Source organism: Labrus mixtus, chromosome 13 (genome assembly GCF_963584025.1).
Source record: "Labrus mixtus chromosome 13, fLabMix1.1, whole genome shotgun sequence".
In the NCBI taxonomy this organism is placed as follows: domain Eukaryota; kingdom Metazoa; phylum Chordata; class Actinopteri; order Labriformes; family Labridae; genus Labrus; species Labrus mixtus.
The window spans coordinates 26,632,598-26,704,686 of NC_083624.1; the positions used below are offsets into that span (position 1 = coordinate 26,632,598).

The following is a 72,089-nucleotide window of genomic DNA, read 5'->3' on the forward strand; positions in this document are numbered from 1 at the left end:
TTTTTTTTTTACATAGCCTACATGTTGGAGATAATTTTTTAACCCTATTTTTACGCTTCATATAGCCTACATCACTTTCTCATTTGTTACTGTAGCGGCTGAAACTCTAGCACTAAATGTAACTCATGTGTAACTCATGTTGATGCTCGACTGATTTGAGATAAGGGCCTTTTTGATTTTTATCTCATTTGGTATTTTTTTAAAAACACATTTTATTTGGTAAGTCTATTTAAAAAAAAAAAAACAACAACATGCACAATATTGTGAAATCTAACTTTGTGGTACTTCTAAAACATGAAATGGTGATGACGTCTCTCAGCGTCTTTCTGTCAAATTTACTTAACAAGATTAGCCAATACAACCTCCAGTTATGTTGTTTCCGCCTGGTTAATAATCAGAAGGTTTGAACTTTATATTTAACCAACATTATCGAGTGGATAAAAGCTTTACCTGTTTTTTCTGTTGAAAGTCTGTCCAGATCCATCTCTAATTTATAAATGTCACAATATACAATATAAATGTATTGAAATGTCTGGCTTTTAATCCTCCAGATATCGCGTGTTCTACCAGATATGTTTATAGTTAATTCAGTTTCAAAATGCTATTTCCGAGTCCCATTTCTTCCTTGGTCCGAAAAAAAAGTTTTGAAATGTTGTCAAACTGAACTCAGACTAGAGTCCATGTTTGAGAAATAGCTGAATATAGCCTTTACAATATTGTTCTTCTGAAGGGGCAATTTGGATACGGTCCAATACTTTGAGGAAATGGGGGATTTAATGCCCACTGAAGAACCAAATGGACACAGGTCAAAAAATATAATCTCGTACTGTTCCTTTGTAAAAATCTGAAGGGTCACTGTCTCTATTGTAAATGAAGAAAATGTAAATATGTCGCCTAAACTCACATTATATATCGATTACATAATATTCAGTTTTACTACCAGCCGTCTCCGGACAGAGTACATTTTTCAACACTTGGAGGATTCCGGGCAACATTTCTCAGTCAGGGAACTTGAACGAGGGAAGCAGCAAGTTTATTACCAAGGACAATAGACGGCGGAGAGCTTCCTTCAAAGGGAAACTTCCAGACATCAGCTCCTCAGTTTGGCTCTTCACACCCTAAACCTGAAGGACGAAGAGCTGTAAACGGCACTAAAAGACAACACTAAAACTGCTCTGATTTTTGTCATCACAGGAGCCCTTCCGACATTGCGACATACGGATTTAACCTGTCTCAACAAAACGTAGGTCTGTTATTTCCCAATACAAACTTGATCACTCCGAAGACAAGCAGTAGGCCTCGTGTTCAGTAGGCCAAAGTTGTTCTCTAATGTTAATGTGGAACGTAACCATGCTCACTTAGATAAACAATGCAAGCTTTGAGTAATACATCCTTAAAAAACAGATACAATTAGAACACTGGCCTCAGCCAGGACACATTATTGACAGATTAACTTTCTGTAGGCTCGTGTTTTTTTTACCTTCAGTATGTCTACTTTAATTGATAAGTTCAAATGAATTCTAAGACTCTTTGTTTACTATTCAATTAATTCAGCTCACGTTTGGTTAAAACTAGAAACAACGAAATACCCACGTGTAATTCAGGCACGTTTGTTTTCTTTCTTTTTTTTAATATGTACGTAAACCTGAATATAGATGACCTCTAAAGCTTTCTATGAAACATGAATCCGACAAAGGACACAATAGTCTACTTTAAAAGAAATCGGAGAAGCAGACCCAGACTGAGAATGGAAAATGTTTTTTGTTGTGCTTCATTTGCGTCTGAATTGAAAACAAATGCAGCATGTTGAGTAAAATGTGATTTTTGTGATTGTTGTATTTTTGTATCTTAAGATCATTTTATTTTAACACCAAACATAAGTTCTTAATAATGTTCTACATGGTTTCTCTTAAACGGGTGTCTCGATCAGCAGTTCAATCAGCTGCTTGTTCTCCTTCTCTGAAAAGTCATTCGCAACAAAAATGTGTTGATGCAGTTACAGTTTTTATTAATATTATTGTTTTTATATATTTTATTCAACCAACACTGTGGATCTCCATTTCTCTAGTGATGCCTGAAACAGGAGCTAATGTTTAATTTCAGAAAGTGTCGAGGGATGAAAAGAGCAAAGACTGCAGTAGGACAAAGGCAATGTATGGATTTATACTGCCATCTATTGGATTACTGCCGCAACTGCTCACATAATAAGACTGCCAATAAATAGATTTTAAAAGACTTGCCTGGTTCACACGCTTTAAACAGATCAATTGAATAAGTCAGTTATGTTTAAAGGGTTATTGTGGATTTTTCACTAATAAAATAAATGTCTGTTTGACAAAGAACACACATTTTTATTAGAAACCAATCTTACCATTTTTTGTAAATATTTTGTAAATACAATTGTCTGTTTCAGCGATAATCCTTGAGGTTACAGAGATATTTGATTTAAGCAAATTGAACCCTAAAACATCTCCACTATAACCTATAACAACACGCAACACGCGAATCTCACAGAGTGGATTCATATTTGAACTGTCCCTAACTTCAAATCCTTTCCTAAAATCCTATATCGCCATTGTTCTTATTGTTATTGTTCTTATTAGTGCTATTGTAATTATAGGCCTACATCATATTTTTAACCCTTTCATCACTCTTGATTTTTGTCTTTTCTATTTTAATTTTCTTCGTTTGATTTTGTTTTCACCGTTTCTTTGTTGTTAAAGCACTTTGGATCAACTTTGTTGTGGGTAAAGTTCTACAGTGTAAATAAAGTTGAAGTTGATATTTTATATTCTATGCCAAAATTATTTCCAAGGATAGCACAGAAGTATTAAGCTTGTGATTAAATGTATCCTAGATTTACATAAATACTAATGGAAGTATTCTGAACGTTAAAGGTGAAATGAATAATAATATAAACTCAGTTATAGATCTGGACTCAGCTCAGTCCCCATGGCAGGAGAGTGTACAGTGCTACATTGTTTTAGGACAACACACAACAAACTGACAGTAAATGAAACACCTCCGCTGAACGCATTTATAATTCAAAACATGAAGGTTAAAAAAAGTGAAATATTTTCTAGAGTTAAGTGTATTCAATCAAATCAATCAATCAAATGTATTTATGCTGTAAAGCACGTTTAAAAACAGCAACAGCCGACCGAAGTGCACAAGAGCAATACAGTATTAAAACAACCTCACCGAAAACTCACACACAGCCTACATGTGCGCGCACACACACACACACACACACACACACACACACACACACACACACACACACACACACACACACACACACACACACACACACACACACACACACATGCCCACACAAAATACTAACAATCAAATGAACGATAAAGAAAATAATTGAATAATACAAAGGGTAATAATATTCCATTTGATAGAAATACAAGCAACCTAATTATGACTCAAAAGCCAACATGTCAATGATTCCACAGATCTTAAAGTTTATTTGGAAGAGGTTGATAGAAAGTAAGGTGTTTGTACTTTACGTTTTTGTATTTTTTCAGTGACAATATTAGCCTTTAGCTCACTCCACTACAGGCTTCATCTCAGGCAGATATTTTATACAACACTTCCCCCAACAGCTGAACCAGACGAAAAAAACCAAAAAACACACCAATGTATCTACAAATTGAAGATCAAGTTTTTTTTATTATAGACTGAAGATTTTAATGTTAGGAGTTCTCCAAATAGAATATATATAAAAAACTTGAATAACTAGAAAATATAGGCAACAGTAAAATAGAAAGAAAGTAGAAAAGTAGATATTTTTTAAAGAGATACTTGCTTCTCATATGAAGGTTAGGCTACAACCATATGATAAAAATAAACATGGAACCACACAGTACATAAAGTTAGGGCCTATTTAAAATCAGAACATCAGCACAGTAAAATGCTACGTACACATCAGTTCAGTCATATTATTCACTAAACAACTTCTTCTAAAATACCAAAGGAGGCATTTCTTGCGCAAAAAGTAGCAACAGTCAAATTTGCTGATACTTACTTTGACTTGAGTAAGATTTTGAACGCAGGACTTGTAATTGTAGAGTATTCTCACAGGTATGACATTAACACTTTAACTCATGTAAAATATGTTCCACCTTTGGGCTGCACGACTATACCGCAGGGATGCCATGCAGAATCCTGACTGTTGTAATACACCGTTTCTTCACCCTGGAAAATAATACAATTCATTTTTAGGAACACACTGTAAACCTCAACTGCACTAGGAGGCGAAGTTTATTTAGATATGGCCTCACAAATGTGATGAAATCAGAACGCCATAGAAACAGGCAGGTGGTAAACACAAGCAAGGGTTTTCAACACATTCCTGCCAAACAATGACATGCTCGAGATATGAAATGAAAGAAGAAAAGTTTAATAAAGGAGGTGTATATCACATCCATTTTCTATATATTATCTTTTTTTTTATCCGTAATTATATTTTCCTATCTTATCAATTATATTTATCAGTATACGTCTTTCCTTGCATCTTTGAATGCAGCATGTATCGTCTAGGCTCTCCTATGGTGAATGTCAGTCCCCATCTTTGTTCTACAGACCACATAGTCTTAAAAGTAGAATCACCTGGTTGTTCATGTCAGCACAATACCCCAAAAGATAAACATTGAACTTTCAAAATAAAAGACCCTACCAATATATATGAAATAATCCAAATATTCTTCAGTATCCCTCACTAAACGGATGTTCAGACTTAAACTACCCCCCACCCACCCAGTACCAAAATATTTCCTCCTGGAGTATTTTGCTGTGCAGTATTGGCAGCAAGGGTGGGGCGGAACAACATATTTAGCATATCACGTGACGCTGTATTAACAAATCAACAATTACTAACCCGTTATTCTTCAGGAGTTGCTAAGAGGCTTTGCAGGACGCGTTTGTGGGAAGCTCAATGGAAATGTGCGAGCGGAATCCTTTAAATCCGGGCTATGTTGGGTCTTTGTTGAATTTCGCTCCTCCTGAGTCGCTCTATTTCTCCAACCTGCGGGGTAATGGAGCCCACTTACCCGGCCTGCATCAGATTCCTTACAATAGGAGAGAGGTGTGCACACTGCCGTGGACTTCCCCAAGTTCGTGTGGAGCTGGATCTGCAGTACCACCGCCACCGACACCAGCACAGAACCGCGCCTTTGGGGGATACTGTCCGCCGTTTTTATCCAACTCTGTGTCTATAAATACAAACTCCAGCACTGGCCATGTCAAGGCGCATTTGGAGGAGTCGGCTCGATGCTTTCAGAGCGCAATCCAGAAGACGGGGGAGGCAGGAAGGCTGGCTGAAGTTTACGCAGGAGAGCACGGGGCCGTCACAGAGCGCGGGTACTCGGACCTCAACAGCCGGACTCAGCTTGATCCGGATTCTGCAGGTTCACTAAACGGCCCCAAACAGGAGCAGAATCACGCTCAGCCATCAGCCAGTCACACGTGCACCAGGACGACATTTGCAGAAGGTGATGTAGCCTGTTTAACGGCCTTATTTTGTTGCTCCAGCGAACAGTATTCCTCCTTTTATTAGATCCATTATGACAAAACAGGGATTAGAATCTGACCCTTTCCTTTCGTTGTCTTATTTTATTCAGATTCTCTTTGGCTGCCACATCATTATAAAAGGATACAAGGATTGGGTTATATGGAGATTTTATAGCTTACAGGAGTCCACACAGGTCTGCCTTGGACTACTTTATGGCCAGTTTATATCTCAAGTGGCATGCTTGTTATTTTAATACTCCTGCAATGTCCTTATAGGCTTGATGCTCAGTGTCTAAAGTTTCTTATATGAGCCACATTTTCCTCTACATACTGTAGTTGTTGAATTAAAGCATTTTCAAAGATATGAGAAAGTAAAGTGCTTTTAATTTGCTCCAGTTTAGTTAAGTGCTGTTGCAGTTGGTGTTAATGTGAAGTGTAAACCTTGGTTATCCCTCCAGGTGCCCCATGGTGCTCATCTCAAGTGAAAACCAGAAAGAAGAGGAAGCCCTACACGAAACTTCAGCTGGCTGAACTTGAAAATGAGTTTCTGATGAATGAATTCATTAACAGACAGAAACGCAAGGATCTGTCGGAGAGACTTGACCTGAGCGACCAACAGGTGAAAATCTGGTTTCAGAATCGGAGGATGAAGAAGAAACGGCTGATGATGCGCGAGCACGTTTTCTCTGCCTACTGACCTTTGGACTTGATCATGACCAAAGAAATATGCTGTTTACTATGAACGATGCAGCACAACACACACCACTCCTGTTTATGGGATGGACTTGTATTTATAGATGTGTATAGAATGTTTCTATTCCTGTCGCATTACAGATTTACAGTTTTATCCCAAGTTCAATGATATTGATGCTTGTGAAAAAAAATGACAGCCATGTATGATAATAATGGCTTTTACGCACACATTTTGAGATTCTCCAAATGCGCACTGCCGCTTTAAGACCTGCTCCAATTCGGCTCTTATAGCTACGTATTACTGCTCTTATCCACCTCAAATATCGCCCTATAAAAACAGGATTGTGGTTCTGTATAATGTCATGGACTTTGTATGATGGCCTGCGCATGTAGTATAGGCCTGATGTAGAAGCAAACCGTCAAGTTCATGTTTACGGATACATGAAACATGGAAAAAGTCCGAATTGAAAGCTATATGATTGCATGCCTATTTCTAATTAATGTTTTTAATTAAATTCCCATATTTCCCTACATTAATTGTGAATCTGATTAAAGATAATTGTAGATTTTTTTTTGGCCGCGTCCATGTTTGAATTGGGACTGCGGCGGAAAGTGACAAGTTTAGTGACGTGCTGATATTTAACGTAATGCCTGTTAGACATGTAAAGTGGTGGGTTTTGAACATTCTTATTGTTATCTTCAGATTCAATTAGAAGTTTTTAAATAATGTTGAATCTTTGGTGCCATACAGACCTGAGTTTACGCACAACCCCATGGTTGCATTAATATAAGTTACTCTTGCCCAGTCGACCATGTCCCTACATTATAAATAAAGTAATACTTTGCTTGAAGTTTAAGTCATTTATGAATCATTCCAAAAAAAGCATGTAATATATGAACGTGAGAATAGTCTACATAACAGACCAGCAGCATCATTTTACGCACGGACATCAGATTTTGTAAAATTAACGCAGACTGCAGATATCTAAATGAAAATAAAACACTTTAAAAATAAACGAGGAGTCATTTATTAAGAATATTTTGAATCATGTTATCCATGGATTATATTATACTGAATGGCTATTTTATCCAGTGTGCTCCAGGTTTATATCATTGCTCTATTCTTGTTCGTTTAGTCACCTGCTAACAGTTTGTGTCTTATTGCATAACGTCAAACATGTTAAATGTATTTTTTGCTTATTTAGAAACATTTAACTGTAATTTACAGAATTTATACAAATGTAGAGGAGACCTGCGTGTTTTGTTGGCTGCCTGCAGCGCAAACAGAAATGTGTGTGCAGGCTGTTGATGCCTATAGCTAAATTAATCTGAATAATTATGACTTGTGATCAACCATGAGATCTCAGGATGAATACAGACAGCTGTACCACTTTTCTCGATTGAAGGTTTTCTAGTTTGAAATCAGCTTAAATCTTTGCTTCAAGGAGATACAATTTAAAATACATTCACAGCCATCTTTACATCCGTCCTGCATGCTGCTTGAGACATACCCCGTCACAAACATCCACCTTAACTCAAAGTTTACTTTAAAATAATTATTTCACTGGCTTTTTAAAATCAGTTTTTTTTTTTACCTGAATTAGTGTTCATTCTCTATTTCTACTTTGTATCTTGTCTAGTCAAACGCGCAATTCTTTCTCAGAGTAAATGTAAAACCCAGCAGCAGCATTTCACACCAACAGGCCAAAACCTCCATGTCAGCGTGAGGTTACTGCGGCTGTGAACAAACGGATTTGAAGCCAAATATGTATAGTTTAATTTCTCGGTGATGGCAAGATGCTCGTAGACGCCCAAACAGCTTCATGTGTGCGTATTAGGAGCTGTTTTCCGCCTAAGTGTGTTCTCTATGGGCAGTTCAAATAGGATCATTTTCTGTAGTTCCTTGGACCCTGCAGTTGTGGATTTACAAAGTTTAACACTACAAGGTCACAAGTTGTCAGTGTGGTTCAAAAGGCCCTGGCTGCAACAAGCAAGCATTATACGCACGAGACTCTACACGAGTGTGAATCTATTGATGCACCATCCGATTACATCATCAACACGTCATCAGCACTGCAACTACGTGTCTCTGCAGGACACAACACTGCGGCCATCTTTCAAACCTATAATTTGTAATGAAATGTGAAGACATGGCTTTTCCATTAGTGGCTGTTATGCATTTGATATTTTCATACTTTTTTTTTTTTTTTTAGATCTCTTGGAACCAAATGTTTAATTATTATTGGCGTAACCTGACTACATGTCCAATGTTCTATTTTGCACACAGACTACATTCATACACTCATTTGCTGCAGGCCTGTTGTGTTTAAACTGTCTGTCTTTCCTCGGCTTAAAGTCCTTCCCACACAACATGTTTCACCTACTATTAGCTTTTATTGCTCGGGCTTTTTTGACCGGCTACTCTGAGTTTTCTATGCGGCCGATAGGCAACGTTTCCTTCACTTTTTGTTGTTTTATTGCTTTACTGCCAAACACAGCCAGACAGCGTCATATAGCTCCGACTGCTTAAGATTGCAGGGGCGCCATCACAAAGTTAAGGTCAAGTTAGTAGGCTGTGCATTGCTACTTCACAAAATATTAAAACATAGCTACTTCTTTTTGAAGATATGGGGATTAACTTCCCGTAACATCTTTTTAAAAAAAAATACAATGTGTTTTATTTATCAGGTAATTTCTTCTATTTAGTTGTGGAGATGATTTGTTCAGACTTACAGAATACGCACGACAAAACAGTTTCGGTAATACATTTACTTAAATCCAAGTTGGTATGTAATGGCAGTGAAATATGAGATGTGGAACCCTGTTATGAAAATCGACATTTCTTTTTGATAAGCGTATATTTAAATGTAACTCAATGTTCAAATTTGTATTATCAGCAATATGTTACTCTGAAGGGGATCGTATAATAAAATCAAGTAAATGTAATAAAACTACAAAAATACCAACAACATTGACCTCAAAAATGTCATTAGGTTAAAATAATAACAGTCAAAATGAGAAAATAAATGCTACAACGAAAAACAGTGACTCAGACTGACAAAAAAGCAACAGGTCTCCTGAACTTTATCTGTAACAAGAACTGCAGTATTTTATTTCACACGCCATTATTCCATTGGCATACCCATTATTCGACAATTGCTGATATAGGCCTCTATGCGATCTTTACGCCATGCGTGGTCGCGTGTTCTCAAATGTCTCCAAATTTCCCCCTATTTCTGGTGAATTAATCCAAACTTTGTTTTTTCGTGTTGTTAACCGCCTGCAGGGTTTCAAACTGAAGTGTGGTTCAGGCAGAACACAGAGACACAGAGCTGATTTTACCCCCAATAACAATAAACGCCAGCAGCCGCCATGGAGCTGCTTCCACATTGCGTGTGACCTTCAAGCTCCAAGCAGTGAAGAATCTACTTGTCCTCTAAATACAATAGTGGCCTTCAAAAAAAGAGTGACACTTCTACTGGAGGAGCAAAACCTTCCAAATACAACTGTTGAGTGTTCAATACGGAATAGGCCTGAAAAAAGATGACGTACCTGATTATTTTGAACTTATGTTCTGTTTTCTTCTATTTTACACCAAATGTATAAATAATATAATATTATAATAATAAGGAAAATTATCACAAAGGCTTACAAGGATACTAAGAGAGGCTTGTAGACACGTTGGTATCCGCTTACCAGTGTTTTATCTCCATCCCGGACGTAGAAAAACAAGGGCCTAAACACTGCAGAAATGGCTGCCCGCGTGCAACAAACTGATTTGGGTGCAGTGGGTGGTGAATGCTTGGTGGACATAACCGACAGCACAGACGGTCAAAGCCAGTAGTTTTGGACTTGGCCATGCTGAATGTGCTTCTAGTGATTCATGCGTTCCTTCTGTCTTTGTCGCATCCAAAATCAACTATTCTGTATTTGCACTAGCACACCGTGAGGTGTTTTATATGGCTGTTTCACACACGTTCATCTGCATTTACAATTAAGGTAGAGCAAAGGAAAGTGCTGCAGATAATGTTTTCAACATTCTTTAGCACATTTAAATGTATAACTATACTGCTGTTGTTACGCATATGCTATAAAATGTGTGCGTAATTTTGGCACAGTAGTATTTGGGCTTTCTGTTATTATTTATTTTGTGGCGCCTGAGATGTATTTGCACCATGCTGTACATGAAGAGGTTTGTAAGTATTAATGAGTTAAACTATTTCCCCACTGTTTGTTTGTGTGTGTTTAAACGTCTTCCAATCATCGCTGTGCGCAGTGATTACTGTATGCGCAATGAACCCTAACATTTATTTCCATCAAATCTGACTTAATGAGCCGCCTGTGAATCACATATAATTCTGCAGGTTTCTGGTTTAACTGTGCAGAAAATATGCACGCGCGCACCGTGGCCTTCGTGCCATTTTCTTGAGATTTGCATAAAATGCGGAGGTCAACTGTGCTTCCAACCTAACTGTTGCTAAAAAACTGACGGTTGTTGCTCCAATGCGCGCACATGTATTGACTAATATGTCATTATGTGCCATTACACGACGAGGATGATGTTGCTGTAAAGCTTTCAATTAAATATCCCAGCTCTAGTTCACAAATGTCTCTTATTTCCGTGAGCTACAGAGCAGAGAGGCAGGAGAGGAGTTTCCTCTGCAGCCAGGGAGCCAATGAAGTCTCTCCAATGCGCTCACATGAGTTTCTCCGGACAGTTTTTAATGACTGATATTGATGTATGGTAATTTCTTGGCTGGATCACATGACACAATTACCTCAAGAATCGATCAAGATGTATTGCAGGTCTGCCCACGGTTCCGATTTTTTCTCCCTGGCGGGATCTCTGCACGCGCCTGTGGTGCTATAGATGGACAAAGTTTAACACAGTTGAGCTGCCAAATCTTTTTCTCCTCTGTTGCACTGAGGGAAAAGGGGGAGAAAAGATATGACGGAGTACGAGGATCGCAGCTGTGCGTCAAATATGTATCTACCGAGCTGTACTTATTACGTTTCGACGCCTGATTTTACATCAGTCTCCTCCTTTTTACCACAGACCACTTCGTGTCAAATAAATTTCCCCTATTCTCCCAACATCGCGCAGGTCCAACCTGTCCGAGAGGTCGCGTTCAGGGATTATGGACTGGACCATCCTAGCAAATGGCACTACAGGGGCAATTACGCGTCTTACTACTCAGCGGACGAGATAATGCACCGGGACTTGATCCAGTCTTCCAGCAGCAGCAGCAGCAGTAGGGCGGATGTGATTTTCAAAAACGAGTCCTTGTACGGCCACCACGGAGGCGCGAGCTCGCCGTGTAGCTTCTTTACGGGGGTCGGTCGGAACGGGGTTCTTCCTCAGGTCTTCGACCAGTTTTTGGACACACCTAACTCGGAAAAGCCCGGCGCGGAGCTCCCCAAAGAAAAGACAGATTCTGCTATAAATAACAATCAGACTGAGACCAAACTGGAGCAAAACAACGCGGACCCGAGCGCGAGCGTGGACGAGGACTGCTCATCCTCCAACTGCGGGGACAAAAACAACCAACAGAGTAAGTGTTTTCTTCTTTGTCTTTGTTAGAAGGTGTGCAACACAGACAATAGAATGTCTCCTTTACACTCTGTCCAGCAGCATGGCCGTGAAGGGTTATGTGACTCTTTATAAGCATGCAAAAGCTTTTATATCCCTATAAGATCTGCTTTACGCTTGTAAAGGTATTTACAATGGGAAACTGTTATGGTTTAAAGATTGCCTGGAGTCCAATAACAATACAGTGTTGTTGGAATTGATTTGTAATGATAGAGATGATTAGAAAGTTAGAAAACGTTTGATTAAAGTGGATTTTATCGGATAATAATAAATGTTTCGCAAATATAATAAAAATTGTAAAGAAAATGCAGTATATAAAGAGATAGTCTGCCTAAATGTATATTTATTTGCATAAAATCTGTACAATACAAGTACATTTTGATGTGAATTGTTGTCTTGTTTTCCCCTTTAATGCATGTGAATGCGTGTAGGCCTGTCTGTGTAAGAGAGGGCCTGTGTGCACAAACACACATGACTAAATGTACCTCCTAACTCTTTAAAAAGCACTGGAATCAAACATTTACCACTTGGTTTCCTACTTTAAGACAACATTTTTCCACTTTTCATTTGTCCCTGTGCAGGTTCATCCACCAAGTCCAGGAAGAAGAGGTGTCCTTACACCAAATTCCAGATCCGAGAACTTGAACGAGAGTTTTTCTTCAACGTTTACATTAACAAAGAGAAACGTCTGCAGCTGTCCCGGATGTTAAACCTGTCTGATCGGCAGGTGAAGATTTGGTTTCAGAACAGAAGGATGAAAGAGAAAAAGCTGAACCGCGACCGTCTACAGTATTTCACAGGGAATCCTTTATTCTGATACCTGGCACACACACACACACACACACGCACACACACACACACACACACACACACACACACACACACACACACACACACACACACACACACACTAAACGTACACACACACACACACACACACACACACACACACACACACACACACACACTCACACGATTGAAAATAGGACCTATACACACATTTTGTTTCAGAGACTGGTCCCCTGTGTATTTTTGAACCCTGAGCATCATGTTTGAACTGTTTTCCCCCCTAAAAAAAATCTGACATTTGGAAATCAACACTTGGACAAAAATAATCATGCATTAATTTATTTAAGGTCACTTATTTTCGCTCTATTAGCAAAATACTCCAGCAAAGCGCGAGCCGTGCTTTGAAATGATTATATGAAATATATATGTAGGCTTCTTCCTTGTGTAATAATGTCGCATGTATAGCGAATGCACGATGTGCTGTGGAAAAAATATAGACACGACAAATGTTTTATCATAGTCACGAAACTTGTCACATGAACTTAACCAAGTCCTGCAGAAATAACACGAGAAAAAGGGGGATTTTTTTTCCTCTCAAAGATTTATGAAAGGAAGAATTTGGCGCTTGCAGGCCTCTATGTTCCCCTTATTTCTCCTGCTTTCAATGGGCTGTTTACTAAACCTTGAACCGTCTAGACAGTACAATAAAGCTAGCTGTAAATGTCTAAATAGGGGGCTATTGGACTATGGTGTCCCAACCCCCAGACCACAAGAAGACCGATTCCCCTTCCTGTCTTCAAGTAGTTTACCTCCAGGCTACAAATGTTTGGAGGATTTTGTGGATTTTTCAGCGCATCCAGTTTTTATTCAGCTCTTTTTTAGGCTTTTTTTGCAGCACTACGTTCGCAGTTTTAGCTTTGGAAACAATGGAGGATATTCTAACAAGGGCCGCAATATAAAGGAATGGGTAATTTGTGTAATCTTAATCTGCTTTCTTGTATTCTTGGTAAAATATATGTAGCTTTTGTGAATCTGCATATAAGAGGTGTTAAATTGTTACCAAAATAAAAGCAAGTTTCCATCTTTAATTGATGCAGATTGAACGTTTCCGTCTTTGTGCTGCTCCACAAACCATAGGCTATTACTAATCAGGCTTTATCTTAGCAGTCTTTATCTCTGTGCTATTTCTGTCCCCATGATAGGGGCAGGGTAAATAAATGCATTGATTCCTCACAAGCAGTCGCTTGATTGGTCAATCATGTGATTATGTTTTGTGCTTTAAGTCTGTGCAGCAATAATTACACTTCTCGTTTCAGCTTCCTATTTGAAAAAAAAACAAAAGTTCAAAGCGGGGTTAATGTTTACTTAATTTCAAATGTATCACATCTACAGTTATTTCCCACGAAGGCAGTGTGATAACTGGGGTTTCATTAAGCGTTTAATTGGGTTGTCATCATGTCCTGCAGTGAGAGGACATTACCCACTGTGTGGAGTGTTTTCTCTCATACTCTCTGTATCCACATGAGGGCACACTTGCTACTTTCACTGTTACTGGAAATGCAGAGTTGAGCAAAATTGAACATTCCTTACCCTGCCTGCATGGGGAGAATGTGTTGAAGAATAATCCCTTCAGAATCTGATTTATTTTCATTAATAATTCAGTTTTAATTGCACCCAGTATGATTTGTGTTCAACAGAATTTAAACTCTAGAAATGTCCAAATCTCATTTTTTTAATGATGAAACCATTCAACAGTGCTGCGTGCATATTCTCTTTGGAACAAACTATTGGAACCACATATTGCATACCATTTCTTTCTAAGTCGGTGTCCAATTTAATTGATGCAAATACTACACCTCAGACTGCATTATATTCACATGTTCAAGTGTTATTAAATGACGAGTCAGAAGGAACACAATTCTCCTCTTCCTGAACCTTCAGAGTACAGACTTTGATATTTACCTGAAGGCCGCACACTCAAATCTGTTGTGCAGACGCAACATTTTACGACATTGTGATACAAATATGCGTTTTCCCTTTCATTTAATTTAGTGGATGGATAATTGTAAATACTGAACTAGTGTATATTTGCGTATGTCTATTTGTTAATTAAATAATTGTAGTTCCACAATTCAGTTAGCCTATTCAATGCAGGTTTAACCTTTGGGTTTCGTCTTAAACTACAACAATGTCGCTGCTTTTTCCAACAAAGTCATATTTTAAATTCTCTGAGAAAATTATTATTGTTATTATCATTATTATTATTATTATTATTATTATTATTATGGTACTAACATACATAAATATATTTTGTTTATAGAAATGGTTGATTTAATCTGACGGATACATCTCCACATAGTTTTGTGTTTTGTTCAGTGCGTTACAAAAAAAACTAAACACTTAAATAATTCTTTACAAAGAGTCTGTCCTTTAAAGATTTATTTTAAAAATGTTCTTTTTCTTATTTAAAGTGACCGTGTTGTAATGAAGAATTTATTTCGCAGTCTATTCCGTTGTTTTTGGGTTATTCTGACAGTATTTTGTTCTCTGTGATTTCCGTTATATTGTGGTGATTTGCATACTACAAACTCTTATTTACAACCAACTGTAAATATCAAAAATAATATAAGAGTCTTCAAGTCACACCCTCTCCAATGTGTTTCATTATTCTGAGCTTGTCGCATTAATACCAAAGATTGAATTATTTGAAGCTGCTTTTTGCACGTATTGTGCTCTGACTCCTAATTTTTTGGTTCATTGATAGCATTTTTTTTTCCAACAGTGTTTTTATTTTCAGTCTCACAGGCACACTAATATCTTTCACACCTTCGCCCTCCTTGCAGACAAAAACAATGGAGCCCCGAGCAAAATAATCTTCACACGGTGTAGAAAACAAATACAGGTTTTTATTTGGAACTGTTCATTGAACATTGAAGTTACCTGTGTTGAAATGGAAATAAAGATGTTGTGCTTAATATCTGAAAAAATAAAGGACCATTTTCTATAACTGTTACGTGCACTTTATTTGAAAAGCAAAGCCTTTAGGAACAGATTTTGACCTTCATACAGCTTCTGGTAGTTTCTTCATTTACATCAGTGAATAACTGCTTTTAACTGAATACGTTTCTAATTCAAATGAAGATATCTCACAGGACAAACAATCCGGAGACTCTTTTTTAAGTTGGTTTGTTGCTGTTGAATAACAAAAATTCAAAAGAGAAAATACTAATCAAAAAAATCATACCCTTAAAACTGAATTTATTGATTTTTAAAAGAGAACAATATGTTAATATTCTACCATCTTTATGCCCCCCCCCCCCTTTTTTTTTTTTTTTTTTTTTTTTTTTTTTTACCTCAAATATAGTTGAAACCACAGTTCATGTAACCGTCATCGGTGGACTTGGAGTGAATAATTTCTTATCAATAAAAACATTAAATTCAATATAAATCGTAATGCATCCTTTCAAATTAAAAGGGCAGTTGTCGCCAATGCGTCATTTAGGCAGCATTTTACGCACACACACATAATCACTCCCGTATTCAGTCTGTCTTCAAGACAAAGAAAAGTAGTCATTTCCAGCATTTTACACATTAATAGATTATTTAATCGAGCGCGTGTTCTCTCAGAAGACGTTGCAATATGATTAATTGACAATCTGATCCTCCAAACGTGATATTTTCAGATTAGTTGATCAACCTCAGACTCGACTGTCTGCATGAGTTTATAAACCAATTTCAAGTCCGTGTCGTAGGTGTCGCTGTTGACCACGTCTGCCTCCGCAGTGTGAGCGCGTGCAGGGGAGAGGAGGCTGCGTCTCAAGGCCATTTTCAAATCTCATTGGTGGGCTTGTCATGTGGTCGGGAGGCATCCTGACTTCCACTGGAGATTGTTTTTCCTAGATATGTCAGCTTCCAAAGGACATCTCTCTCCTCTAAAGAACTTAACCCCCCAAAATGTCCTTCCCCAGCAGCTCACCTGCAGCCAATACGTTTCTCGTGGACTCTTTGATTGGCGCGTGCAGGACGGACAGCTTTTACTCCGGCAGCAGCAACATGTACATGCCGTCCACAGCAGACATGGGAACTTACGGAATGCAAACCTGTGGACTCCTGCCGTCGTTCGGCAAAAGAGGAGAGGTCAACCACCAAAACGTGGGCATGAATGTCCACCAGTACATACCTCAGATAGATAACTGGACCGATCCGAGCAGACCGTGCAGGATAGAGGGGTCCAGTCAGATGTCAAACTGTACATTTTCTCAGAGCATAAAAGAGGAGAGCAATTGCTGCATGTATTCTGATAAGAGAGTACAAAAAGTCAGCTCTTCAGAGGTTTACTCTAATGTTATTCCTGAGGCTGATGGTCCAGAGATCCCGGTTCCGGGATATTTCAGACTGAGTCAAACTTACGCGAACGGGAAGCACCAGGAAAACTACCACCATGCGCCGCCGAGTCCAAACCCAACACTCATGCAGCTCAGCCGGGTCACCCCGAAACCACAGCCCCCCTCTTCCTCCTCCTCCTCCTCTGGGTCTTCTAATTTTGCAGAAGTTGAAAAGAAAAGTGAAGAAATTCCGCAGAAGTCGGAGACCTCAATGACGCCGGTCCCAGCAGAAAGCCCGGATCCTTCGAAGTCCAGCTCCGGGGAGAAGATCTGCTCCATGGACACGTCTGTGTCCAGCCCCGAGCTGCTGCAGCAGGAAGGGAAAGGTGGGTTGGCTACACAATGAAAAGCTTTTATCTTGTGGCGCTGCTGCAGTGAAGGCTCCAGCATCATAAAAGCAAGAATAAAACACAAACAACCCTACAGTCGTAATGTTTAATGAGAGGCTTTCTCAGGTTGCAGGAATAGGCTGCAGAGAATGGATTTACCATGCAACATGAGCAAAGTGTTTACCTCTATTTTAATCCAATTAAAATGCTTAATTTTTTTTTTAGACCATTTGCTTAATATTTGGGTATATAGCACATGTTTAAAATATAAGGATCTAACGTAAAGTTGTATTGATGCCACATTTATGTTGTGTTAAATCAGAATATAATCACTCAGGATCTGGTGTAGCCAATTTGCAGCTGTGTGATGCTGGATTTGAAGGATAGGCTACATTTTAACTAGAAAGTTGCCAAATCACTGAGTTTAAAATTAAATTTATAATTGAAAGATTTATCATTTAAATAACATGTTACATGTTAATGTATTCTATAAAATAACTAGAATTCTTTCACATGTTTCAAGCGTAAAGATGTGTTTTGTACTGCGCTTTGATCAGCTCGGGGTTAGTGTTAGTTTATACATGACTAATGACATCCCCTTCATGTAATATAATCTGGGAAAACTTTTAGATTGTGTCTTATTTCCCAGAGGTCAAATCCAAAAGCAGCTCGTGAGATCACCTTTTAAATAAAACAAAATGTAACGCTGATCATGTTTCTGATTTGAATCCTTGCAGATTGTAAGAGTGACACACCAACCAGTAACTGGCTCACAGCAAAGAGTGGCAGGAAGAAAAGGTGTCCCTACACAAAGCACCAGACCTTGGAGTTGGAGAAGGAGTTTCTGTTCAACATGTATCTGACCCGAGAGCGCCGCCTAGAGATCAGCCGGGGCGTCAACCTGACCGACAGGCAGGTCAAGATCTGGTTTCAGAACCGCAGGATGAAGCTGAAGAAGATGAGCAGAGAAAACCGCATCCGGGAACTCACCTCAAACCTCACCTTCTCGTGAGCTCGCATGAATCTGTGGTTAGCTGTTTTTCTGTTTAATATTCAGTTTGATGCTTTAGTAGCATTGGACGTTTATCCTCAATTTCAAGGAAACTGTGACTATATATATATATATATATATATATATATGTATATGTATATATATATATATATATATGTATATGTATATATATATATATATATATGTATATGTATATATATATATATATATATATATATATATATATATATATATATATGTATATACGGTATTTTTTGGTTGTGACGTCGTGTATTTGTGTTTTATTTTTACCACAGGGTTTCACTTTTTGGTCTTAAATTATTGGAGACGCAGATGGGTCTCCTTTGCCAGTATGAATATTCTGTTGTGTCGTCATAAAAGCACATGTATTGTCGTGTAGTTCAACATTTGTTTTACAGTGTAGAAGCCGTTTGCTCTCTCGTGACATGTTTCTCTGGGCCTTTAAAAAGTGGCGGCAAAACAATGTTAATCTGTGAAAGTATTGCATGTGTGTGGCATGTATCTTGCAATAAATTGTCAAATACTATTGGTTTGTATTTGTTTGAACTCAAAGCCTACAATTATTTTCATTCCTTCATTTACTTTTTGAATGCCCAAGTCTGCGGGACTATTTTCTCTGACGCAGGCTTTAATCTGTTTATAACTCTTACTGGAGGAGGAGAAGGTATTTGTGAACATTACTTTTCACTGCGAGGAAAGAAGTGCCGTTACAAAATAAATTGTCAAACATCTCTCGCGTTCTAACACATTTTTACAATATTTTTCTGACGAGGAGCCTAAACGCGTAAATATTTGAAGTATTTTGTTTGAAGATTTACATAAAGCTTTTACATTTAAGATAAAATTGAATTAATCAGATGCATTAAAAATGTTCCAAATCTCCCTGAATTCTTAACTAATATACAGATTGATACAAAAATACTTAAATGAAGTGCCAACAAATAAGATAACGCAGCAGCCCCAGCCTGTTTTGGAGTTTATCCATCGTGTTTGTGTGTGTTCGAAGAGAGTTGGAGAGACGGAGACGCTTGTAATCAAATCAACATGCATTTGCTGTTTGTTTTCAGGCCCTTACGTGACTAAACTAATGGTGTATGAAGGACTAACAGACGGGTTAAGTTATGTTCAAGCACAAACTCACATGCAGTTCTTCCTTCCTTCCCGTGCGACGCGGGCCTCAATGGCCACGTTGCATTTATTTTCCTTGCACAGAAAAACTTCTTACATCATAATAATCTGTGGTAAAAAAACGACAACTGTCTGCCTGACCCACTCTGCAGATTTGTCCTAAATCCTGACTATTTACCTTGAAAAATATGCCCCCTTTTTCTGAAAATTAAGGTCAACAGCTTTGCTTCAAAACAGGTAAAAAGTGAAGAAAAAGTCTCTTTAAAAAAAAAACTGTGAATCACATTTAAATTATACATTTCAGACAGCAGTACACAGATGGCATTTCCTTCTCCTAGCCTTTTCTTTTATTGACGGCGTGTATATATAATCACACGCACCTCATAAAACATTTATTGATACATAAAGACATTATTGCTCTCCTTTGAGTGAACACAATCATTTCACAACTACCGTTTCCGGCGTAGCTTTTAAAAATTAAACCCAACCCAGAAAATATGTTTCCTCGCCGAATATTAACAATGGATCCGCCGCGTTATGAACGGAAATGACTTCTGTTCCTTTACAACATGTTATTACATTTATTTTACGAGGACTCTGTTAAGTCTATAAACCATTTTACAAGCAATGGGGGCATCGGGACGATATTAGAAGAGGTTTTTCCTCAAACACAAGGATGCAGGGTGTCCGTGTTTGTGTTAGGGGGAAATTGTCCCTTTTTTTGTGCTGCTAGTATTGTTGCAACGCCCTGTAGCCTTTACGCACGTGAGAAACAAAAAAAAAGGATAATTTGTTTTCATTTTAGCGCAGGTTTTCTCCCTGCAGTCACATCTGATAAGGCTTTTTATTATTTGTGGAATGAAAAGCTAAATTAAACCTGACGAAAAAAAGCAGAGAGCATGGGGCAGGATTGATTTACTCGCTGTATTGGTAAATATGACCACGTGATCCATGTAACCAATCCCTGTAGATGCAGGCCAAGCAAAAATACTATGATTGTTCATAGAGGGAAGCTTCTCGTAACAGTGCAAGCCTTATTATAAGAGTAGGAAGAGATGAAAAATGTCTTCCAGTGGCACTCTCAGTAACTGCTATGTGGACGCGTTAATGGGGCAGGAGCCGGAGGATGTGTACGGTGCCCGCTTTCTTCAGCCTCCACACATGGTGACCCCGAGGCCGTCAGGTGCCGGGGACAACGCAGACTTCTCCTCCTGCAATTTTGCACCAAAATCGGCCGTTTTCTCCTCCTCTTGGTCCTCGGTTCACCCGCAGGGGATTTATCATCCGTATGTGCACCACCACCACCACCACCAGTCCCACCTCCCCGCCTCGGACGGCAGATATGTCGGCGTCCGCTCCTGGATGGACCCTATCGCCAACCACGTTTCTTTTTCCGGATTTCACTCCAGCAGTCGCTCATACGGGACAAAACCAAACATCTTGCCACCGAAATCGACCGAGTGTGACTCTTTGGAGGCAGAATCTCGTCCGCAGAGTGGCGAATTCACGCACGGAGGAGTATCGGAGTGTCCAGAAAAGTCGAGCAAAGAGCACAGTGGAAGTGAGCTTTCGAGCCACAGCGAGTCCAAAGAGGAGAAACAACAACAACTTGACCCAAGTAAGTAAACGAAATCCTGATTTACAACCCTAAGAACTGTATGAGCTGGGTGCGTAAAACTGGAGCTTTTACTAACCTATAAAAGTGTCTCGTACTATGTGGCGACTCGGGAAAAACCCGCCCTGGAAAGGTTATTACAGGGGGATCCTAAACTTTTTAATGTCACAGGACACCTCAGATAGATACACAATACTCTGTTTACATTCGATTTAACCTTTACTGCCTTTATTTTCTATCCTTCAAAAAGGAAACACATCTTTATTGTAAATTAAAGTCATTTTTGGTTTCCTCCAACCAAATCATTGTCATCAAAGGTACCAGCAGACAATTCACATTCACCCCCCCCCCCCCCCCCCCCCCCCGCCCCCTAATTTTTTGAACCTATTGAAGTTTAAAATTAAAAACATTCACATCACATGTGTCTTTACTTTATGTCTTATTTCTCCAGACAACCCTGCAGCAAACTGGATCCATGCGCGCTCCACGAGAAAGAAGCGCTGCCCGTACACCAAATATCAGACTTTAGAGCTGGAGAAGGAGTTCCTCTACAACATGTATCTGACCAGAGACCGACGCTACGAAGTGGCCCGCATTCTCAGTTTAACCGAGAGACAAGTGAAGATCTGGTTCCAGAACAGGAGGATGAAGATGAAGAAGATGAACAGAGAGAGAGGCAGCAAGGATCACTTGTGAAATCTCTCCTGCGTTTGAAGCCATCTGGACAATTACATTCTTTTTGGTAGGAACCACGGTAGTCATTTTTTATTTTATTTGACACTCCATAATTTTGCGTGTCAGAGTCATTACTTGTTGACTAAATACACACAGTCTGCCAACAAACCATTTGAATCTGTTTTCTAACTTTACAGAACCACACCCCGGGATGTTCAAGCGGTTTGTCATTCTTTTTTAAACATTACGCATAGTAGGAAACGTGTCTGTGTAGACTTTTGCTTTTTATATTTGGTAAGAATTCTATATAAAACATTTTCAAAACTAAATCTTTGACTTTTCTCTCTGTCGGTACGTCAATGACCCATCACTCAGATTTGATGGACTATAATGTGTGATGGAAGAAGGCGTGTGTTTACACATAAAACATGAGTATCAGTTTTAGCTTTAAATGCATATGTTTTCCCAAAACGCTTTAAACCTTCGTTTTTTTGCTGATAGGCTATATAGGTGGACATTTTTTTTTGGTCATGAGTAGCCTATCTTTAAAATCAACGCCTTACTTTCAGGAAAACTGCCTCCGCAGCCACAACATACAAAAATACAAAGCAACACAAAACTGATCCAATAATGTTCCTTTTACAGCTGAATTCTCTTATTTAACAATATAATTTGAGGCCAGAACAAGCATTTTAAATGTAAATGTGGTCATAGAAAGGAAACTGTATGTTGAATTTAACTTTTAAAAAACAGCTGATCTGAAACGTAGAGGAACATGTAATAAAGTGTTTACGATTGGGAGAGGTGTTGCGGCGGATTCCCAATTTATTGTCCAACTTGTACGCATAATGACTTTAAAACAGGAAGAACCTTGGTCCAATAAAGCTATAGAAATGGCTAGACGTCTGGCCTAAATGAGTTTATGAGCCTGGTCAGTAATTACGTTCTCCTTTGAAACCCCCATCTCCTTCTCGGGCGTTTGTGTCTGTTGCTGACCAACAGAATGTGGACGCTTTCCGCAGGGTGTCTGCTCGATGGATTGTTTCAGAGGAAATCACCCCCAGCTTAATGGTCACGTTTATTCATCAACTGCACTTCCCATAGATGTGGAAAAAAAAACTTTACTTTGACTGGTGTCTGATACTGGGATTTAGTTTACAATTTATTTCATTTTGAAATGTAAAGACAAGCCTAAAGTTAAGATTTTACTTCTAGTTGCCTCAGAGGAGAATAAATAGGCTATACTTTGATGAAAATACATTAGAATATATAGTTTATATATTTATGAATTCTAAACATAATGAATACATCACAAGTTTTTCAGCGTAATAAGAAATATCCCTTAATAAAGCTGTAAAGACATCTTTTGTTTACCTTAGCTGTAGGCTCTTGGGTGAGAATAAGAGCGCTAGAGGGCGCTATAGTTCTTTTACTCTGAGTCAGTTCATTCACAGCTTGAGCATATAACAAACTCATGAACCAAACTTTATAAACAGTATGGGTTTGTTGATTTAAATGAAAGAATAAACATGTTCTTTTAAGGACTAAATTACACTTTATTTCCCTGAATCCTCTTCACAGGCTCAAACTGGAGGTCTCCGATTTGCGAACATTAAAGTTGGTCCAAAGTTTGGCCTTTATATTTTATTTTAAATTATTTGTAATTGCGCTGCTGAAATGTCTTAGTGATTTTCATAAAAACAAACAAATCAAGCTGAACAGATTTAGTCGATTACAATCAAGTTTACATTTTTTACATCATTCAGGTTAATACAAAAATAAAATTCTGATTCATTTGTATCCCCGAATCTTAGTATTGAATGTCATCTTATTTCAACTAGAGCTTTCAAAGGGAATCGATACTGAAAGTTTTACTGACGCCATGATCAGGCTCGTCTCCATCATTTACAGCACAGAATATTTTTTTTAAAACAATGCGCCCTACTCTTCATAACGCATGTTGGTAGCCTATTTTAAATGTTGTATAATGGGGTCATACAATACAGATGTCAGACTAATCTTTATTCTAACCTCGGTCGTGTTTTTTGTAATTAGATGCTGTGACGTAACCTGTTTTAAAATAATTTTCATGAACAAAGGAGTGATCCTTTTATTGGGCCTTTAGAATAAAACAGCCTAGTGAGTTAGTTTCTCCTTCCAAGTGCTACAGCCTAACCCTTATTATAATAAATAAATACAATTGTTGACGTACAATAAACTGAACACTAATAATAGCCTAACAATGATAAAAGAAAAAAAAAACACTGCACCCAAAACACACGAAGACAAGTTTCTATTCGTCTATCTGCTGCACATCAAGCTTCAGGGCTGAACATTATTTATTGCTGATAACTAGTTGAAAACAGATAAGAGCCTTAAACACCGCAGGACTCCAGTTTGACAAATTTGATGAAAGCCTAGCTGTTTAGCCTTCTTTTCTTTTCCTATCTGGTGCTGTGTTTAAATTTAGTCTGCAGAAGGAGTAGCTTTTGGTCCCGAGCAGTTAACGAGGCCATTACTTTCGACGTCGCCATTAAAAGTGATTATTGGCAAGATGTTTCATATAACCAAACACTGGCAGCCAATGAAAGCAGCCCGACAACTCAGGATTGACACAAAACTGATCCAATAGGAGAAGATAGTGAATTGTTTGCGTCCTCATCTGACGCTTTGGGTTACGGCCTTCACGTTGTGATGAGTTAAACTACATTGGCCTACAATCACGTGGGCTGAAGACTATGACGTGACTGTGGAGGCTGATGTCTTGACACCACATCAGTATGGACGTCATTTCATCTTCTGTACTCAAACGCTATCACTGACACCCGCATTAACTGGATTAAATCTGTTCTTTGATATTGACAAAGATACGATTGAGTTTGGGGGATTTCTGTCAATATATCCATTTCCACGCAGTAATAAAACCATGAGTGTTTTCCTCACATGCTGCCTCAGCTAGCTAGCTCTTGTCATTAGCTTCAGTCACGTTACAGCCGGATACCGTCATGTAGCTCTATGTAGCCTGCAAGCACACAACTGTGCTCAGTGTTGTTCATGTAGAGGTTACTAATCAACCAGAGCTGTGACAATGAGCCATGTATCATCAATTAGCCATTAGCATTACTACACTACATTACATTACACTACATTACATTACACTACATTACATTACACTACATTACACTACATTACTACACTACATTACATTACACTACATTACATTACACTACATTACATTACACTACATTACTACACTACATTACATTACACTACATTACATTACACTACATTACTACACTACATTACATTACATTACACTACATTACTACACTACATTACATTACACTACATTACTACACTACATTACATTACACTACATTACTACACTACATTACATTACACTACATTACTACACTACATTACATTACACTACATTACTACACTACATTACATTACATTACATTACACTACATTACACTACATTACATTACACTACATTACTACACTACATTACATTACACTACATTACATTACACTACATTACACTACATTACATTACACTACATTACTACACTACATTACTACACTACATTACTACACTACATTACATTACACTACATTACACTACATTACATTACACTACATTACTACACTACATTACTACACTACATTACATTACACTACATTACTACACTACACTACATTACATTACACTACATTACTACACTACATTACACTACATTACATTACACTACATTACTACACTACATTACATTACACTACATTACTACACTACACTACACTACATTACATTACACTACACTACATTACATTGCACTACATTACATTACTACACTACACTACACTACATTACATTACATTACACTACATTACATTACATTACATTACACTACATTACATTACTACATTACACTACATTACATTACATTACATTACACTACATTACATTACTACACTACACTACACTACATTACATTACATTACACTACATTACATTACACTACACTACATTACATTACACTACATTACATTACTACATTACACTACATTACATTACATTACATTACACTACATTACATTACTACATTACACTACATTACATTACACTACATTACATTACACTACATTACTACACTACATTACATTACATTACATTACATTACTACACTACACTACATTACATTACACTACATTACTACACTACATTACATTATCTTATGTCTTACTGAAGATCCTCAATGAAAACGTAATTCCAAATAGGCTACAAGGACGATGAGGATTTAACATGGATTATTTAGGGTTTACTTTGAGGCTATGGCTAGTGTGTGTGTGTGTGTGTGTGTGTGTGTGTGTGTGTGTGTGTGTGTGTGTGTGTGTAGGAACACAGAATGCAACAATGTAGTTTAAATATAGAAAGTAGGATGGATTAAGACAAAGTGATTAAGACGTGGGGCTGAGTGGTAACCATCACAGTGTCCCAATCAGTTGTTAAGAAAAAAAGACATTAGCATTATTGGTTTAGGCCTACTTGTCAATAATGACGTGGTTCATGCATTTTTCTGTTTCTGTTTAGCCATGGTGAACAATATGCTTAGTCATGTTATCTTTAATTTATTGGCAACAGACTTCACATAGCCTCTTTGATTTCATGTCTGAATAGTCGTCAAACATTTCTAGTCCAACAAACAGCCATCTAACAGATCTTATGGTAAATCAAATCCTTAATTTAATATTAAAGATCTTATTCCCTAAAGTGTATTTACACAATATGGGCCTATAGATTTACCGAAATTGAGGCGTTGAAGTAGAATGAGGGCTAACATTATCTTATATATCGTCCTATTTATTTTTTAATACATATTCTTGTTTTTTTTTTAAACGACAATTATTTTCGTTGTTAAATATAACTCAACAGTTGACTTCACATATCAGCGGTACAAGTAGCCTACAATTAGTCTTTCAATTCGCTGCATGACTAACTTATTATTGAATTTGCCTGGTATAACAGATCACCATGTTTTATCCATATGTTCTAAATAGACGCAGATAAGGGTCCATCAGACTGATCATTTGTAAATATAAAGACATGCTGCACTGTGGTGGTTGTAACATCTTTATTAGTCTGAAGCTGCAGCTGCATGTGTGTTGAAGTAAAAACTCCTCCCATCGACCAGTTTTTGTTAAGTATCAGTCCATTTAAAACTTGGGCAGTGGAAGGTAATTCTTCGACCATCCTTTTTAAAAAAAAACTAAAGACATTAGCTTTTCAAATGTAAAACTCCCTAATTAACTAATTAAAGAACTAACCTCTAACTATCAATGTTTCGTTCAAGTTTAATTGTTAAATCTAGCTTGTTTTTTGGTTCTGCACTTCTTGTGTGAATTATAGCAGACATCATGTGTTCTCCCTAAAGAAAGGAAACGACCAGCCGAGCTCGCTAGCTTTTTCTTTGACTCCATCATTTATTCATTCACCAAGCACTGGTCCATCACAATATAACATTCTGAAGCTATGCATTCTTCCTGTGCAACGTGGCGACTCTCTAGCACAAATAAGAGATAATATATAAGATAATATAAGATAATATTATATTAGATGAATGAACCGAGAATCCTCAACGTCACCAACACTAAAGCCATGCAAACAAATGATGACCTTTTGCATTATACTCGTTTACATACGGTTATATATATATATATACACACACACACACACACACACACACACACACACACACACACACACACACACACACACACACACACACACACACACACACATACACACATCTATAAGACAGAAAACCAGAGACAGAGCCATGGTCGGACTATAAATCGCACAGTGCTGACTCTGGCACGCCACCAGATGAACCAGACAGAAATGAAAGAAATTCCTGTCTCTGCAGACATGCACACATGGACGAGACTGCATCCGCAATATTTGGCTTCCATAGCGTGAACATTTCTATATCTGCTTATTGTAATAAATTATCTGCAATACCCGTAATGTGCATAAAACAACAGATCGTATAGCGTGAGAAAGGATGATATTGTTCACTGCAGCGAGAGAAAAAGAAACTAAAATATATTTTGTATTCTTGAACTAAAATTGGCCACTAAAACGTAGAGGCCTAGGGTGAAAATATAGACAACTTTAAATATTGTTTTTTTCATAACTCATACAATATGTTATAGGCATCGTGCATGTACTGATCATTTAAAAACACATATTTGAAAAAACAAACACCCGTTTCGTTGTCTGTTCGTTTGTACAAAAACTAAAAAAGAAAACATCCTGACATCATGTCTGAAAATAAAGGTGTTGGTGGAGTAAAGAGTCAGATAGCCTAGGTTCCACATAGTCTCCATTTATTGAAAGCCAAGCAGAAATTACATCATCTTAATTCTATTTTATTGTCTACATGTTTTACTGAAGAATGGATATATTGATATGTGCTAAAATGTTCTTCTTCTCTATAATATGTAACTTGCATTATGATGAATGAAAGATGAAAGAAATTCCGACTTTAACTCTTTCACATTAAGATATACATTTTATGAAGCGCAATCATAACAAAGCCCTCTTGTTTCCTCCAGGGCACACGGAGGGGCTGCTGCCATTATGCACATGAGATGGGGAGAATTGCTGCAGTCGAAATTCCTTTTTGTGAGGGGACAATTTACAGCTCCGTAATAGACCTTTTTATGTGCCTCCATCGCCTGTCATTGGATGCCACTGGTCATGTGTGAGAGGCAAACGTCTTCATGGCTCTTTTCCTGATTTCCCAGGCGATTTTTTTCTCCACTGCATTCTGCGTGTATGGTGTTCAAACAGATACTTCACGATCTGCGCTCCTTAAAAAAAAAAAAAAAAAAAAAAGCTTTCCTCTCATACACGTCTGATCAGCGCATATTTTGCAGCACTTCGCTGCTTATTCTGTTGGATGCCAGGAGGAGCGATTCAACTTTTCTCCATGTCTGACCTCTTCATCCTCACAGCAGCAGCTCCCACTCTGCACACCCTTATCACAATGCACTGCAGATGTGAAAATCGAAGAATAAAAATGGATTACCTCCGGGCTTTAGGTAAGATTTCTGCGTCAAATCGGACTTCATTAAGTCGTATGTGTCCGCATGTGAACTTTGACAGCTTCCTGTTTCATTAGTCATGTTAATTAGCAGCAGGTTGATGACTCCCGGATCATTTGGTCATCTCATGTGTTGCTGGATGCATGCCGTTGGATATATTTTATACTTTGATGTAGAAAATACAGGTTATGGTCCTAGTATTAATGGAAATGAGCCTTCAAATCTAAAGCTAAAATATTTCAAGAAATAATCAAGTTATCAAATTGTCTGATGTGACTTGTGAATGTAATCATTAAGTCTCATATTCTCTATTTCAAGATAATCCTGCAGATGTAAAGCGTGTATTTGAAGTAATTGAGGATGGTCTGGTCTGATAATGTTTTACTGATGCAGAAAAAAATAACTCCACTAGAATTAGAAGTCAGTTGCATGTGCTGAACCAAACCCCCTTCACAATGTCATGTCTGAAGCTGCATTCAGCTTATTGCATTTCAAAAAATCCCTTTTATATCCTTATTTGATCAGATTATCCTGAAAACTTTAATTTAAAGCTCTCAGCTCTCTTTTACTTGAAATGTGTTTTTCCTCTGAACCCATATTATGTTTCCTCATATTGTTCAATTCCTAAAGTGCTGCTTTATTATAAACATCGAACAAATGTGTTTTTTTTATATTCCACATATGCAAGCTTGACATAAAAAGGAGAGTTTTCATAGCTTGTGTTCAGCTGCCTGCATGAATCTGGGGCCAACTGAACAAAGACAGTATTTCACTGTGGCCTGACAGGCAGCTGCGAAAGTATTTACAGCCTTACTGCAATGCGGCAAAATGGACCCTACAACACAGAACTGACTGAAGCCCCACAGAGTCACACTGGACTCATTTTGAGTCATTTAGTTAAACAATATTATAGTTTAATTAGTCTCTGTATATGTTTGATAGTTTTGTTAAATAATTTCTGACCACAGGCCCTGCATTTGAACAGATAACAGATCTTAGATGGTTGTGGTTTCCCTCTTTACGTTCTTGTTAAAGTCCCCTCCCACATTTAGAGAAGTCTAATGTTCGACTCTTTCAGGTCGTTTTACTGTAGAGAGAATTTAAGTAAACAAATGTTTCTTCTTTTCAAACTACGCTTCATAAAACTGATATCCATTTTCTGTGCTATTGTTTAGGCCTATAGCTTTTTCAAGCGTTTCCAAATGTGATAAAATGACTTTTTCTTTTGTTTTCAGTTTTACTAACACTGTCATTTTGAGAAACAGTTGAATGTCTTTATCAGCCTAATGCTCAGAAATAAAAATCTACACTGCAAAACAAGCACCTCATTACATCACAAATAATATTCAGTTAACATTCGTTTAAATTCCAAAAATCAAATTTAAAAAAAAACTTGCAAAAGGCTATAAGATTATTCTTGAATCATTATTTAAAAATAATTAACTGAAACCGAGTTTTTCATCGATCCTCCAGCCAATTGTCTTTGAATACCTTTAATTCAACAACTGGCGCAATAAAGTAAGTTGGTAGCCTAATTGGAAACGTTTGATTTATCAATGATCTGAATGTTTTCTTTCTTAGATCCCATCTGTATCAATACTTTGAATCAAAATGATGAGGTCAAATTTCTTGTCAGCAAAGATGGACATTTTTTGCAGTGGACAAAGGGGGGAGGTCGTTAAAATGCCAGCAGAAGGCGCTGTTGCCCAACAGTCAGCCTTCCTGCGCCTTCAGCAGCTTTTACCGGCAGGATTCTGAGCGTGATGATTGGCTGAGGCAGTAATCACGTGGTCTGATTCAATTTTGAAAGTGGATTTCGGGGATATGTAGCCTATAGGAGAACATCCTCAGTTGGCACCATCTTTAAAAACAGATGTTTACAAAGTGCTTTGAAATGTGATGAGCTTTTTATTGTTCCTGCTTTTCACTTTATTATAATTTAGTTTAATCATCATAGGTATAAAATCATAATAATAATTCAGACAGTAGTTGTTTCATGGATTTATACAATCAGAAAAGTGGTTGCTCTTATCGACTTCCACTTGAGTAAAAGCTGTTTCACTTTATTGACATCTACTTTAACATTATACAAATCATTAGTCAGAGTAAAAACATTGAGCATTACTTCCTTGTCATGATGATGATGCAGGGAAACATGTCTCTAAAGAAGATGGTAAACCTGAAACTAAAATTATACTTAGAGGGGGAAACCTTCTTTCAGAAGTCCCTAAAGCACATACATATCTGCTGCTACTTCTTTAACATCCGGGAGGCCCCAAAGGGAACTTACACTAAAGTGATGTCGAGGGGAATAACTTTTTACGAGGACATGCATGTAAAGAGTGTTAAACACCCGACATTTATCTTACCTGCCCTGCAGTAGTACAACAGACCTAACCTCAACGTCATCATCTCTGCGGTTTGCTCAGGAAAGGAGGGGCGGGGTGAGCGTGGTGCACCCTGGGACAGGCCCGGATGACTGAATGACATCAGTCTTATTGTGTCAGGTTCACTGAGGAGAAAAATGAATTTGAGAACGAATAAGTGATGCATATTTGACAACACTTTAGAGGTCAAAACGCCTCAGACCATACCCCCCCCCCCCCCCCCCCCCCCACACACACACACACAGGTGTGCCTGCCTATAAGCCTGTTAGAATAATTGTAAAAGGTCACAGACCGATTATAAGACTGTTTACCAAATTATGATCTGAGACAAAGATTTTGCTGTTCGTTTCAGCATTGCAACAAAAGTTATAAAGCTGCAAGGTATTGCTCGGCCAAAATAAAACATGTTTCTATTTCACCCCCTCTACTTAGTTCCCAGTCCCCTCACGACAGTTAACCCCCCCTAGCTTCCTCCTTTCTACGACTTTTCCTCCATGCACATCAGTGTAATCGCCGTTATTGAGTAAGTGCAACTTTGAGGATTATTTATGGGCCTGCGCGCGGCTGTGAGTGGCTGTGAGGAAACACGTGACACCATTAAAGTTTGTTTTATGGCCCGGGACTTGACAAGCCAAAATATAATTCTCATTGTGTATTAGTAAGGTGGTCCAGATGGGTTGGAATAGAGCTTGTATTGGACGTGAAGCTGCTGCACCTTCAGGTTGACTTTCCCCTCTGCGTGGACGTGTTTGTTTCACGGTGTGCCATGTGTTGCGGTCTCTGTGGTAAGCTGGGCTTTTATCATTATGCTCGTGCTATGGGCGTGTGATGTCACGCGCGCAGTGCTCGTGCCTCTAAAAGCGGCGACAGTGCGTCAGGACCTTTATATTTTCGGTGTGTGGTCAGGACGAGCTCAGATGGTTGGAAGTTGAACTGTTTGTGATTAATATCGTGTTCATGTTGAAAGAGCTGGGTTTGTTTTAGAGCTTTCTACACTAAGCGATGCTTGCGTTGATGACGTAGTTCAAGTTGTTATTTACTGCCTTAATACACAAGTTAGTCTATTTGCAGCTTTGGACTTCTTGTTTGTTAGGAGACGCAGAAATCAACATGTTGTCACCAAATACCTGCAATAAATAGTTTTAAATGTTGAAGGCTTAGAAAATAACAATAGCTACGTTTATGCTGCGTATTCACAACTCAGCGTCTGTTCAAGTTTTTGATTTTTAATTCGTTTGCTCGTAAAGTTAGCTTCAGCTTTAAACCCATTCAAATGATTAACTATCTTACACCGAATTTACGATTAGACAATCAAATCTGTCTGTCCCTTTTCACATTATGGGTCTGCTTCTTTGTTCAGCGAAGGCCTGATGCGTTTAGTGCTGCAGGCCTTTGAAATATTATAAATAAATATTCATTCATTTCGTCAGGAATTGCTCAAACTGGTTACCCTAGGTAGGATAATTTAATATAAAGCTGAAAATGTGATTTTTAACTTAGGTTCTTTTTTGATCAGAGGAAATAAAAATCATTTTCTGAAATCGATAATTAGATTAAAAAGGCCTCGTGCTTTTTTTCCCTGTGGCTCTCAAACACAAAATGTGAGCTTTTAATGCACTAAAAGATCGTTATTAGAATGGCAAAGGAGTGGAGCAGAGGTGGTTAGCCTTTGGTTTAACACAAGCTGGCAGGAAACGCTGACTTTATCTTTCTTTTGTTGTGATTCTCGGCTTTGACCCGTCTGAAGGACTACAGGGTGACAGACAGGTCAGCCTGTCTAATGCTGAAACGTGAAGTGCAACAACGAATTCTTCTACAATTTCATTTATACAAGTGCATTGAACGAACAGGTGATACTTTGGATCAACTGTAAGAACTCACATAATCTTAATTTAAGAAAAGGTGCAGAAATAAACTTCTCTTTTAATTGTACAGCTGTTCAGGGCCTGTTATTTCATTTGTCGAGCTGGACATGTAACTGCACCCAAATCAGGATTTTCAAATTACAAAACTTTATGATCACGCGTTAGATTATCACTAAGTCAAATATGGCCTATATATTTTTTATTCTTAATAAAGATGAAAGCATTGAGATTACCATTTCATCTTCAAATCTAACTCTAAGCGTCCTGTAAGCCAAAATAATAGAACTCTATATTTTCTGTCAGAAACTCTGAGAGCTTTATTCGTTTGTGTGGAATTCTATTAGCCTAATATGATAGGTAGATGTGTGTTTAAATAAAAATATTTAGCTGTTCCTTATATTTAAAAAAAAACAAAACTGCTAATGCCAGCCTCCTCTCCGCTTTGATTCCTTTGAGTAAGTCTGTTTCAGAAAAAGTTGCAGTAGCCTTCATGGTGGTGTGCTTAATGGCTGACAAGGGATTGGTAAACTTTTGCACCCTTTGAGCTGTCACCAGCACTGAAAATAATTGAACTTTTTGATAAGTTTGTAAATGATTTAGTTTGACCTCGGTGGCCCCCGTAGCCTCATCTGCTGTGCTGTGATTAAAAGCTATAGCCTGTAATCTCCTGCTGATCTGTGAACCTTCTTGACAAATGCTCATCTTTGATTAGTCAAAGTTCCTAACATTTATTTGTATTAATTTAAGGGTATGTTAGGTTATTTATCGCCCTGTGATGTTTTGTCATTGTTGTATTTTGCTGTTTTTCCTGCAGATGTAGTCTACCATGTGTATCTATAGGCCTACATAGTTTCTCTCTTTTTTGACAAGCATGGATTGACGTGACGTTTGAAGCTTCTCTGTCTCTAAAAACAAACAGAACACTCATAAAACCCCAGACCAATGTGAAGTTCTAACCAGAGAACATAGGCCTACCTAAATTTAAAGAAAACCATCATCAGGTAGAAAACTCTTCTTCTGACGAAAAAAAACAGGAAAAAAAATCAACCAGCTTGATGTGACTGGAATTAATGTGAATACATCTTAGATCCTTATGTCACGTTGTTTCTGTAATGTTCTGCCTCATGCTGACAGTGAGTCCCTCTGAAAAATATTGTTTGGCTGAATTACTGTAAAGAAATGAATTCCTGTTGTTATGGCTGAAAATGGGCATTGTCGCTTGCCGTCGTCTATATATACCCTGTAGAACCGAATTTGTGTGATAAAACCAGAGTCACAGATTCGATTCTAGGGGAGTATATGGTCGATGAAAAAACTTCGATTTATTGACTTATTGCCTCCTTATTGGGTGCTTGAGGTGCTGTCAGGTGTTACAGTGGCAGTTCTACTTTATGAATGAATGATAGTAAATGTGACAACAGCTCACACTTCTCTGGAAGAGCTCAGGGCAGATTGAAACCCGAGAGACTTTTGTAGTAACCTGACGCAAAATGTTTCCAATAAACATCATTGAGACCTAGCCTGCGTTTCTGTGTATGTTTAAGTGAAATATAAAATGGATTTAGTAAAAAGAACCCAAACCACAGCACACTCCAGCTGCAGCTTCTTTTTCTTTTCCTCCTGTGGCTCGTTTGTGTCTCCACATTATTGATTCCCAGAGGCTGCTGCATGCTGCTGCTGGCCAATGGGCTCCTGAGACAGATTTTTTTTTCAAATGGATGGGAGCAGATGAAGGGATGAGATTCGTGTAACTTTTGGATGACCCCTTCTTGACAAAGACAGTGTCCATCAATTGTCCTCAGTCATTATTCGCTGCTTTTATGCCGTGGGGCTTTTTGTAGCTTTTGTTGCTCTCTCTGTTGAACACCATGACTGCAGGTTAAACCTTTAGAAACTGAAATATTTTCATTTCTGCGTGGATAAAACTCCCTTATGAACAACCAGACATTCTTTATTTTTATTTTTTAAATATTTTTTAAAATCAAATTAAGGAAAGTAAAGAAAATGTTTTTTTGTTTGTTGGTTTTTCGGCAGTTGTTTTAAACTCGAAGCTGCACGCAGATGTTTCAGGGAAGTATCTGATTTTTCTTTTTCTCCAGGGTCTAATTTTGGTCCATGTGAAGTCAGATAAAATTGCTTTTAGTTGTATGTTTACCCGTGTATGGACCAGCATCACCTCCATTGGCCAATCTGGTCACATGGTTCGCTAACTTTATTCAGTTGACACCAAGTAGGAGGGCTTTATGGAGGGAGGAAAAAAAGACAACTCGAGAAAAATTAGTATTTTCTACCTTCAGAAATTAATGGCCATGAGTTCGTTTATGGTGAACTCTAAGTATGTGGATCCCCAATTTCCTCCGTGCGAGGAATATTCACAAAATAACTATATACCTGAGCAGGGCTCGGACTTCTACAGTCCATCGCAGGACTCAGACTTTCAGCATCCAGGGATCTACCCCCGATCAAACTACACGGAGCAGCCCTTCAGCTGCAGCACTGTGCCGGACTCTGGCGTGCAGCAGCCCCGGGGTCATGTGCAAGACAGATCCGGCGACTCGAGCCCTTTTGGCGGACAGACTGAGCAGGGGCCCCCCGTGCAAGTGGCTGGACCCCGGACTTGTGGACAGCAGCAAAACACAAAGAGCCAAAATGGGATACAAGCCAAGCAGCCTGCAGTAGTTTACCCCTGGATGAAGAAAGTCCACGTAACTACTGGTAAGACTTCAGCCCCTTCTTCTTCTTCTTTACTTGTGGACCAGCTGACTTTAAAAATCACTCAGAGTAATATTTATGAGTCTTTTAAAGGCCTCGCCAATTACACAAGTCATAAATTTTTATAGCCCAGGAAATAGGCCGCTAGGTGAGCGCCTGAAAGCTACTGAAAACACTTATTGACCGACTGTAATGGCGCTTTGATCTGCTGCAAATCTCTTTAAACCCAGTTAAAATCAGCAATCACTTCCTTATTTTGCTTCCTCGTGGATCACCTTAAAGTTTCAGCGCCACGAGTCTGGAGGGAGACTCCTCTTGTTGTTCTGTTTCTGCATGCAAGTTGATTCTGCCCCATTTGCTGACTTTGTTTCTGTTTGTGTTTTTTGTTTTTCTTTCACCAAAGTGAATCCGGACTACACAGGACCCGAGCCCAAGCGGTCTAGGACAGCTTATACCCGGCAGCAGGTTTTAGAGCTGGAGAAGGAGTTTCATTTTAACAGGTATCTAACCAGGCGGCGGAGGATCGAGATTGCCCACACTCTTTGTCTGTCCGAAAGGCAGATCAAAATCTGGTTTCAGAACAGACGCATGAAATGGAAGAAAGATCACAAACTGCCCAACACCAAGGGCAGATCAGCACCAGCCTCCAGCCATCTGCAGAGCATGCAGAAGGACAACCAGACTGATATCACAGCATTATAAGAGAGGAACAGATTAGGAGTGAACTGTACATAAAGATGACAGAGGGTTGCATCTGACTTTTGCATGGACTGATTTTTTTTTATTGTTATTATTATTTAACAAAAATGACCCCAGCAGTGTTTCCTCAAGACTGAGTCAGATACTCAATCAGTCCTGAGATGTGTAAGTTGAGCCTTTTATTTGTTCTAATTTCGTCAAAAGGCTCCAAAAACCTTTGGAAGATTTATTTTTCGTTTTCCTCTTTCCTTTTTTATTTTTTGGACGTTTTTACCTTGAGGACATTGAATGAGCACCCACGGCTGATTTCATGGATTTAAACGAAATGTTTCTGCTCCTCTCACGTGGACTCACGCTGGTCTCAAAATTGTATTCAGAAACAGGGAAACAGTTTCGTTCAAATTACACACACGCACACATTTTCTTTTTTGTCTTTTCAAAGACGTCACATTTAACGCACAATATACATAAATATATACTTGAAGGAAACATTATTTCCACACAGCACGCCTAAGACACAACCTTATTTCGTGACTTACAAAAATCCCTTTTGAATCTTCCTCGTACACGGTTCTATGTGACTCGTTTGTTTTAACTTATTTTGTACAATAAAGCTTTGATTTTTTTTCATAGCCTAGATATAATTCCCCAAAAAGCAAGACATTCCTGTGTGCATACTCCTCTGAGTGCCCTTATAAATCTCTCTGACACCTTTGTAAACAGTGTACATGCCATCTGAAACTAATATAAAACAGCATTTGTTCCTGCATGGCACCAGATTGATATTGGATGTTTCTCGTCGGAAATAATCAAATATTGGACATTTTTTTTAGGAGTATTTGTTTATTTCTCTTAATATGACTTTTTTTACGTTATTATTTATTTGTTTAAAAACGTGTACATTTTCGTATAGCACACATACAAATTTAATTAAAAAAAATATTCGTTAAATTTTAATTAATCTAAAATATGTTTGAACTTTTGTGCATTATTCGCATGGCTGTATGCAAAGTTTTAGTCTTAGTTCATGTGGGAATCTTCTAGTTTTTCATTGACACCGAGCTAACCGAGGGGGGCTTTCACGTCACGTTTCAAGACAGATATTTCTTTATTTTAGACCTTCATTGTCTTTCGGAACAAAACAAAAAGGCCCAGAAGCTCCTCTTCTTCTTCTTGTATACGTGGAGGTCTTCTTTCTGAAGTCTTCTCCATGAGAGGCTTGAAAAGGTATTTGAAGCGAAGGTCGACAAAGCAGCAGCGGCAGGTTCATCCAGGGGACACATTTCAGCCGCGAGGACTGACCCTAACACCCCTGACCCGCCGGACAGGCAGCATTTTCTCTCCCAGGCGCTGCAAGCTTCGCTCTGGAGGCTTTTTTCCACACTTAAAAGACTAAAGCATCCAAAGCACGATTCAGTGTTTGAATTCCACGGTTTTACACGTGTTTCAACAGTATTTAAATAAGACGAAGCCCCCAAAAAGGTTCTAATTGTGCATTTGTCTCCTCATGTCAATATGCAATCTTTTTGGTTTTATTTTTGTACATGCTTTCTACCTTGTATTGTGCATTGAGATGCGAGAAGTATATTGGAAAAAATAAAGATTTCTACTGAATATGCATTCAAATGGTTGCAAACTTTGCACTTTGTTGCGTTTTTTCTAATGTCCGGAGAAGCGTTTCTGTTTGGGGGACATTTATTCCCCCGGATCACTGAGGTATAAAATCCTCTAAACGCTAAAAACTTTTTTTTGTACATGTTGCTACTCAGCGGATTTTTATTTGCGCAGTCCACAAAAGGCTCACTTTTGGTGGGAACGACTTTCTTGTGAAGGGCCATATGGAGGACCCACAGCCCCCTTTTTACAAAACATCCACAAATGCACCAAATGTGCCCTGCATGGGCAAAGTCAGCCTCTTCTCCTGACAAACATGTAATTTACCAAGCTAAATCCAGTATGCCCAAAATAAGTGAATTATATATTTTTAAAAACATGTAAAAGAACTGTTTTCTACCCAAGCTAATCTTTTTTTCATTCATTAGCTCTTTCCGAAAAGGGCGCATAAGTGCGTAAAAACGCACCGTGAGCTGATTTTATGAAGAAAAAAACCTGACATGACCTCTAATAACACCTTTTACTGAGTAAAAATAGTTGGCATAAAAATCTTTATTATGCAATTTAAACACAACTGAGGATAATTGTCTACGTAGATTCAAACTAAAAAACTTTTCAAAGTTGTTGGACCAGAACCTGATGACGGCACATCAATCAGTGACTGTTTTGGCATATACACATACACACATATATATTGTTCAAATACACAACATGCACTTACATTACACTGAAGATTTGATATTAAACCCCTTCGTGCTCTGCCTTTATTGAATGTGACCCCCTGCAACAGTGACCCCCGACCCTCCACGCACACACACATCAGCTCAGATACAAACAAACGTGGTCATAAACGGACATGTGGAAAGACAATCTTCAGTCACTCAGGACTGTTTTCATCCTCACTGACAAATGTGTGATCCCAGCTGGGCTCGCGCGGAGTTTGAGGCGTGCACGGACTGTGTGTGTGTGTGTGTGTGTGTGTGTGTGTGTGTGTGTGTGTGTGTATAGCCTATGATATAGATTCAGAGAGAGCCTAAGACAAAGTGATGCTACCAATCCAGCATCCTGCCATGAGTGATGTGCACAAAGATGCTGAAGAGAAGATGGGGGGGGGGGGGGGGGGGGGGGGTATGTTGGCACAATTGGGCACTTAATCTATCTAATATCCTAACTAATATGTTATTAGTTGTCTAATGTTCACAATATATAACCTTACATGCATCTATTATAATATCCTTGTAAGTGGTCGTAATTATTGGCACTAAACTTGATTTGAAGTGAAATGTATCATAAAACCATTTTCAGGTCAATGCAGCCTCCTCCAGCATCCAGCGTGCAGCCACACTGACCTACATGTCTGAACGGCGATAAATGGGAGCCAAAGGCAGTGCCATTTTCAATGACACTGCACCCAGTGCAGGAATACACCGTCGTCGCTCTCCATCCGGCCATATTTGATTTCCAGCTGTTTTTTCGCAGAAGCCTCTCCGAGCCAGACAACCCCCCTAAGATATATTAAAGTGCGCTGTCTGCATTCACAGATCTAATCCGGAGACTATACCACTCCGCTCTCCATTCTCTGACCACGTGATTGTCTAAATAATTAATGCAGCACGTCCCCCTAGAAACACGGCGTCGTCATTAATCGCAAGGACTCTATCAGACTTGAAAACTGAAGAGATCCCCCAAGAAAATAATATCCGATACCCGGCGCGAGCGTATAGCCCGGCACTTTAGCGACACATCCGAACCGATGGATGCTTGGGTAGGTAAATATTTCAACATTTTTCATGTTGCCTCAGCTGCTAAATGACGATATCAAATGTGGTGATATTTGATACATTGCTCGCTCTTGATGTGTGCGCTTCATGCTGCAGTAAGTCGCTGGATGCTTGTCTTCTTTTTTTCTTTAATGTGTCAGAAAAGGAGGCTCTTAGGGGGGTTGTTGGGTTACGCAAATATGGTTAAATGGATTGATAGGATAGATGGTAAAAAGTATTGGGCAGTGACATGTATTTATGGATGCTCACTCAGAATAAATGCGATTTTGGACTCATGCAGACCAGGGTGGCCCCTTCAATGGGCCCACAAATTCTTAATTCAGTTTAAAAAAACAAATATTTTATTACAATGAAACGTAGCTATTTTTAAAAGAATATCATAAAATAGCCAATCAAATTGTGTTCTTGTTTGACTTGGTAGAATTTATTTGATCTTGATTTAACTCCAGTCTTTTTTTTTTCACACCATGAATGAACGGTTATTTATCTCTCCTTTTAGCTCGAGAGGGAAGTGGATTTCTGATGTTTTTATTGTTGTTTGGAGATTTCTTGATTCTGATTTCTAAGAAGTCCTGGAAGTTTGGGGCAGGCTGACTCTCCTGTCTGCTTGTAAATCATTCTCAGTAATTCCTGAAAGGGTGCGAGGCTGTTGGGGGGCCGGCCGAAAACTGTAAATCTTTCACTTTTATTACCCTCTGAACATATGCTGCGACGCTACCAGCTCTGCATCCCTTCTCCTTCTGCTGCTTCTTCTTCCTCACAGCAAAGATACCACAGCCGACGCTCTCTGTGCCTCCTAATCTTCCTCTTGCAATCCATCCTGTCTTTTTTTTTTAATCTTTATTTTTGCAAACCGATCCGTCCCCCTTTTCTTCTGACCTGATATTGGAAACAATGCAGGAGAAGACGTGTCTCCCTCCTTCTTTGTGTGTGAGGGCAGACACAACAAACAAAAGATGATAATGTGCTTTATTTGAATACAATCCAGTCCCAGATGGAGGCAAAAAAGACACATGTCATTTAATTCATAAATCATTTGTTGGATGCAGATCCCACACCGTTTGCAGTTATTGGGCGAAATATGTTCAAATAGAACATCTACATGAAATATAACTTGTGTTTTACGATATTGCTCATAGAGCTTCAACCGTGGTGCGTTTATGGCCCAAGCTGCATGCTTTATTTTGTAAAGTTGGAAACAGCTTCATTTTGAGCAAATAAAATAAAAAATCCAACACATTTGAAAGCTGCTTTAACTTAAAAACTGACAGAAAATCTTCAAAATACAACCTGCAGACCCAATTCACTCAAGATGCAGCATTTTCTGCCCTGATAGAAATGTGTAAAATTCTTCTTCACTTAGCTGTAAAACAAAGCATCCCATATAATGTTTGTGTTAAATACTGAAATGCATGCGCGTTGAAAATGCTCGTGATGAAAAGAAATGGGCAGTGAGGCATTTTCACACAGCTCAGATGGGGAAATAAACGCCACCCTTTATCAGAATGGATTGGTGAGGTAAGGCTCGGTTGAAGAAGAAAACAATCACGTGAACAAATATGCTTGTATCTTACAGCAGCCGCCTTTATTTGTCATCACAAAGCTTCCGAAACACCTAAAAAAATCTCGCAATCTCACAGCTCCAAATCCATGCAGGCCTATCCGGGCTGTGAGTTCCTGTATATTCCAATGGGTGATTGATTGCCAGGGATTTTTTTTTTCTGGAATAAGGATACCTTGTTCGCTTTTTATTGGTAGCTGAACGCGAGTCCTTCCATTCTTTCGGGAATACTGTCTCCACTGGTATATGGAAATGTCTGAAAAACAGCAAGATCAGTTTTAGGACAGCATTGTGTACAGACAAAGGGTGAAGGATTTATTCTAGAGACTACGTGGAAAGGAAGGAGACTGAGAGGGAAAACTGCTTTATGATGAATTGATTCACAGGTAAGAAACTGCATGGCAGAAAGCAACCTTTAACCACGGGTTAATATAATGCAAGGGAATATCTGTGATTTATTCCGCTCATGGAGGCGATGCTTGTTAATGTCGCTCCCTCCTCCGGATACATGGAGTCCACAGCTACCTCCTCGAAAGCACATTCATAATTTATATATTTTTTTAAATTCAAATATTATCGACACATTGCGTCCTGCGCTTTTCATTTGATTTCACGTTTGGATGAAAAGCTGCTCGGAGGAAGAAGTAAGAGAGGAACTTTTCTTTTTTCGCTCTTGGATCGTAAATCACATTAATTTGTTGTCTTATCGTCACAGTGGCGTTTGCCGTGATTTATGTGGTTTCTGCTGTATGGCTTTGTTAACCTGATACTTTCTATTATACATGAATTCATATTTGATGTTTTAAGGGATTACCAGGGTGGATTATGGACACGGATTAATGCGAATACTTCCATTTTCCTACGATTTGGATGCGTTTTTGGATAGTTTTGGAAACATATTTAAATGTTTTTTGTTGTTGTTTTGCTTTTGTTTTGCTTTGGATTAATTTCAGGCCGTTTATTCAAGCATTATTCTCCATTTTGCTAATATTATTGCAAAAGTTTCACAACTGTTTCACAGTGGATTCGGGTTTTATTTATGCGCACTAAATCACGACGCGGTCGCTTGTGCGTATTTTCGGAATATCCATTTAAACAAAAGAAGAGCTGATATTTAACAAAACCTATTGCTTCAAATGGCGTCGTTGCATTTTATTAACAGCTCCTATATTAACCTTGCATTTTACTACATAATTACACTAAATTTGTTACAATAGTATCGCGTTCTAGTACACTGCAACATTTTTTTTTAGATATATAAACACTTTCTGGCAATTAAAAATATCATCTGAGTCTTTTAAACAAACAATATAAGCAGAGTTGGAGGGTTTAGCATGAGAAACTACTACCCGACATAATAACACTCGACTCTGAGTCCGGCCCTTTGTGTGAACCAAACTTACCGTAACAGCGCGTAGGCGAAAAACACTGCTGTGTGAAAAGAGGAGCATGTCTGCTACTAGTAACCCAGTGTGCTCAAAGGAACGTTAGGCGCAGATTATTGACCAGTTATAACACAATTTCCACAACGAAAAAATCTTGAATCTCCATGAACTCAATTTATCCTCAAGTAAAAGACGATTTGGCTTCACAGGCAAAGTGAAAAAAACAACACTACGATTATAGCCTATTAAAATATCTTACATATAATTTGTTCTTTTCTTTTCTCCGTCGCTCGAGCATCTTCTCCTCTGGTTCAGTCAGCTCTGAAAAGCTGCTTTGTATTTATTTGAGGCTTGGGTCTACTTGAAGCCAAACTGCTCGTTGTTCATTAAACTCTAACAAAATGCTGAATGACCCCAAAGGTCACAAAAAAGCTTATGACTGCTAAATATTTGGACCGGCTCTTTGTTTAAAAGTGCACATGTAGGACTTTTCTCCCTGAAGTAGACATAAAAAAATGTGTCATGTGTGGTCACTGCAGGTACAATCCTTCCAGTTTAGCTAAATTAAAGAGATCTGTTAAATCCATTTTTCAAATGGAACGATTTAGGGTAATTTTTGCACATAAATATTGGGAATACTATTTTAATACGTGATTTTCTATTATTTATATCATTTTAGTCGAACTTTTAAAAACAGGCTGAAAATGGAAGATTAGGCCTGATGCTATTTCTGCATTTCTCCTATAAACTGTGGGTGTAGTGGATTTTTATTAAAAAGAAAAATAATAATGTGGACAAAAATGTCTTTAATCTCTGTTGCAGGCCGAGGTGGGAGCAGTGATGAATGCGTGAGGATTATAAAGGAGATTTACGCAGATTTTGGTGAGTAACTTTTCTTTAATGAAGAGAGTGAACATCACAGCCAACTAACAAGGTGAAATGGTGATTTGTTATTAGGCTGCATATAAACGCTCACAGAGTTTCACAGGGGGTTTAAAGCTCAACAGACATGAGAGATGACTTTAACGTAGCCTGTACGCATTATTATTTGTCAATCCAAAGATTCCCAATTTTTACGCAGCACCACAGCACGAACAAAGCATTAAAAAAATGCAAATGTATTTCTCTTTTTTCTGCAAGAAAACAACATTTTAAATAATCTCTTGTTTTTTAATTCCAATTAAACATTATTGAAAAACATGTTAACTACAAAATATGAAATCAGGAAGAATTTCACCATTTCATCTCCCATTTTTGAAATGTTATCCGGGTCCCAAAATGCGCAACACCATATTCGCTGCCTCTTTCTAACCAGCAAAATATCTCCAGCCTCTCCTCTCTTGGTGTCAGCTCTGCAGCCTCGCGTGCAGTCAGAATGGAGGCATCATTTATAACCCGAGCCTCTGTATGGGAGAAGCCGCCGAGTATGAAATTCTTTCCCTTGCCTTCCTCCTACGCCTAGTTTTACACTTCTGAGGGCCGCGAGTCCTGAGGAGTGTTTTGCTTTTCATTCCTCTCTCAGGCCGTTTACAACCATAACATTTGCGGTCATAAATTCTGCCCGCGGTCCACACTGACAGGTGCAATTGTTATGCACGGCGCGGACTGCACCTCCTCAAGCCACCAACATACAGTACAGGCCCTTTGATATTTCTGTTGGCTTACAATGGTGACGCGGGTCTCAATGTTAGATACTTTAAACAAATGTAGCTGGTTTTAGAAAAAAAACAAGAGAATATATCCTAACAACATATAAATCTAAACTTTTTCTTTAAAATCAGGGCTGAAGGTAAATCATTTATGAAAGGATCAGAGGTAGAAAAACACCCCAATGGCCAAAAAAACATGGGTAGACGCTTGTGTTAAGGGACTTAAAGAAATAAAATATCGTGTTTAAACTCCAACCCCAATAACCTAATACGACCCACACACTCAAACACACATTTCTCTTTCTCTCTCTCCCTCTCCTCCCCCATCAGTCATATAAACATTAATAACAATCAGTGTAGGAGATCAGATTTAGTTTCTCCTGTGCGTAAACATGAGATCCAAACTCATGTGCGCGCGGTCTTGGTGGGCTATATTTCTGCTATATGGGAACAATGCATGATGGGCTTTGTCAGGCCTGGTGATTAGTGAAAAGGGTATTGTGTGTGTGTGTGTGTGTGTGTGTGTGTGTGTGTGTGCGTGTGTGTGTGTGTGTGTGTGTGTGTGTGTGTGTGTGTGTGTGTGTGTGTGCGTGTGTGTGTGTGTGCGTGCGTGTGTGTGTGTGTGTGTGTGTGTGTGTGTGTGTGTGTGTGCGTGCGTGTGTGTGTGTGTGTGTGTGTGTGTGTGTGTGTGTGTGTGTGTGTGTGTGTGTGTGTGTGTGTGTGTGTGTGTGTGTGTGAAATGCTGATTCAGCTACTTTCTGAGGGACTCCTAAAGCCTCCCAGAGGGTCCTTTTAGCGAAAGTTAAACTTTAACTGTTTTGAAATGAGTCACACAGCTAGAATCTGGAGCTTGAATTTGCGTCACTGCGATGGTCTCTAATTGAATGTCTGCTGTGCCTTCGACAGCATGAGGATCGGGCCAAGCAGTGAGAGTAGGTTTATTTAAACTCAAACAGTCTTAGTACTTTAATGTTGAGAGAGTTTCAGCTATAATGTGTATAGGCCTCATCATTGAGTCTGATGTATTTCTGTGTGCAGGTCACAGCCTGGAGCATAGTTGGGAAACACCGATCACGTGAACAAACACCATCAATGCAATTGGATCCGGTCGCTCCGGCTTATTGGCTTTGACTTCCCAAAATGCAGAAAGCAACATACTACGACAATTCTGGACTTTTTGGAGGTTACACTTACCCCAAACCTGACTCATACAACTATGCCCCCGCTCACCAGTCATACAACACCTCTAACATCGAGACTGACTACCAGACCTCAGTATGTCCCATACAGACCTCTGCTGTCCGGCCCCCAACCCTTAAAGACAGTGACCTGAATGGAGACTGCATGCGCCAGAGCGGCAGCCAAAGCAGCAGTAGCAGCCAGGCTAACAGTATTGGGGAGCAGCAGGGACCTCCACTGTCTGCATCCTCTCCCAGCTCCAATGGATCTGCATCCAACAAGAAAAAGTCTCCATCCAGCGGCGGGTCGAGCTCTGCCACACCGGCTCTCACCAAACAGATCTTCCCCTGGATGAAGGAAAGCCGGCAGAACGCGAAGCAGAAGGGCAACAACTGCGCGGCTGCAGGTAGAGATCATGATGGAGAACCCTGTGAGTGTGTGTAGGGATGTTTATGGGGGTACACTGGGCCTTTTTGTTCTTACATATATGATTGCACTGTATTTTGCATTTCCCAATAGAGCTTCAAATGATGGTGATTTCCCCTTCACAGGTGGAGAAGTGAGTGATGAGAAGAGCCCACCGGGACCAGCCTCCAAACGGGTCAGAACTGCGTACACCAGCGCACAGCTGGTGGAGCTGGAGAAGGAGTTTCACTTTAACCGCTACTTGTGTCGCCCGCGGAGAGTGGAAATGGCCAATCTGTTAAACCTCACTGAGCGCCAAATAAAGATCTGGTTTCAAAACCGGAGGATGAAATACAAAAAGGATCAGAAAGCTAAGGGGCTCGCACACTCTCCCCTGGGGCACTCCCCGGATAGGAGCCCGCCGCTGAGTGGCCCAAATCACATTGGATACCCTAGCCAGCTCCAAAACAGCCTCAGCTATGACGCACCCTCCCCCCCGTCCTTCGCCAAACCCCAGCAGAACATGTACGGTTTGGCTGCGTACACGGCGCCCTTGGGTGGCTGCATCCCGCAGCAGAAAAGGTACCCGGGCTCCGAGTACGAACACCACGGCATGCAGAGCAACGGCGGCTTTGCCAACGCAAACTTGCAAGGCAGCCCAGTTTACGTGGGGGGGAATTTTGTTGATTCCATGCCAGCCTCGGGCCCCATGTTTAACCTGGGTCACCTTCCCCACCCCTCATCCACCAGCGTGGACTACAGCTGTGCCGCTCAGATCCCGGGAAACCACCACCACGGACCCTGTGATCCCCATCCCACGTACACAGACCTCACCTCTCACCAAGCGTCTCAGGGAAGGATTCAGGAAGCGCCTAAACTCACACATTTGTAATATGTGATTCCTGTGAGAGAGAGAGAGAGAGAGAGAGAGAGAGAGAGAGAGAGAGAGAGTGTGTGTGTGTGTGTGTGTGTGTGTGTGTGTGTGTGTGTGTGTGTGTGTGTGTGCGTGTGTGTATGTGTGTGCCAAATTATGTTGCGCTCTTTTTATTACCTCACTAGTCTAATAACTACACTCCAAGAGAGTTGTGTATTATTCCAGTATTATTGATATTACTATTAATGCTATTGTGTAATTATTTTCTAAATAATACAGCTTTGTCAATTTCTCTTGAATATTTGGGGACGCGCAGACTGGTTGTCAGTTACTTTTTTTTTGTTTTCTCAAGTGCAATGCGCAGTTTTTGATTGAATATTCCATGGCGTTACTTGAAAGTATAAGTCGTAGTTCACAAAAGTAGAAGCTCATGTTTAGAAAGAAGGACTTAGGGAAATGTTCTGTCTGTTTTTCAGGATTTCAGTCTCCTCACGGACATTATTTATTTTGTATTATTTTTTGCATAATCTTTCTTCCTATAGCATATTAGCCTATTTATTATTTAATAACTTTTGTATTGCACATTATTTATCGTTTATATGCGAGTATTTATACGTTTAAGTGTGGAGTTTTTTTGTAAGATTGGACACATCAGTGCACTTGGAAGTGTTGGTAAAACAGGGTTTTTGGAAAATGTTATGACTCGCAGTGTATGGTCGAAAAAAAAGGCATTTCTTAATTGTAAATCTGGCATAAATGGGGCATTTGATAGTGTATAAACACCACTTCATGTCCATGTCTATCTTGTGTCAAACCTTAAGCAGAACGTAGACTATCGAATTATGAAATATTATACACACCAGCATGTCATTTCGTGTAGTCATTGCTATTTTTTATTTGTCTCTCATTATTATTCCATTCAGTTGGATATCCATAAATTTATGAAACCCCCTGATGATATCGAAATGTTATATTTTATTGTGTTTAACATTTTGTAAATAAAGTGCTCAAACTTGTATATTTTACTGCATTTTGTTGATTTTGTAAGCAGCGCTGCTCATCCTCTGTTTGTAGTTGTTTAAGATTCCTCATTAAGTCTGTGCTCTCAGTGAAACAGTATACAGAGGAGGCTTATTGACTCCACAGCTCTACTGTACAGTCCAAACAGGCAGAGGCGATCAATAATTAGACACCAGGATACTGAAACTCATCAGACGGCTCTATGCTTCCAATGCAAAGTGCATTTCTGCGGAATAAAAGGCTCTGCAGGTTATTGATGTTTCATTGGGATATGAGGGAGTCTATGAGGTTACTGCACCACCAACATGTCACTTATTATTCTCCAGACTCTGTCACATGATTATCCCTATTGGGGAAAGGGAATGAGCTGCATTTTCCTATAGACTAAAGCCCAATCAAAGCTGTCTAATTGATAAGTGCACACTGAGAGGCAGCTTTCAAATATTTCCCCATAAATGAGAGTAGAAGAAGAAAAATATGTCCTTTCATTCACTGATGTTTGAGGCAGAGCAGATTGGTGACAACAAAAGCAAAATAAGAAAAATATGCTTTGACATTGGGAATGATGCAACGGTGGATGTGCATATGAATGTGAGAGAGTGTGTGTGTGTGTGTGAGAGAGAGAGAGAGAGAGAGAGAGAGAGAGAAAGAGAGGGAGAGAGAGCGCAGTTCATCCTTTATTGCTCCTGGAGAGCCATTTCAAAGCTCATTAATCAAAAACTCGTCGCTTTCAGACTCCTCGCTGATCCCTCCTCCTCATGAACAAAGCATTTGCATTCCAAATCCAAGTAACACATTTCAAACCGAGCAGCACCAATCTTTAATGGTGGGGGAAGCTAAAGAAAAAAAAAACTGTGTTCACATTTTATAAGATGATTCATCCCAGGATTTATGAGCGCATCAAGTCAGATGAAATTCTTGACACAGAACTTATCAGAGATTTAAAAAATCGTGCTGGTCTAACAATGTTTCAGCACGTAAACTAAAAGTTACTCAGCAGACTTTACTTCCCACTGTTTTTGAGTATTTGTTTTCATTCATGGATTTGGGTCTATATATGAGCCACTACAATACAGGCTACAAATCACCTCAGTGTTCAGTGTTGATGGCGGCCATTTTAACCCTGAGTGCAGCTCTTTCTTTCATCTCCATCACCGTTTCTTCATGCACAAATCCTCTGTCAAGAACCTAAATAAATATAAATATATTATTAAATATTAATAATAATATTTTTATTAAACAGTAAAAAAAAATCCTATCTTTTTCCGAAAGAAGGCAATTATTCACAAAACATGCAAAAAAAAAATATTGGCTATGATCTGCATTAAAAAACGTATTACAAAATTGTACTGGTTTAGAAAAAGCAAAGGAATAGATTCAAATTTCAGTTTTGAAAGAAATTATTTAATGTATGCCAACAATTATTCAAGGTTTTGGATCTTGATTTCCAATCAACAACTCTTAAACTTCAGAGAAATAGCTTTGCTCTAATTGACCATCAAACTAGGAAATGACAAAAGTCAATCTTACTGTATCTCCAAATAGAGCAAATTAAGTTTTAGAATGTATTATTACCATGAAAACCCCCCTCTTATATTGGACATCGGTTTGTTCTGACTTCTAAGATCAAATTCAACAATCTGGCGTGCAAAGAGGAGGTTTCACTCAATTAGAAATAACAGCAGCATAGTCCCATAGCTCTGCAGGAATAAAGCTCTACTTTACGATGCAGAGCCTGGTTAGAAAACTGTTTATAATCACTTACTAAGGTAGCATCTTTCTGCATGCGATCAGGATGATAGTTTGCCACCCAACTGGAAGCAACGTTTATTTTAAATAGGCTATAGGCTCAAAATGTGATTTTTACCTTATATGAGATTACATAAATAAAGAGTAAATGATAACAATGGGTAAGTAACTCAGATTAAAGCAAGAGGATCTGTGTGGGAGCAGACATTAGCTGAGAGCTCATTTTGTCTCTGTGATTGGATAAAAGGGAAACAGACCACGCCCCCTTGCTGCAGGCTAATATTTACATGTGTGGAAGTGTAGCCCTAATGTAGGCGAACTATTAATGAGAACAAGGAGCTGAACTATACTCAGGAATACTAGATTTGTATTCAACTGTTATTCATTTAACTTTTCTATCACCTTGTAATGAGTACATTTAGTTTGTATTTCGTTGTTAAAGATGATGGAGAGCAGTGAGCGCTGTGTGTTCGACCACAGGGAGAGAGGTTTGAAACACAGAGGTGCAGTCACAGCTGCTTCGTCAAGTGTAATTATTATTATTTTGAACAGGATGCGTCCCCTCTTCTCAAACACAAGACGACTCTATAATCAGCTCTCGGATAAAGTTTATGTGCGAGTCGGCTCTTAAAGGACATATCGCGATGATACGTCCGTCTGCATCCCACGAGGGCTTTTATGTTGTCACACGCGCTGACTCGAGAGACCAGAGGGAGCAGGAGATGAGGGAGCAGGAGATGAGGAAGCGGTGCAGAAGAAATGAAGACCTCCAGGAAAACTTGTCCTGCTTTCATCTGTATGACTTTAATGAAACGGGTCTCGACTATTTGTACGTTATCTGCGTCGTACAAAGTCCTGCTGGATTATCATCGGATCAAAACTGAATTTCACAGCAAAAGAGTAAAGTGGAAGTGGAGAAAGGATTTTCATCACTGAACTCTGCTGGACTGACCCATAGCCTATAGTTTGAACTGGTTTGACAAGTGGAGATTTACAGCAAAGGAGGTGATGATGATAAAGAGACCTTGATTTTATCACAGCGATCCTCAGATTATTCATTTCATGTAAAAGTTAGTTTGTGTTCGAGATGATTTGAGAGGAAATTCTGAAAACTGCTCGATTTTTTTTGTGAGTCTTAATAGTGACTTTAATGTGATTAAGTTTAACTATAAGGTTAATAACTAAAATGTCAACGTGTTTTATATTGCAGGATTCTGTTTCAGAGGGGAAACGATGAAATTAGAATGTAACAACTTTGAAAACGTAAGAAAAGTCGACAAATCAAGAGAAAGTTGCAGTTAAGGTTCAGTTGTTATTTTTCATTTACATCGACTTGACTGTCTCAGGGACTTTTTTGTGTGTTTTATTGCATTTGAACATGTTTTCTTCAGATTACTGAATGCTTTGTTTTATTGGTACATTTATGTGTCGTCATTAAGTCATTATGTGAGGTAGGCTACATGTTGTTTAAAATGTGTGTATTGACAAAAGAAAAAGTATTTACATCAGAAATATAAAGAAAATATTGACTAAGTTGCCTTACCATTTTTTATTTCATGCTCATTCATCCATTATCTTAACCACAAAATAAAGAAGAGCAAAAGCCCTGTTGTACATAAAGAAGGTATACATGTTTCCCTACAAGAGTCCACACACATCTTCAGTGCACATTTTATTTTACATGCTATTTATTATTTTATATGAATCATTTCTTTCTTAGCCTTCTCACCGAGACCATCTAAACACTGGCAGAGCATGTAAATGTAAGGAGCAAACCCCCCCCCTTCACTAGTCCTGTTGTCATCAAGGATTCACCACAAAGAGCAGAGACAGACTCTATTTATGGTTGGAGGATGAGATGCTTGCCAACTCATAAAGCCTCTACTACACTCTTCCTCTGAAGGGAAACAGACTAAACACGTTCTGCAGGTTTACATCCCATCTGAACACTCATTACGTGTTTATAGGGTTGTCCCTCAACTGGTTTATTATTGAAGAGTCCACACACACACACACACACACACACATATCAAAGTAAAATGATCCCTAAAAGTCCAAATAAATAAATCGTTCAAGGCGAGGAGCCTGAAATTAGACTGCAGCATGTTATGCACTATAACAATGCCTGATGTTACATCTAAAGCAATCTTGTCATCTTGTACTCCTGCATCTGACCTCTGCAACCCACTGAAATGGACATGCAGGGTTGTTACAAGACAAAAAAATATTTTATAAAAGACAATTCACTGAAGAAAAATAAGTAACTGAAATATCAAGATTGAAGTTTACTATGTGGCATGGAAATCAGAAGGTGAGCATAGTTATCTATTTTTCTTTATCTTATCGAATCTCATCAAAATGCCTAAACCAGTTGTGTAGGTCCATCTATCTTATCTCAATCTTTACATACCAATGATAAATGAAAAGCTGTATTTATTTATGAAAGGCTAAATAATCCCTTTGAACAATTTTGGTTTTCATTGAATCTTATTAGCGCAAGATTACACGATCTCTTTGTTTGGGACTATTTCCACTGGCGGATTGATTCACGTGTTGTGCTACATGTAAATGTAAAAAAATTCCAGCAGCAGGGGAGTGTTAGATCAATACATAAACAAACTACGGTGCCATGTGCACAGCAAAGAAGGAACTTATTAACCAGAGCAACAAGTCAGCTTGGTATTCAACAAATTTGCATCCCAACAGCTTTCACTTAAATGGTTTGACTGAAGTGTTGGTGGTCCTTTGCTTTCCCACAGCTAGCATGACCTACCAGCAGAGTTATGGGTAAGTGTTTCAATCAGAATGAACATTTTGATCTTTAACTGAAAAGAAATTAGTTTGATTCTTGCAACAATTGATAAGAAATATGCATCCAAACAATATCTAAAAAAACCTCCCTACATTGAACATGCATGTTGTCACAGTCTCTGATGTGTGTGGATTCATGGCAGCTCTTATGTGTTAGTGATATTGACGTAATTGTAACTATAATAAATGACTCCCTGCTCTGGGTTTGATTTAGAGGGCTTGGCCAAAACGCTCCTCTTCTCAGAGAGATAGCTCAGTGATGTGAGGAAACCTGAAGTAACTCATACATTACCCAAGCCTTGACTACAATGCTCCAGAATCAGAAAGTATTAGTGCTTCTACCCTCTCACTGATGCTCATATGGATTTCTTTCACAGCGTTTTTCTGTGTGAAATTATGAGTGAATAAATTGCATCTTCATTTATCTTGGAAAAAAGCCTTCTGTGCTGACTGCGATACTCAGCTCTCAGCGCTTTACATAATTATATTAGTCTTCTGCTACACCAGCAAATTGATTGCCCAAGAAAATGAACCTGGCTTTGCTATAAATTACACCTATGGATCATAAGAAATGTGTTATTTTGTTTAAAATAGTACCTAATATAATTAGAGCTCTAATTCATGGCGAGCTACAAGTGTGCCTATTACAGTAACAGGGTTTGGAATTTAATCTGTCTGCTGGATAAAGAATGATCCTGTGTGGTTTTCATTTGTAATCCCAGACACATTATTCCAGTAAAATAGTCTGTGACTTTTAGATATGAGAGATGGATCGTTGAACGAATAACTATATATTCATAAGTTTCTGTATTAAAGTGCAGGGAAAGGAAGTTTTAACATTAGTCCCACAGTCTTGTGTAACTTTTCTTTCAAAGTGGCGGTCTGAGTGAACTCTTGATCCGGCTGTTCTGGAGGTCTAACCTCTAGTAAGGATACAAGTTAGATCTGTATCAGTTTGACACACGGGGTATTTACAGGATGGTTTACTGTGGAAGCCATTTTTAGAGGATCTGAAAGGAAAGTTAATCTGAAATATAGGCGTTTTTTGGCTTTTATGGCTTTAAAATCAATAGAAAATACCAAATCTCATAAAATGAATTGTGGTAGTCGATCTCTCAGAACTGCTCCAAGACCATTTGTTCCTACTGTAAAGATGTCGTAACTTACCTTTGAAAACCCCTGACAAATACATGCATTAAATGTTATAAGAATAATACTATTCCAGCAAATAGCAGGGACAAAAGGAAATGCTGTTAGAATAGGGTGTAAACAGCCTAATTGTTGGTGGGACTATTTTCATAGCAGATTAATCCAAGTTTGGATTTACAGCAAGTATTTAACAAGAGCAGAAACATTTGAGTGGGATAGATTTCAATTATACTACAGTTCCCATGTTCATGGTAATGAAGGATAAGGAAACAGTGCAAAGGTGTGACTCACTGATTTGTTTTTTAAAAAGACTGTAGACAATAACAAAGATTTGTGACACAGACGCAGAGATCAGCAGAGATTAAACTTCTTGGTAGGTTCTTTTAGTGTGTTGGTTTTAGTCTTTGATTTGAATCAATTCACAACAAACATAAGTCAAGTCAGAATTTCCAGAAGACTGCCAGACCAGAGAGGAGTTATTTTAGGTTTATTACACAATACAGACAGTCATTGTATTAGACTACATTATTCAGTGCATTCAAGATTTTATGCTTAATATTAGATTTTTAGATTTTTCAGAATGTTGACTGACATCTGGATTGAGATATTTTTCATAGTTTGGAAACAAATGTGTTGAAAATGTTTAGTGTGTATGCATATTTTATTATCCTCTCATTTCATTGGAGTGTCAAAGGTCAAGTAATAGACAGCTGAGTAGGGCTCAGAGAACGTGGAAGTCAAAGGTATATATCTTGGTTAGAATTAAGTAAACTGCTATTTGGTCAAATGTGAAATTATTTCTTGTTTTGTGATTTTATACAGCTTTGCAAGTCTCAGATCATCTTTATGTGGCTTATGCAAAATAAGATGCCACTTTTCACAGTCTGAATTCTGGCTTTGATGGGATGAAGTTCTCCATTATATAGGAATAACACACATGAGCGGGTTCTTCTTAGTGCTAACATCAAAACATCTTCATTCTAAGTGTAAAATCTCTGTGTGCTGAAGCTCAATATGAATCCTACATTCTAAAACTACCAGAATCCAAAGACCCATTTCCTGCCTCCATTGTTCTCTTACCTACAGGCCCCTGCATTACAATCTAAAATCCGGGAGCACAGCGGCAGCGTGCAGGGTTAAGTAATTCTGCACCATGGAGAAAGACATTTGATTTCATTTGTAGTGTGTCTTACAGCGGGCGGAGGTGAGCCCACCTTTGGCTGCGGGAGGAGTGAAGCGGCACACATATCTAGTGCTGGGAGACACAAAATTGACAATGCATTTATCTTTGAATAATGTAAATGTCTTGAGAATACAGTGGCAGTGGTCCTGGTGTGTCCGCTGAGGGCGAGGGCTGTCAGACGCTGAGCTCTCTGGCCCTGCTGCAGCATAATGTTGCCTCCAGCTCCCCTGGAGCATCCCGCTGCTCTGCTCGCCTCTGCCTCAGGCCCACATTCCTGCTCCGGCACACTGCACTAGCTCCCCTCTTAATTTACGCTCTGGTAGGAGAGGGACTTAATGCAGAGAAGGCTGCCAAGAAGAATCTTATCTGCTCTCCCTCTGAAGTGGAGCGAGTCTGGAGCACAATAGAGGAGTGGAAAATGATGGCATTTCTTTCAGCACATCTATTCTACTCATTTCTACGTTATATATATTCTTTACTTTTAATCCTTAAAGCATAACATGAAATATTTGCAATGAGAGTGCACATTTCCAGCGTCTTTAAGCTTCTACTATTAAATCAGTTGGCTTAAGTTGAATGGTTCTATGAATTCTGTTATTGTTTCCAAGAAATGTGCAGCATGGTGACTAAAACACGTATTGTTTAAAATGGATGACTCCTGGCAGGCTGACAGCGCTGTTCAGTGAGGCAAAGTGCCAGTAAATTGTTTGTCTTCTGCAGAGCTGCCCTATAATTCTTCTGGGAACCGATGGCATTGTGTTTGCCAAAGAGAATAATGATAGATGGGATAAAATCAAACCTGAGGATTTTGGGATGCACTCTGACCACCAGGCCAAATCTGAATACATTTAGTTGGGAATTGTTTGTGCTTGTGTATTTCGTGCCTCTTTGGCTGTCTGCAAATCTATATGTAATGATAGTTTCGAGTTTGTGTGCTCTGTAGATAATTATTGATATTATTGTATTTCCTGTATTTGTTTTAATGTCTGAATACCATTCACCTGTACATTGGTTTGGCTGCTGACAATGTCAAACTTGCAGCAGTGACCCAGAAGATTTAGATTGTACATTTAGCTAAAAGGCAAAAATAAAACATGCTGCAAATGACATGTGTTGCAAGTAGCCAAAAAAATTGCATTTACAGCAAACAAAGCAGACCCTCAACCCATCTGTAACATTTGCCTAGTCTAAGTGCACTTGGATTCCCTTATCACTGCAGCTCTCTTTATTCACACTTTCTTCTTGATGCTGTGACATTTTTCACCAAGATCAAGGAAAATGAGGAAAGGAAAGGGGGTCAGTTCTTGGACTTTTGAAATGGAGCCCTACTCCCCCCTTTCTCTCTCCTGTAGCACATAGCTGTTTCTACAGGCCTGGAGCACTTACGATGCAATTACTGAATATACATCAATAACTTCATTTGCAGCATTTTTGTTACATTTGTTTACTTGGTTTGTATGTTTTTAACTTTTTGTATTTGCAGTGTTTCTGCTGTTGGTTTATGCTTGCTTTTCTTCTGTTGTAGGTGTTTTTAGATTTTGCCTTTGGATATTTTTGTAATTTGCAGCCCATTTCTGAGAATTAAATCTTTTGGCCAATACACTATGTTTGCCCTTGTAAGCACCGTACATGAATGCACTAAAATGTATCGCATGTGACTGACCTAGACTATATGTGTTCGATGGAGTGTCATATTTTACTGCGTATAAAACACTGGTTGTAATGTCACTGGTGCTGAAGCGTGAATGTAAATGTGCAATCTGCCTGTTCAAGTGTACTGTTGGCCCAACAACAGGAGCACATCACCATCTGTTCTCTCTCTCTGGAGTGCCCAGACAATACATTCCCCCTGCCAGACCTTCCCATTTGCTGGAGCAGAGGTTTCCCAGCCATCTCTGAGGTTACAGGCGGGGTAAACGCCTCCACCATGTGCTCACAGTTCTCTGATCAGAGCTAGTTGGTCCTCATATTGCAGATAGATTTGGGCTAGTTTCCTGATGCTGACTAATATTTAAATGTGCTGTTCATGTCTTCCAGGTTGTTTTGTTGCTGTTGCTGCAGTTCCACAGGATGCAAGCAGAGAAAGACGAGCGTTACTGTCAGTGGAGTGTGATTTGTTGCAAGCCCAGCCTTGCCAACTGTGAGGCACTGAGGTGTGACCACAGAGATGCCGAACATCTCCAGTTGCCTCAGGGCCAGCCAGTCAATTACACAATACTGTCTACCCTGAGCAATGTGCTCAATAATGGACCAAAGTCAAAGAGGAAACACCAGTTTACACCACTGACCACACTATTATTTATATATAAATATATATATATATATATATGTACAGTATATATATTTCTGTATTATTATTGGTTCTTTGAGTAGTGTGGTCAGTTGTGAAAATGCATGATTGAAGTGAGCATTTGTTGTCATCAGTTTTGACGATGCATGTTGGGATACCACGATCCACTATAGTTATAGTTATTCAAGCTGCAATAAAAAGTATTAGATAAATAGCATACACACTAAATGGTGGATCCCAGTGAGTAGAATGTGATTTCAGACACAGATTTGGTTTAAATCTAGAAGAAATCCTTTAGGTTCAGTTGTTTGGACCTCGTAAGGGACTCAGAATACACCTTCCACTGCAATACCTGTCCCTTCATTCGCCCGGAAATATGTAGCCTGTGAACATAATCCAGTGAGGGATAGAATTTGAGCACACAACATCAATGAGAAATAAAAATAATTAGACATACACAATCTCCAGAATATAGGGTAAATAGAAAAGTTTGATTTTATATCACACTAACAAGTAAAACAATGCTGATGCTCATCCAATCTATTTTTCTGCACTACAGTTGATTAGTGACAAATGTTTTTTTTTTCATGTGAACCAAAGTTTATAATGAATGTTTGTTGAAGCTACTGTTTTCATTTTGATAACTTAAGCAGAACAGTAAAGTGAAATAGGTATTGGATCGCAGCAGTTTTAAAATCACCAGACTGAGAAAATTACCCACAATTTTGGTTTTGTCTTCAGCTCAACTGTTTATGAGGACCATGTGTGAGAGACTCCAAGAGGGTCCCCCTTTCAAAGAAACCTGGCTCTCCTTTGTGAAACACTTTATCGTGTGGATGCAGATGTGCTTTTTGTTGGAACCTTGCACCTCATCCATTACCCCCGGCCTGCCAGAGAGATAGCATAGAGTGAATCCATTCAAAAGGGACCATGACAGAGCCGGCTGCTTAGCTGAACTTTCCATGAACTAGGCTCCACAGTGGGATCCATGCATCAAAAAATAAGTAATTTCTCTCTGCTGCTCTGGCCTGTGTTCCATACAGATTGCTACTATCAACACGTACGACATGCTCATGTATCAATCTGTCAATCTGATATTCTTTTGAGCACTGTATCTGTCTCTGAAGATTTCATTCAGTAGAGAGTACGAGTGAGCAGGGATTTTTGTGACAATCATGTCTTGTTGAATCAAGATTTTACTGCACAGTCTGTAAAGATACATAAAAAACATGTTCATTGGTACACAGTGGCCTCAGTGATGTGGATGAGATTATAAAAAGGGTATGATGCTCTCTTATTCTATAAGGTAAATGCTGCACATAATTATTATAGAATATAAAAAACATCTAAAAGCATTTTATATTACGTCTTTCATGCCTAGAAATTTGATTTAATTACAATCTTTTTTGTTGGATTACTAATTGATGCATATCTTCACATTTTCGCAGCTACAATTTGAATGCACAAATCAAAGACTTTAATACATGAATCTCTCAATCTTGTTCAATATGCAAAAACAGCTACCTTGACTCTGAATATGGGTTGCAAAGTCCTCCTAAAGGAAACAGGTAGCTCAAATCTATTCACAAACAGTAAACGCTGTCACACTTAAATTCTTGCCAGGACAGCTGTTTGTCTTTTTGCTGTGCTAAGCTTAATGTTGTCTGTTGTGGTATCTTCCTATTTTACTTTACATGCCATCCCTGTCTCTATACTAACCAATCCCAGTGGACAAAAATATAACAGTGATGATCTAAATGTCTTCTATGAATGTGTCCTTAAGATTATGTTAAATACTAAATAAGAAAAGCAGGTTTCATTTTAGTTTCTAACACTTTAGCTGAGATATTTCGGTAAAGCTATAACAATATTAACAAGTCCTATTGGAATAATCCTTCATAGAGAGTTGAACTGTTTGAACTTCACTAACATATGACACAGGTTGAACATTTACTTGTTATTTTGACCAGAAGTTCTATATTACCTTTTCCAAATTTAAGAGCATATACTCTGTGTAAGCGTGAACCTAAATTGAAAAAGGTCTCAGTTAATTTTACTGAATGTCCATCATTAGTATTAAAAAGCAAAAAAAAAACCTTGTTGCCTCTTTGTAACTGTACTTACAGCCATTTAACTTGCTGATGTCATAGGCTGGATCTCATTGGTTCTTTAAAAACTCTTTAATTTAGATTGTCTTTGGGTGATGTTTTCTCTAGAAATGTTGATTGATTAGAAACTGCTCATGTGAAAGAGATATAAAGGAAACTGAAATACTGACATTTGGAGTTAATACGAAAAGGTTTTTTTTCCTGCTCAGTAATGCTCGTGAAACTCTGGCACTATTGACATATAGACCTTGGGTTGTTAAAAGTCCATGGACACAATTTAATTTCTGTCACCAGTCAGGCTCCACAACCACAATGGATTTCTTTTATGCCCTTGCCTCTGACTCTCAGCGAACATCTGTGTGTGCTGGAAACACAGTTTCTGCCCAACCCCTTCCCCTCCTCTCCCACTGCCTCTGCCCTTAAGGTGCATTTCATCCACATAGAAAATGAAGTTATATCTGAACTTCGACCAATAGTCTTGCTAGCCCAGGGGAACGCACTGTAAGGAGCTCGCCTTCATATGACCAGGCTGCACAGACCGCACAAGGCTGCACAAGTCCATCAATCTCCTTCTGTTCCACAGTGCCTCTAATGACTGCATACATAACAAAACCATCATCTCCTCCAGCTGAGAAGTTCTGCTCATGTGAAACTCTGCTATTTCTCCAGTAGAAATCATTCTGAACTACAATCTACAATATTTAAAGTATAATTTACAATATTTAAAGTATAATTTGGCAATTGGTTGCATTAGCCTACTTAAATCAAGCAGCAGGGTTTGTTGTCTGTATTTGTTGAATCTTTTTTTATTTAATGAAAAAAAAAACACACTACACAATTTAACATAGTGGCGTTAGAATAGCACAACATCTCAGAAACGCTAGAAGCAGAACACACGTTATCTCTCAAACTATGTTTTTGTTTGAATTTTCACAATAATGGATAAAATATGCAATTTTAAATGTTTTATATGTTTTTGGAAGGAATCTCACGACCCCCCTCTCAGTGCCTCGCGACCCTCTAGGGGGTCCCGACCCCCACTTTGGTAACCACTGCTCTATACGATTCACATATCTCGTTTTGTTTTGTCTAAAACCACTTCTCCTGATGCCACTTGGTTTTACATCCTCAGAGCCTTGTTCTGAAGCAGCATGTTCAAAGGTTGGATTATGTCCAAAAACCTTGTTAATGAAAAATGTGTTGCTGACAACCTGCGTGCAGTAGCTCTTGAAAACAAGACTGCTTGTCATTCTAATGGCATGTAGCAAAAAGAGTGTGTTCATGGTGACTGACAGCACTCCAGTCAGCTCTGACGGACAGGATAATAAATGAGGGGATTTTCCTCTTGAGAAGTGCTGACATTGGACTTCTTCAGTGAGGGCTTAGAGGACAGCAATTTTCTAGTAATGTGACTGAGCTGTTTCCTAGTAAATCTGTGCATTGAGCAACACCACATTATATCTTGTGCCATTGAGCATGAATCTATCACGCCCAATGTATTCAGAATCGAGAATCCTAAGTGTCTTTCTGATTTCTTGGACATGAAACCACTGAAGAGTCAAATAACAAAACCAACAACTTACTTAATGTATTGTAATTGAGCTGCAATAGTGAATACATTTATGGAACATGAATATCTTTGTGATAAATAAAAGTTGGTTGCTACAAAGCAAAACATCCCTCAGTGCAATTGAGGGATGAGAACTAGTGCTGCAACAGATCACAGTTGATCTGTGATTCATACATATTACTCCGCACGGTTGAGCAACATGTGATCCGTGGATCAAATAAAAATGTATCATGATGGTGTAAAATAAAGAGTGTGGTGAAAAGAAAAATTTGATTAGTGCTTGTAGGGGCCATGGAGAACAGCTGTAGGAATATGAAGACAGTCCAGTTCATTTCTTTTCTTTCACATATAGCGCTGTGCTTATGGATATAGTCACTAAATGCACATTCCCTGTTCCTTTTTATGCCTAGTCAAATCATCACGCGCTGCAGGAGCAGGCAGTGACGTACACACTAAATTAACTACCTGTGTGTGGTATGTATTCAACATCGCCAAGGCTCATACAAGAAATCTTCATTCACATAAAGATTTCTGTTAGTCTGTAATGTTGATGTCCCTTTGGGAGTCAAAGTACTGGTATTAAAATTATTAATCTTTATATATTACAGACTGTTGTACTTGGATTTTTTGGAAGCAACACAAATCTGTGACCCGATCTGAGTTGTGAGATTTGTGATCCGTTGCATTCCTAAAGACATTTTTTTGATCTGCTTAGTGTATATCGTTCGATGAAGCATTGGCCGCAAGGAAATGCTGAATTCCCTTGGTCATATACTCTTCATTGAATATGTCTGAATAGTTGAGACTTATTTAGAGCTTCCAATGTTGCTGTCCGTAACCTAAAAATGAAAATCAAACTGGAAATCTGTTATTATTAGGGGCCGAAAAATACATCATGGTGATGGAGCTGGAAGAACTATGAATTTTCTGCTGCATCCCAAAAAACATACAAAGCATCAGCATGAACTGCTGGTGTTTCTTTACACTAAATGAAAAATCCCTGAGGGATTACAAATGAGCGAACAATATCACTTAATACTTTTCCCTGCTGTCATGGCTCTAATTTGTGCCAGAGTCAGCAGGTTGCTTTTCTCTTCAGAAAAGCTCTTTCAACAGTATGCAACCCTCCCAACAAGTGGCAGACAGATACAGTAAGCGAATCATTTCTAAGCCAGAAATAGAGATAAATAGATAAATATTTGTCTGTATGTGCTGGAGTGGCAAAATAAGCAACTCAAATAACTTCACTCTAATGTCTGAGATAGTGCTTGTAAAATCTTTAGTTGTAAAGCTGTTTGCCAGCATCTACTATAAACAGGTCCAGGTTTACAGCTTTTTTGGCGGGCCGCCCCCCTAATATAATGGTAGAGGAAACACTGCAGGTCACATCATAGCCATACCAGTCTTAGATAAAAGACCAAGAAAAAAAAACACCCTGATGAAGTTAGCAGCCAATTAAGAAAGGAAAATGACTACTTGACCTGTGACTGTGACAACATAAACACTAAAGACCAACTTCACTGTTTAGTGGGAAGTTGCCTCACACAAAACTATTACAACCACCTTGTTGTTGTTGTTGTTGTTGTTGTTGTTGTTGTTGTTGTTGTTGTTGTTGTTGCATTTAGTTATTTATGTAACCCTTCACAAAAAATGGGTCGTTCTGTTTCCTCCTCCTCTCAGTATCTCGTCTCTGTCTGTGGAGCTCGTGTTGGTTGTCCGATGATGTGGGAGGGCAACCTTAGACATTATGTGCCCTTTCAGATAATTTGTTCTAATTAAATTTTAATGAAATGCCGGTTGCATCTTGCAGCTCATAAATGAAACATTGTGCTGTAGTGTTACTCACAGAGTTCTCTGTACATTGCTTATTTTAGCCTGCTGCAAATCATTGTGAAGCCAGTGCATTAGTATTATATTCTGACCACCCTTTCAAAGGCAATAGTGTTGTAGTAGTATTGCAGTGTAAATAAAATATAATGACAGTGTATTTTTATATCCCCTTACAAACTAGTGTAACCCCTTCACCACAATGACATGTCACCACACGGGGACATTCCTCCACTCCCTCCATCTTGCCCTTAATCGCTAAAGTGAACTCAATGAATCTTAGACAATTAGAACCGGTTCAAGGTTGAAACCTGTTCTTAATATACCCAAGCCTATCTGGCAGTTATTTGATAAATAAACAATTGTGATATAATGTTTGTAACCTGTGTCAGGTTAAACACAAATATTGATCGGAGTAATGCATAACCACAATTAGCACCAGCATGTGGATGTTCACCTGCAAGAATGACCGAAGTGTAGTGGTGCTAGCACTGCTAACCTCAGACACAATAGATTATTCACCAGCAGACAATGAAGGACATGAGCTATTCAGACTTATGGGGCTTTTGGAGCCAGCCTCGAGTGGACACTTTAGGAACTGCAGTTTTTTTGCACACCCGCTTTAGCTTCAGTTTTTCAACACCAAAGGTTTTAGCTTGGTTTGAAGAACCCAATGTTCAGGCCAGAGTCATGGATTATAATAAAGTAGAGGGTTTTGCTGGGTGATTAAAAATACTTTCTTAAGGTAAAACTGCTTACATTGTCTAGTTTTGTTTTTTTTTATGAAATACTGCAATAGTGCTCTGTGATGAATGCTTTGGTCATAAGTCTGACATGACATATAGTTTTATTGTGACTTTTGTTGTTACAGTTGACAGAGGTGGCAGATTTAAGATAAATGACATTTGTTTAATGTAAGGATTCAGTGTGGCTAATAAATAAAATGAATGTGCAATGCATGTTGATAATATTAGACGTGCAAAGTTTGTTGTAGTATCTTTGTGGACATGGGCATGACCCTTAACCCCAAGTAGCTCCCCATACATAGCAGCCTATACTATCAGTGTGAGAATGGGTTGATGTGACCTACAGTGTAAGCCCTTAAAAGCTAGAGTTTATCAATGTTTTGGTACTTGGTTGTTTTCAAAAGGGAAACCTGTTCAACGATTTAAATGTAACATGTCTAATTACAAATGTTAGTTGAAGACCAACACTCACTCTCTCTGACTCAGTGCTTTTAAATTCATTGATGTAACCCAGGATGATGAATTCTAAGATGGAAGAACTTTTATGAGGTGCAAATTACAGGTGAGGGTCATTAAAGATGATTGAGGGTGATCTGATGAGTTTAATGCCCTGCTTTTTCTAATATTGGGCTATTACCTTCCACCCAACTAGCTTTTAATGTTCTTGCCTCTCAGCCTTTAACACAAATTAGCTAAACGTACCCTGACCTCAATGTCTCTTAATATGCAGGAGGTTAGACCTTCAGTGAAAAGCTGTATAGGGTAGCTTTTTGCTACATTTAATACAATTGTGATATGTCAATATAGATTAGTTTTTTTTTTTTTTTTTAAATCAATTCTATTCTGTCAGTTATTGAGCCCACTTAAGGCACATATCTGTAGTACAGTATTCAGCATATAACATGGGTCATTTTTCCTTGAAATACATCTGAAAAAAAGTGTTATCGTCTTGTTCGGGGTCTAAACTAATAAACGGTATGTTCTTAACAGTAGTAGCCATTTATCTGTAAAGCCTGGGTATTATGACTAAGGCCAGGGATCACGCACAACTACAGTACAAGGGAGGTAAAAGAAAGAGGGGTGCGAACAAATTGGCTCCAAAAATTTCACCAAGTTAACAGAGAACGGAGGCAGAGTTATGATGCCAATTTTAAGTTATCAAACGCAGCAGAGTCAAACAGCCAATAAATAATGTCATAGAGTTATTGGTGTGTTATGTTGAAATCACACTGAAATTAGCAAATAAACCAAATATGATTGTATGAATGTCTTAAAATTCAGTTCCCCAAAAGACCATCCTAAAAAACATTATAACAGTCAGAAAACATTTTATCGTGTTTCTTAAGTCACCACCACACATGTATGGAGGTCAATAAGTGATGATTGAGCAGAATCACTTTTTGTATAAGTCTATATTTTATTATTTAGGAAAAGGTTACTCACTCTTACTTAAAAAAGCCTTACAAGCAGTTCAACATGTTTGCCTGTACATTTTGAAAATAATCTCTATCCATGAGGTGGCCTTGATTGTTAACAGCTTGACTGGGCTGTCTTGTTGTCAAAGGTTTACCAAGTAACTCTGAAAAGGCAGAGACATTTTGAAGACGTGTATGGCATTTTGAGGCAGGCTGTGCCTTTTACCCTACATAGAAACTAAAACCGTCCATGAAAATACTGCCATATTCTTTTGAGAGTTACACATCAAGAGTCAGAACCAAAAGGCAGCCCTTTTTTCTGTCCTGTCAGATTTTCCTGGCAAGTGAAGAACATGAAGACGTGTGAGAGTCTCCTCTTTGAAGTCGATCAGTTGAGACTTATTAGACTTCTTATGAACAGTGGTTGCAGAGAGGACTTGAGGATCAGACCCTGGGTTCCTTCATTTTTCACTTTCAAGGAGGCTGAAGGGTAAAGACCCTAGCATGATGAAACTCAGATACCCAAGTCTCATTATTTGTAAGGCCCGCTTGTATGTGTTCACGTTTCCCTTAAACTCTGAGCGTGGGGGGATATTATAATTAATCTGTTAATGACAGTTGGGGCTGTCATAGGCTCGGGGAGTGTATAATAAATTGCCGTAATAAAAATTAAGATTGCATGCATCATTGAGGCCTTCAGAGGGTTTGTTTAATGTAGTTACAAAAATGGTAGCAGCTGATGATGGCGTCCACTGCTCTACCAGGAGAACGCTAATTTCTGAGTGACATTTAACCTGCTGTAGCTCTACCACGGCTGAGGGAGGTGAGGAGAAACCTAATGAGTTTTTCCTGCGTCCCATTCCGGTAACCACTGAACTGGATGGCCTGGTTTGTATCCAAAGGCAAAAGAAGAAATAATAACTTGCATTGTTCTGGGGAAATTAATTAAACCCCCTGAAAAATCTATCCAATTCCAAATTTAAGTAAAAGAAATGATTGAGATTGGTCATGGTTTCTCTGGGCTCAAACTTTGAAAAAAATCACCAAATGCTTTGAAAAGTCCGGTCAGGGTTAGAGGTTCGGTCGTTCACTTGATTCTCTTCCTCTTTACTCGAAAACATAAAGGATGCTTCTTTGTCTGTAACATGCACTCAGCACAGTGTACGACTTCCTTTTCTTTGATGAAGACAAAGCTCCCTCTGTGGAGCAGGGTCCCATTAGAGCAGGGACCTTGACTTTTGCCCTGAAGAAGCCAAGAGACAAATCTTGCGCATTATAGGATTATCATTTTAAAGTATCTGTTTTTGCATCGTTGTTGATGCACACACTGCAGTTCAGCTGCTGACATACAACACACAGGTTGGCTGACCGGTTTCCTGTCTAGTCACTGTGGCTGTGTCACCTCTGTTGGCCCTTTCAACCTCAGATATTTGTCAAGGAGCAGGCTTGGAACCTTATCTCTGCTTGTGTTGTTTGGGACACAAGGGGCCTCGTTCAGGGTTTAGCCCGCGGGCAGGCTGCTATATCGCACTTGTAGCCTGACACCAGTTGACACAGCATAGTTGCCCAGGTCACCCTACAAAAACATGGCTCCCTCTCTGGATGAAGCCGGCAGACAATGGAGATATTTTTGTTGACAGACAGCTCTTGGTTGCTCTAATTGAGACTAAGCTCTCCAGTCTGGTCTCACTGTGAACTCTAGAGCAATGACATCCTTCCTGTCCTGCTAGTCAACTTAGCAGGACACTTGTTCGTTAGAGCAGTGGTTCCCAAATCCACCTTGAAATATATTTTCAGCCAATACTGTCCTGACAAGCACAAAATATTATTTTGGTAGAAAAAGAGTAAATAGAAAGAAACACTTTGCCATTAGTGCCTGATTTACTGAAGAACAACCTTGCAACTGAAAGATAACGTTCATGAGGTGCGCCGGCTTCATGTAACCGAAGGCTCTTTTCTTCCTTTTAAGGTGGGAAAAAACCCTGAGGAGGGTTTAAAACAGTAATAAAAGTCGATTATTCCTGATAGTGATGGTATTTTGCGGGCTCTGTTTTGGCTATAGTTCTTTTTTCTTATGTTTTATTTCTATATTATATTATTGTGTGTCATTTTGCAAGCAAACAAATGTCAGCAAGTTTTCTTCTGTGTGACAGTCTACAGTTGATGACAGTTACACTTACATTCTCAATATTTGAATTTGTTATATTATAATTGTTCAATGAATATTCCATTACTTATATTTGTTGTACTTTTAAATGAGATCTCATATACCCTCTGCAGTTCTCTACCGTACCCTAGGGGCACTGGAACCTTAATTTGGGAAACTGTGTAAGAGGTCTTGTCAGGTCACATTGTCCCCTTTTGGGAAATCAAATATTCTTCAGTCAATTAAACCCCTCTTTGGTAAATTTTGGGTTATCACTGATAAAGTATCATCTGAGCATAACTTAACAACTTTCAAAGGAAAGGATTTGTTCAAAAAGTTCTGTTTCAGCTGAAGCCTTGACTTTCAAAGCTATAATCAGAAGTCAGTTGCTGAAACATGGAGCTTGTGAGCCGAGTCTAATGGGGCCTCAGTGGAACAGTAGGCTGCAGCAGCAGCAGATCGTCCTCTGTGATTCATCTCTATTGTTTTGCAGGTTTGTTAGCTTTCTGTCAAAGAGCCTATCGCTCCCGCAGCTCCCAAAACAATTATCACCTGCTCGTCTTTCAGCCTGTCCAACACCGTGTTGTTGTCTTGACTTTATATTCTCATCCTCCTCATCTTTGTATTTATCTTTTGGGCTGGGCCGTATTAGTTATATATAAACCTGTGATGCATCACCCACCGGCCCTGAAAGATAATTACGGACCAAAAGGAGCAATGGGCTTAATTTTCCAAATTAAGTGAAACTTAATAATTCTCGCCTAAGTGCTGGCAGTGATTAATGGCTGTTAGAGGACTAGGCAGAAATGTTATGTACATACAGGTCAAGTGCTTTTTTAATGCTGCACAAACAAGCGTTGTTTTTTTTTTATTATTGAAATATAAGCCAACATTTAATAGAAAAAAAACATAGTGAGAAGAAATGATACAGATATACATTATTATATGTGCTGTAATTCAAGTGACAGTTAAAAGTTTCCATTGAGGGACAAATAGCACATTATTTAACAGCAAAGCAGCCACTACCCCCCAGGCGGATCATCCACTTTTTCATACATTTAGGGAAAATATAATCATTCTTTTTAATTACTGCACCTAGGCACTCTATTAAAATTGTAATTCACCTCATCCACCTCGATTGATCTGTTCACAGTGGGTGGCTGTGGTGAAATGCACTGTATAATATTCATGCTGGTACGCCTTGGTTGTGCTGTGTGTCAGAAGCCATCTTGCAGCGAATCCCTCACCCACCTTGGAGCGCAGCCTGTGGAACTGATGAGGTGAAGAGCATTGCTCTGCAGCTCCATGCTAGTAATCACGGGACTGAAGAAACACATACATCATCTGCCACACAGGTTGGCATGGCGAGTGAAAAGCCTTCACATCACGTAAGATGTTGGACAAATGATGGCCATACGCGTGTTTGTCTCCTCACAGATGGCTGTGCATCTTCAGTCAGGAAAAAAGCTGAGCCTGGCACTTATTCCCCTCCCCCAACCCAGTCCTCTTGCTCCCTCTTCCTCTCTCCCTCCATCCGTCTTTTGTAACACGTCCCTTTTTTTTTGCTCCTCCTCTGCAGGAGGTTTGATATTGGCAACACAGTTAGTGCCCTCCACGGAAATAACAGTGGAAAAGATGACATAAATTATTTGCCAATTGTTTGACACATGCAGGGCATTGTCCTTGCTATAATCATCAGCACTTTGTCACCTGAAGGTATGAGCGCTGCCACTGCTGCTTTGTGTCTCTGTGCTTAACCTCTCGGGCTGTGCAGGGCTCCTGCTCTCCTCAGTAAAAAGTATACAATGCACCTTTCCTCCAAGCAGTGAGGAGGAATGGATCACAATCAGACTTCTGCAAGGGCTTCTGCATTAGGCCTGCAAGTGCAATGTGTGATAACATTGTTCGTTCAATAACGATATGAATTGCTGTAAACAAAAATAAAGACTGCATATTAGCTATAGCTTACAGTTTCTATGACTATCTACTGTTGTTCATGTTTTATAGAACCCTGTGTTTGCAACATGTCCCTTCTAAATTCAAAATAAATGAAAAACACTTTTTTTCTCCACTAATTTGGCACTAAGTAATCTGAGAGTAGCTGATAGCTAGCTTGAGCAGCTTTAGCTTCATCTGACTGCATCAAAAACAAGCATTCTACCATTATATGCAGTCCTTCGTACACCTGGTAGGATAAACACAAGCTCATCGAGAAAGCATTGCTTGACGACATTAAAAGGTTATTTTTTAATTGCCATAAATTTAGATTTTCACAATGCAGGCTCATATCGCCATAACAATAAAATTGCAATTAATTGGACGGCCCTACTCCTTATCCAAATGTGCACCTGTTCTGAAAACACAGGGCCAGCCCAATTATTCTAACAATAATGCTTTCTTGTACTGCAGGGATCCTATTGACAGACTGGTTCTCATTTTTTTCATCAGTAGCCAGGTTTCACTGCTTTAAGGAACACTTGTTTAAATGTCATGATCTCACTATTGTTGAAGCACTGGTAAATATTTAATAACATGAACTCATGTGGTGCAGTAGGGGCAGATAGCCAACATGCCTCGAGTGATATTAAAGTAACCTTGTGATTGTGGCACTGGGGAGGATGTAGAGACTTCTTCTCCTGAATAGTGCTAAAATGGTAAACATAATTTCTCAGATTTATCGTAAAATAGTCTTTCAATGCATGCCTGAAATACACCAGGGATAATGATTACTTTAAAACATTTTATTTTTAAATGACATAAGATATTATGTGGAACAAAAAATACTTCTCTATCCAGTGATTCATATTTGTCAAACTGTCTCTACATAGATATTTGAGTTGTGTCACAAGATAGAAATGTGCTCACATACTAATACTCCAATATGCATCAGATTCTCCTTGACGTCTGCCCAAGAACATTTTTAGCACCAAAAAACCTCTTCCCCTGCATTCTGATCAATTGTTATGTATAATTTGAGTGTTTTCTGCCCCCCTTAGTTGCAGTTAAGTCAGCCTTTGAGGCTGCATTTGAGACTAACCAGCCTCAGAATAATAAAACTAAAAACATTAAAATACTCTTTACACTGTTTATGATTGAGACAAAGATAATTTTAGTATTTTCTTAAATAGTTTAAAGGCTTTCTATGTGATTTTTCACACTTAAATATAATATAAATCAAGTATATCCTCTGAAAATAACTCTGTGAGTCATGACTGTCTACAATGGGTGTAACACCCGAGTCCCACTGTCTGTGATGTTTTCAGAGTTTTCAGAGTCCTATCTTCACTTTGTTTACATCGCCCGGACGGCCGGCTGACTCCTCCCCTCGTGTATAAAAGTTGTTTAATTGAGGGACTAGAGAAAAGAAGAATAACATACTGTACTCACTGATTAACTGTGTTTCTAGATCACGCTCATTTCAGGTAAATTTACATGCAGTGTGACGATACGAGCAGAATAAAGATCGCTAGCATTAGCATGCTAACACAACAATGTAGCGCAAGTTGTTTTGGTTTCATGCTGGTGCTCAATCTGCTGGATCAAAAAATCGCATATAAAGACTTTAAAAATGTCCCTTCATAAAACAGCTGATTACTTGAACATATAATCCTTGATTATTTATTCATCATTATGTATATTTTGTTTTTGTCAATGGGGTAGAAAAGAAAATGTTTATCTGAAAAGATAAATCTTTGTAAAGATTTGCCTTTAATTAAAAAAACTTTGAGATTAATGTCCTCTCGTCCTTTTTTCACGACACACAAGATATGCATTGTTAAAAAAAGTAACTAAGTAACTTTTACTTAAAGTAAAATTTAAACAAGTTATTTTTTACTTTTACTTGAGTACATTTTTAAACTGGTACTTTTACTTGTACTTAAGTAAAATTTTATCAAAGTAACAGTACTTTTACTTGAGTAGAATATATTAGTACTCTTTACACCTCTGTGTACACTGTAGCCTGGTTCTACGATCTCTCTGCTTTGGCAGATAGTCAACACATTCTAATCCTTTACGACCTCTAACTAACACTACTGGATCTTTCCAGGTGTGTTTAGCTGCTCACAATGGAAAGCAGCAACCTAAAAAGTTTTCTAGTCTTATCACCTCAGGCAATGATCTCATATCCAGGCTATACATTTTTATTACCATCGCTGTCTGTGTTGAGTGAGAGAGGGACTGAGAAAACAGTGTTTGTTTATATGTACGAGTGTTTAGAGTATTAAGATAATTTCTAAAAAGCTTGAAAACATCAGTGTTGAGTGTGTTTCAGTTAGCATTTTTAGACCATAGTTATTACATTGTGAATGGTGATGCATTTGTAGGTCATCGTAGCATCGGCAGTAAACAAGAGAATCTCCAAGTGGCTTGATTTCACAGAGGCTGCTGGGGCAAATTTCATGCACAGTACACAACACATTACAGTGCATGGATATGAGAAATAGTCTTGGATCAATACATGATTTAGCTAGATGAAGAATGATGTGCCACTCAGTACGAGAAAATACAACAAGAGACAAAAAACGGTCACCCCTCCATGAAAAATGCTCATTATCAATGGGGGAGGTGTTTTGTCTGGATGTAATGAGATACTGTCATGCTGTGGTACAGTGCAGAACAAGCAGAGCCACCCCTATGCAGCCTGTACCATTCCATAATGTCCTTGCCCTTGATCAGTTCCTGCTGCCTTCAATTGCACTGAAAGCCATTATAAATTAATCACATCGTCTCGCAATTTGCATAAAACTCACACAGCACCATTCCCATTCACCTCCATCTATGAACTGGATTAGGAGAAACTGCATTAAATGGCACATTAAAGGAGAGGAAGCCGATCTGTAGCAAAAGACGGTGATTCTGTGACAATGGCAGCGGAGCACTATAATTAATGTATGCCTTGCAACCATACATGGGGAACAGCTCAGTACATTTGGGAAGAAATAAAGAGACATTTCTCTCAGGAGTACTCAAAAATTCTCTTGATTTCTGGAAATAGTTTACAATATAGTTCTATAGTTTACAATTAGATTTTGCGGCCATATTTATTTAAGTTTTGTCAAATCTCTGTTTGCACATTTACAATGATTCATAATATT

General features: G+C 38.8%; 6 protein-coding genes across 8 annotated transcripts; all 6 read left to right on the forward strand.

Moving 5' to 3' along the window:
• Window positions 1–4,798: 4,798 nt before the first annotated feature.
• On the forward strand, window positions 4,799–6,511 carry hoxd12a (homeobox D12a). The gene is made up of 2 exons (XM_061054492.1): window positions 4,799–5,501; window positions 5,979–6,511. Exons 1-2 carry the CDS (start codon window positions 4,946–4,948, stop codon window positions 6,215–6,217), a joined length of 795 nt encoding a protein of 264 aa, XP_060910475.1. The 5' UTR covers window positions 4,799–4,945; the 3' UTR covers window positions 6,218–6,511.
• A 4,359-nt stretch (window positions 6,512–10,870) lies between these two features.
• Window positions 10,871–12,682, forward strand: hoxd11a (homeobox D11a). Its single transcript, XM_061054493.1, has 2 exons — window positions 10,871–11,765; window positions 12,385–12,682. Exons 1-2 carry the CDS (start codon window positions 11,162–11,164, stop codon window positions 12,618–12,620), a joined length of 840 nt encoding a protein of 279 aa, XP_060910476.1. The 5' UTR covers window positions 10,871–11,161; the 3' UTR covers window positions 12,621–12,682.
• A 3,834-nt stretch (window positions 12,683–16,516) lies between these two features.
• On the forward strand, window positions 16,517–18,454 carry hoxd10a (homeobox D10a). Its single transcript, XM_061054494.1, has 2 exons — window positions 16,517–17,303; window positions 18,044–18,454. The coding sequence occupies exons 1-2, from the start codon at window positions 16,547–16,549 to the stop codon at window positions 18,316–18,318; spliced, it is 1,032 nt and encodes a 343-aa protein (XP_060910477.1). The 5' UTR covers window positions 16,517–16,546; the 3' UTR covers window positions 18,319–18,454.
• A 1,609-nt stretch (window positions 18,455–20,063) lies between these two features.
• On the forward strand, window positions 20,064–22,646 carry hoxd9a (homeobox D9a). Of its 2 annotated transcripts, XM_061054496.1 has the most exons (3): window positions 20,064–21,085; window positions 21,534–21,824; window positions 21,955–22,646. In XM_061054496.1, exons 1-2 carry the CDS (start codon window positions 20,530–20,532, stop codon window positions 21,776–21,778), a joined length of 801 nt encoding a protein of 266 aa, XP_060910479.1. In that variant the 5' UTR covers window positions 20,064–20,529; the 3' UTR covers window positions 21,779–21,824; window positions 21,955–22,646. The 2 variants fall into 2 exon arrangements, with proteins under 2 accessions (XP_060910479.1, XP_060910478.1); XM_061054495.1 differs by having other exon boundaries at window positions 20,065–21,085; window positions 21,534–22,644.
• Window positions 22,647–28,663: 6,017 nt separating this feature from the next.
• hoxd3a (homeobox D3a) lies at window positions 28,664–47,995 on the forward strand. 2 transcript variants are annotated; one of them, XM_061054498.1, is made up of 4 exons: window positions 28,664–28,864; window positions 43,695–43,754; window positions 45,560–46,130; window positions 46,252–47,995. In XM_061054498.1, exons 3-4 carry the CDS (start codon window positions 45,662–45,664, stop codon window positions 46,995–46,997), a joined length of 1,215 nt encoding a protein of 404 aa, XP_060910481.1. In that variant the 5' UTR covers window positions 28,664–28,864; window positions 43,695–43,754; window positions 45,560–45,661; the 3' UTR covers window positions 46,998–47,995. The 2 variants fall into 2 exon arrangements, with proteins under 2 accessions (XP_060910481.1, XP_060910482.1); XM_061054499.1 differs by having other exon boundaries at window positions 45,560–46,106.
• On the forward strand, window positions 34,435–38,167 carry hoxd4a (homeobox D4a). Its single transcript, XM_061054497.1, has 2 exons — window positions 34,435–35,835; window positions 36,236–38,167. Exons 1-2 carry the CDS (start codon window positions 35,364–35,366, stop codon window positions 36,532–36,534), a joined length of 771 nt encoding a protein of 256 aa, XP_060910480.1. The 5' UTR covers window positions 34,435–35,363; the 3' UTR covers window positions 36,535–38,167.
• Window positions 47,996–72,089: the final 24,094 nt, after the last annotated feature.

Excerpts from the sequence above, each read along its gene's own strand:
- hoxd3a (XM_061054498.1), top strand. The coding sequence starts at position 45,662 with ATGCAGAAAGCAACATACTACGACAATTCTGGACTTTTTGGAGGTTAC. Across the intron at positions 46,131-46,251 it reads AGATCATGATGGAGAACCCT|GTGGAGAAGTGAGTGATGAG; the intron begins GTGAGTGTGTGT and ends TCCCCTTCACAG.
- hoxd12a (XM_061054492.1), top strand. The coding sequence starts at position 4,946 with ATGGAAATGTGCGAGCGGAATCCTTTAAATCCGGGCTATGTTGGGTCT. Across the intron at positions 5,502-5,978 it reads CAGGACGACATTTGCAGAAG|GTGCCCCATGGTGCTCATCT; the intron begins GTGATGTAGCCT and ends TTATCCCTCCAG.
- hoxd10a (XM_061054494.1), top strand. The coding sequence starts at position 16,547 with ATGTCCTTCCCCAGCAGCTCACCTGCAGCCAATACGTTTCTCGTGGAC. Across the intron at positions 17,304-18,043 it reads GCTGCAGCAGGAAGGGAAAG|ATTGTAAGAGTGACACACCA; the intron begins GTGGGTTGGCTA and ends GAATCCTTGCAG.
- hoxd11a (XM_061054493.1), top strand. The coding sequence starts at position 11,162 with ATGACGGAGTACGAGGATCGCAGCTGTGCGTCAAATATGTATCTACCG. Across the intron at positions 11,766-12,384 it reads GGACAAAAACAACCAACAGA|GTTCATCCACCAAGTCCAGG; the intron begins GTAAGTGTTTTC and ends GTCCCTGTGCAG.
- hoxd4a (XM_061054497.1), top strand. The coding sequence starts at position 35,364 with ATGGAGGGAGGAAAAAAAGACAACTCGAGAAAAATTAGTATTTTCTAC. Across the intron at positions 35,836-36,235 it reads GAAAGTCCACGTAACTACTG|TGAATCCGGACTACACAGGA; the intron begins GTAAGACTTCAG and ends CTTTCACCAAAG.
- hoxd9a (XM_061054496.1), top strand. The coding sequence starts at position 20,530 with ATGTCTTCCAGTGGCACTCTCAGTAACTGCTATGTGGACGCGTTAATG. Across the intron at positions 21,086-21,533 it reads ACAACAACAACTTGACCCAA|ACAACCCTGCAGCAAACTGG; the intron begins GTAAGTAAACGA and ends TTATTTCTCCAG.